The sequence below is a fragment of the Oncorhynchus clarkii genome, chromosome 5 (assembly GCF_045791955.1).
Source record: "Oncorhynchus clarkii lewisi isolate Uvic-CL-2024 chromosome 5, UVic_Ocla_1.0, whole genome shotgun sequence".
Taxonomy (NCBI): Eukaryota; Metazoa; Chordata; class Actinopteri; order Salmoniformes; family Salmonidae; genus Oncorhynchus; species Oncorhynchus clarkii.
In genome coordinates, this window is record NC_092151.1 from 21,041,398 (window position 1) to 21,113,486 (window position 72,089).

General features: G+C 44.2%; 3 protein-coding genes across 8 annotated transcripts in view; 2 read left to right on the forward strand and 1 right to left on the reverse strand.

Moving 5' to 3' along the window:
- Positions 1-4,605: 4,605 nt before the first annotated feature.
- On the forward strand, positions 4,606-37,916 carry LOC139408514 (myocyte-specific enhancer factor 2C-like). 6 transcript variants are annotated; one of them, XM_071152494.1, is made up of 10 exons: positions 4,606-4,804; positions 18,668-19,392; positions 20,463-20,666; positions 29,775-29,918; positions 30,012-30,261; positions 30,712-30,902; positions 31,523-31,546; positions 31,684-31,813; positions 33,300-33,423; positions 33,512-37,916. In XM_071152494.1, exons 2-10 carry the CDS (start codon positions 19,339-19,341, stop codon positions 33,843-33,845), a joined length of 1,455 nt encoding a protein of 484 aa, XP_071008595.1. In that variant the 5' UTR covers positions 4,606-4,804; positions 18,668-19,338; the 3' UTR covers positions 33,846-37,916. The 6 variants fall into 6 exon arrangements, with proteins under 6 accessions (XP_071008595.1, XP_071008597.1, XP_071008593.1 ...); XM_071152496.1 differs by lacking the exon at positions 31,523-31,546; XM_071152495.1 differs by lacking the exons at positions 4,606-4,804; positions 31,523-31,546 and adding an exon at positions 11,201-11,695 and having other exon boundaries at positions 30,009-30,261.
- Positions 37,917-47,221: 9,305 nt separating this feature from the next.
- On the forward strand, positions 47,222-51,728 carry LOC139409649 (hyaluronan and proteoglycan link protein 1-like). Its single transcript, XM_071155069.1, has 4 exons — positions 47,222-47,318; positions 50,215-50,339; positions 50,567-50,766; positions 51,560-51,728. The coding sequence occupies exons 1-4, from the start codon at positions 47,222-47,224 to the stop codon at positions 51,726-51,728; spliced, it is 591 nt and encodes a 196-aa protein (XP_071011170.1).
- Positions 51,729-56,126: 4,398 nt separating this feature from the next.
- Positions 56,127-72,089, reverse strand: part of LOC139408515 (versican core protein-like) — a 17,088-nt gene continuing 1,125 nt past the window's right edge. The window contains exons 1-10 of the mRNA XM_071152497.1: positions 71,738-72,089; positions 69,025-69,197; positions 66,629-68,885; positions 65,678-65,791; positions 65,121-65,234; positions 62,842-63,000; positions 62,030-62,112; positions 59,858-60,002; positions 59,061-59,243; positions 56,127-58,948 (exon numbers count right to left, since the gene is read on the reverse strand). The exon at positions 71,738-72,089 is cut by the window's right edge and continues 1,125 nt beyond it. Of these exons, the coding sequence (XP_071008598.1) occupies positions 58,839-58,948; positions 59,061-59,243; positions 59,858-60,002; positions 62,030-62,112; positions 62,842-63,000; positions 65,121-65,234; positions 65,678-65,791; positions 66,629-68,885; positions 69,025-69,197; positions 71,738-72,089 (3,690 nt within the window). The 3' untranslated portion in view covers positions 56,127-58,838. The remainder of the gene's footprint in view (positions 58,949-59,060; positions 59,244-59,857; positions 60,003-62,029; positions 62,113-62,841; positions 63,001-65,120; positions 65,235-65,677; positions 65,792-66,628; positions 68,886-69,024; positions 69,198-71,737) is intronic.

Genomic DNA, 72,089 nt, shown 5'->3' on the forward strand with positions numbered 1-72,089 from the left:
ACCGCTGTCTGTTCTCTGTCTGTTCTCTACTACCACCGCTGTCTGTTCTCTACCACCACCGCTGTCTGTTCTCTACCACCACCGCTGTCTGTTCTCTACCACCACCGCTGTCTGTTCTCTACCACCACCGCTGTCTGTTCTCTACCACCGCTGTCTGTTCTCTACCACCGCTGTCTGTTCTCTACCACCACCGCTGTCTGTTCTCTACCACCGCTGTCTGTTCTCTACCACCACCGCTGTCTGTTCTCTACCACCGCTGTCTGTTCTCTACCACCACCGCTGTCTGTTCTCTACCACCACCGCTGTCTGTTCTCTACCACCACCGCTGTCTGTTCTCTACCACCGCTGTCTGTTCTCTACCACCACCGCTGTCTGTTCTCTACCACCACCGCTGTCTGTTCTCTACCACCGCTGTCTGTTCTCTACCACCACCGCTGTCTGTTCTCTACCACCACCGCTGTCTATTCTCTACCACCACCGCTGTCTGTTCTCTACCACCGCTGTCTGTTCTCTACTACCACCGCTGTCTGTTCTCTACCACAACCGCTGTCTGTTCTCTACCACCACTGTCTGTTCTCTACCACCACCGCTGTCTGTTCTCTACCACCACCGCTGTCTGTTCTCTACCACCACCGCTGTCTGTTCTCTACCACCACCGCTGTCTGTTCTCTACCACCACCGCTGTCTGTTCTCTACCACCACCGCTGTCTGTTCTCTACCACAACCACTGTCTGTTCTCTACCACCACCGCTGTCTGTTCTCTACCACCACCGCTGTCTGTTCTCTACCACAACCGCTGTCTGTTCTCTACCACCACCGCTGTCTGTTCTCTACCACCACCGCTGTCTGTTCTCTACCACCACCGCTGTCTGTTCTCTACCACCACCGCTGTCTGTTCTCTACCACAACCGCTGTCTGTTCTCTACCACCACCGCTGTCTGTTCTCTACCACCACCGCTGTCTGTTCTCTACCACCACCGCTGTCTGTTCTCTACCACCACCGCTGTCTGTTCTCTACCACCACCGCTGTCTGTTCTCTACCACCACCGCTGTCTGTTCTCTACCACCACCGCTGTCTGTTCTCTACCACCACCGCTGTCTGTTCTCTACCACCACCGCTGTCTGTTCTCTACCACCACAGCTGTCTGTTCTCTACCACCACCGCTGTCTGTTCTCTACCACCACCGCTGTCTGTTCTCTACCACCGCTGTCTGTTCTCTACCACCACCGCTGTCTGTTCTCTACCACCACCGCTGTCTGTTCTCTACCACCACCGCTGTCTGTTCTCTACCACCACCGCTGTCTGTTCTCTACCACCGCTGTCTGTTCTCTACCACCACCGCTGTCTGTTCTCTACCACCGCTGTCTGTTCTCTACCACCACCGCTGTCTGTTCTCTACCACCACCGCTGTCTGTTCTCTACCACCACCGCTGTCTGTTCTCTACCACCACCGCTGTCTGTTCTCTACCACCACCGCTGTCTGTTCTCTACCACCACCGCTGTCTGTTCTCTACCACCACCGCTGTCTGTTCTCTACCATCGCTGTCTGTTCTCTACCACCACCGCTGTCTGTTCTCTACCACCACCGCTGTCTGTTCTCTACCACCACCGCTGTCTGTTCTCTACCACCACCGCTGTCTGTTCTCTACCACCGCTGTCTGTTCTCTACCACCACCGCTGTCTGTTCTCTACCACCACCGCTGTCTGTTCTCTACCACCACCGCTGTCTGTTCTCTACCACCACCGCTGTCTGTTCTCTACCACCGCTGTCTGTTCTCTACCACCACCGCTGTCTGTTCTCTACCACCACCGCTGTCTGTTCTCTACCACCGCTGTCTGTTCTCTACCACCACCGCTGTCTGTTCTCTACCACCGCTGTCTGTTCTCTACCACCACCGCTGTCTGTTCTCTACCACCACTGTCTGTTCTCTACCACCACCGCTGTCTGTTCTCTACCACCACCGCTGTCTGTTCTCTACCACCACCGCTGTCTGTTCTCTACCACCACCGCTGTCTGTTCTCTACCACAACCGCTGTCTGTTCTCTACCACCACCGCTGTCTGTTCTCTACCACCACCGCTGTCTGTTCTCTACCACAACCGCTGTCTGTTCTCTACCACCACCGCTGTCTGTTCTCTACCACCACCGCTGTCTGTTCTCTACCACCACCGCTGTCCGTTCTCTACCACCACCGCTGTCTGTTCTCTACCACCACCGCTGTCTGTTCTCTACTACCACCGCTGTCTGTTCTTTACCACCACCGCTGTCTGTTCTCTACCACCACCGCTGTCTGTTCTCTACCACCACCGCTGTCTGTTCTCTACCACCACCGCTGTCTGTTCTCTACCACCACCGCTGTCTGTTCTCTACCACCACCGCTGTCTGTTCTCTACCACCACCGCTGTCTGTTCTCTACCACCGCTGCCTGTTCTCTACCACCACCGCTGTCTGTTCTCTACCACCACCGCTGTCTGTTCTCTACCACCACCGCTGTCTGTTCTCTACCACCGCTGTCTGTTCTCTACCACCACCGCTGTCTGTTCTCTACCACCACCGCTGTCTGTTCTCTACCACCACCGCTGTCTGTTCTCTACCACCACCGCTGTCTGTTCTCTACCACCGCTGTCTGTTCTCTACCACCACCGCTGTCTGTTCTCTACCACCACCGCTGTCTGTTCTCTACCACCGCTGTCTGTTCTCTACCACCACCGCTGTCTGTTCTCTACCACCGCTGTCTGTTCTCTACCACCAACGCTGTCTGTTCTCTACCACCACTGTCTGTTCTCTACCACCACCGTTGTCTGTTCTCTACCACCGCTGTCTGTTCTCTACCACCACCGCTGTCTGTTCTCTACCACCACTGCTGTCTGTTCTCTACCACCACCGCTGTCTGTTCTCTACCACCGCTGTCTGTTCTCTACCACCACCGCTGTCTGTTCTCTACCACCACCGCTGTCTGTTCTCTACCACCGCTGTCTGTTCTCTACCACCACCGCTGTCTGTTCTCTAGAGGGTACAGGGGATAGCGGATAAGGGAACACAAGTTATTGCGTTTGTAGGCGTTTATGTGTGATTGTAGTGCTTACTTACAAGCCTGTTTCTGTTCTCTACCACCACCGCTGTCTGTTCTCTACCACCGCTGTCTGTTCTCTACCCCCGCTGTCTGTTCTCTACCACCACCACTGTCTGTTCTCTACCACCACCGCTGTCTGTTCTCTACCACCACCGCTGTCTGTTCTCTACCACCACCGCTGTCTGTTCTCTACCACCACCACTGTCTGTTCTCTACTACCACCGCTGTCTGTTCTCTACCACCACCGCTGTCTGTTCTCTACCACCACCGCTGTCTGTTCTCTACCACCACCGCTGTCTGTTCTCTACCACCACCGCTGTCTGTTTTCTTTCTTTCTCTCTCACGTCTCTTCCTTGAGGGTGGGGGGAATCAGGGGTGCCAATGGTCAGGACCATCTAGTAAGTGCGAGAGCGCACACACACACACACCTGCAAACAGCCACCGACACAAACCTGTCAACTCGTTAATGGCCTAGATGTGTTGATGTTTTCCAACAAACTGAACCTGGGCTGAACTCTTAGACAGACAGACTTTAGAACTACTTAGCTTAGGCTCAAACTAAATATTTGCAATGCCAGGACTGTACTGTATATGAGCTGTACGATATATAGTAAATTCCAGACTGTGTGGTGAATCTGTGGAGTCAGCAGGTCGTAGCCAAGTACAGTAAAGTAATTGGCGTGGAGAAGCCATTAAAGTTGTGAAAGTGTAACTTCCCATCAGCTATAGAGTAGGTTTATACCTGAGCTCTCATGCATAAAGAGATGCCCACAGCTGTGACCAATGTGCTGCCCACTATTTATCGTTGTGTGTATGTGTGTTATCCTTGGTCCTCAAGAATCAGTGTATCCTCACACTAACCCTATAGGAACTTTGTAGGTTTGTCTAGTAGCTTCCTCTCCTCAGTTGTCACCTCATCTCCTTTCCTTCATCTGCACGGATCTGAGAGAAGTGGACAGGTGTAAACTAATCCTCAGCCTATTGCAGATGCGCAGTGTGTTGAAATCTAGGCAGTTCATAGGTTTGATCTCTTTCTCTCTCTCCGGTATGTGAATAGGCCTTTAGACCAGTAATCCTGGGCTCTTATGCCAAATCTTACATGTTATTTTTTTTGTTTAAGTTAAGTCAGTTAAGAACAAATTCTTATTTACAATGACGGCCTACACCGGCCAAACCCGGACGACGCTGGGCCAATTGTGCGCTGCCCTATGGGACTCCCAATCACGGCCGGTTGTGATACAGCCTGGATTCGAACCAGGGTGTCTGTAGTGACGCATATAGCACTGAGATGTAGTGCCTTAGACCGTTGCGCCACTCGGGAACAAAGGCCAGCGGCACACACCACACACACCACCTACAGTATGTCGTGGTGTAGTTGGAGAAAAATAGCTAAATATACCCAGAGTGACAGAGGCTGCTGACTAGACGTCTGCCACAGACACGCACCCAACCAGCACACACTGGGGAGGTCACAGGGTGTGTGTGTGTGTTCCAGGGTGCTGCTGGGGCCTGGTTATGTCTCTCTCCTGTCAGTGTACAGTTAGCTCTGAGCCAAACAGTCACCCAGCTCTCTGGGTTCTCTCCTCTAAGCCAGCTGGTCTGGCTTTATAACTTCTTCTAATCCTTCTTTCAGTTTCATCCCTTCATTTCTGAGGTAAAAGATATAGTGATCTGACCCTCAGCTGGAGCTGAAGGGAACCTTCCTGGAGAAGATAATACAAGCAGCACTGGTGAGTGTGTTTGTGTGTGTATAACACACGGCGAACTCTTACCGACTCATAGCTCCTCTGGAGTTTCATGTTAGTTGGAGAATTTTGGGCTCTAAGGAGTGTGCCACATAGTCATAAAGAGTTTGTGAGTGTGCGAGAGCATTTAAGAGTGTGTGGGCTAGTCTGTCAATGGGATAGTGTGTGAGTGTGCTGCAAATGTCCAGTGTTAGAAACATTGCATGACAGATTAGAGAACATGAAAACAGAGATGTCTTCTATGGTGTTTTCTCATGATATAGTCAGCTGGTAGTATGGCTTCATCTGCTGAACATAGTCAAGCCTCTCTCACCTCTGTGTGTGTGGTTGGCTAAGGTCCCCTAGTCTGCTGTCCGTCTGTGTCTGCCTGTCCGACCGTAGCGAGATGCACAGCCACTGCTGCAGGAGTCAATCAGGAGTGGCACGAGACAGAGACACAAAGTGACATTCTGACCATGAAAATCAAAATAAAACAATGTTAAATTCACTGTTATACTCTTATACTGTACTTGTAGCAAGCTATAAACCTACATCCCACTGGGCACACCTCGACATTTCAATGTGGATAATTGAGTAACATTTTGTTGAGACATTGATTGATGAGATCAAAACCTATATTCACACCAACGAAAAAGACAGCCAAAAGTTAGTTGAATTTCCAATGTGTTATCACTATGGTTTCAACCATCTAAAAGCACAACCAAATTCCAATGGAAAAACAATGGCTGATTTTTGGTTTAGTTGTCACCCAAATGTCGATCACTGTGCTTTGAACCATTTTAAAAGCACAGCAAAGTTCAAATGTGAATACAGTGTCAGATATTTTGTTTATTTATATAACATAATGTCTTACTGTGCTTCATCTAATTGCAGAATCAAATGCCCTGTTTTGCATTATTATAATAGTAATATAAACCATTTAGCAGACTCTTTTATCCAAAGTGATTTACTGTCATGCGTGCATTCATTTTACATGTGGGTGGTCTCAGGAATCGAGCCCACTACCCTGGCGTTACAAGCTCCAGGTCCTACCAACTGAGCTACAAAGGATATTGAAATACATTAAAAGTACATGGTGCAAGAGATCAATGCTGTTTGAAATTCTGCACAGATTATTACAGCAGTTGTGAAGATCTCCACAGACTTGCGATGACCTATGCATGCTATCTTAACATGCTGCAAAAAACACTCAAACTGGACAGTTTTATCTCCATCTTTTCATTCAAAGACTCAATCATGGACACTCTTACTGACAGTTGTGGCTGCTTAGCGTGATGTATTGCTGTCTCTACCTTCTTGCCCTTTGTGTTATTGTCTGTGCCCAATAATGTTTGTACCATGTTTTGTGCTGCTACCATGTTGTGTTGGTACCATGCTGTGTTGTCATGTGTTGCTACCATGCTGTGTTGTCATGTGCTGCTGCCTTGCTATGTTGTTGTCTCAGGTCTCTCTTGTCGTGATGTGTTTTTTTTTATTTTATTATCCCAGCCCCCGTCCCCGCAGGATGCCTTTTGGTAGGGCATCATTGTAAATAAGAATTTGTTCTTAACTGACTTGACTAGTTAAATAAAGGTGAAATAAAAATTAAAAATATATGATTACATAAAGACATTTATAGTTACAGTAACCTCATTGTGGCCATGGTAAGATGGCGCCGGAGAAGAAGGCCAACCAGGCGGTGTCAGAGGAAGGCCCTAAAAATTGTCAAAGACTGCAGCCACCCTAGTCATAGACTGTTCTCTCTGCTACCGCACGGCAAGCAGTACCAGAGCGCCAAGTCTAGGTCCAAGAAGCTTCTAAACAGCTTCTACCTCCAAGCCGTAAGACTCCTGAACATATAATTAAATGGCTACCCAGACTATTTGCATTGCCCCCCCCCCCCCCCTTTACACCACTGCTACTCTCTGTTGTTAACATCTATGTATAGTCACTTTAATAACTCTACCTACATGTACATATTACCTCAACTAACCGGTGCCCCCCGCACAGGTACCTCCCTGTATATTGTCTCGCGATTGTTATTTTACTGCTGCTCTTTAATTACTTGTTACTTTTATTTCTTATTCTTATCTGTATTTTTTAAACTGCATTGTTGGTTAGGGGATTGTAAGTAAACATTTCACTGTAAGGTCTACTACACCTGTTGTATTCGGCGCATGTGACTAATAAAATTTGATTTGATCTTTTACTCATTTTAAGGTTGAATGTTACATTCGTTTAGTTTAGGCTATTAACTGTATTACAAAATGTATACTGAAATGTGTTTGGTTGTCAACGCAACCAAATATCAACATTTGAAGGAGATGATCTGCTTGGATAGAATTTTAAATCAACCAGAGCTTGAAACCCTTGGTATTGACTATTTTTTTTTAAATTATGTGTTGAATTGAAACAATAGCTGTTAATGACTTTGCAATTGCTATAATAGCCCTGAATGTTATCATTGATGATAGGCCTATATAAGTGATAAAGTATGGTCACATTTCATTTGCTCTGTTAAACCTACCCTTTAGAATGACCTTAATAACAACAGTGCATCTATTTCGTTTTTAAGAGGATATCTCTTAATAATCATTCGCACGATAGCACATTGGTAATATTCAGTGACAAATATCATAGCTAAGCAGGGCTGGGCTTGGTTAAAACCCTGGATGGGCCACTAAAGGGTAGCTGTAGACAGATCAAGGTTCTGCCCAGTCTAGTTTTCTATTAGTGAATATACATTGAAGATCTGATGTTGTTTTAAAGGTACAAATGCAATATATTTTATACAAGGTTTGTTTATGTTGAAATTTGGTTGCCATGATGACATAACCACCTCTCTGACCTATGATCTTTGACCTCTGGTCAACTGTGACCTTTGATATTTTAACATTTTGTTTCTAGGTTACCTCTGGGTCGTTCCACCTCAAAAAACACAAGAAAGAGGGTTAAGACACCCACCATCTCAGATTGTACTGAAATGGTTTATGTTGTTGGAAACAGGTAAGATTAGCATTCCTGCAACATAATTAAAAAAAATATATAAGCAGGTTGACATTTAATGTCATGAGTCTTGTCCTGGAGGCAGAACTGGCGATATAGTAAAACTTTTATGAAAACAAAAACCTTAATTTAAGGTTAGGGTTAGCAGTGTGGTTAAGTTTAGGGTAAGGTATAAAATCAGATTTCATGACTTTGTGGCTATGCCAGCTAGTGACCACTCTGCAGAGATCCCTCCAGAACAAGATTCATGATGATTACAAAATGACATATTGGTTTACTTACTGCATGGTCATTCCGACATCTGAAGTGGCCGTATAGCATTTACTGCGATGCAGTCTCTGCAGACTTCAGGGCTTTCATACTTCTTGTGCTTAGCAGAGCTATTGTGAAGTTAGCTGTCAAGGAGGTGAGTTTGTGTTTATACACAATGTACCGCCCCCAGCTACCATTAACCAATTATGTCAATGCAGAGTTTTATGGAGCCCTCCGCATTGTTACAACATTTGAGAGGCGCACGGCGATGCGGTACGGAGCCTGATTTGGTCTCTGCATGCCGCCGGAGGCTCCGCTATAGCGTCACACCCTCCATACGAAGCCTCCGACCACATTTTCAGGTCAAGCTTAAATAGTTTTTTTTACCCTGTAAGCAGTGTATGGACAAGATATGACAGCAACCCATGCTTTTGCTGTCATACCTTGTCCATAAACTGCTAACAGGGTAAGGAAACCAATATGTCATTTTGTAATTTGTGTGAACTATCCCTTCAACATTGAGGGGTAGAGATATATATTTGTTGATCACATAGTAGCAGGATTAGCGTGGGGAGTCTGTGGGGGGCTTTTTACCATTTCCTTGGATTCCTCATGTCTTACTCATTGTTAGAAAAAGTTTGGTCCAAATCGGATGTTAGGTTCTATATTTATTGAATATTACATGAATCCTATCAATTTAAATGGCCAATTTGGGTGCAATCAATTAGCTTAATTTCTCAGAGACCAAATTATATTTAAACAAAATAATGTTGCAGGAATGCTAATCTTATCGGTTTCTAACTACAGAAATAGGTTCAGAACAATCTGAGATGGTGGGTGTCATGGGTTGCTGAAATGACATGGAACAACCCCTCTTGCTTAATTCCTAATGACCATGGCTGACAGTCTATTGTGTGATACAGTACAATAGGTTGACTGTATTTATCATAAGTAGCCTTATGCCTTTAGTGTAGGCTTTACCTTGTGGTCTCTTGCGTCATTACAGTCTAGTTGGTCATGTCACATCCCTGACAGGCAGGGTTTGTGGTGTAGATTCTGGAAAACTAACTACTGTATACAATTACACTGCAACAATTCCATAGCTACTGTTGGCCACTGTCTGACTGGCTATCACTACAATACTGTGTGATTGCGGTGTGTCCATGCTGAAATTCTCTAGTGTATCTGAGCTTAAAATATATCTGGTGGTACTGCCCTAACGCTGCCATACACTCTGGCCTCAGAACCAGGGCGCTACATGCCACGTGTGTTTGTGTGCGTGCTTGTGTGTGTGTGAGAGAGTATGTGTGCCTATGAGTAAATGGATGGAGGAGATAATAAACGTATAAACTTCCTATGGAACATGAGTTGAACGCATGCTTTGAAATACCCCCTCATAATATACTCAGCTTGTTGAGACATGCTTTCATTGTTGTTAAAATGCTACTGGAATTACTGTGCCTTTGTTGTTAACAGGCCTGTCTCACATAAATAAGAGGTGTGTGTGTGTGTGTGTGTGCAAGCTTGAGAGAGTGAACAGTATATGTGTGTGTCAGCAAGAGTGATGGAAGTGACAGGGAACAATGACAGCAGGCTTGTCAGGTGAGATGCATACTTACGCAGCAGCATCTTTCCTCAGGGTGTATAATCCTAGCAGTTTGATGATTGTACAGCAGTTTTTCCATGCTGCCAGTCCCTCAGTGAAACAGGATCCTGTAACACAACAAAAGGAACCATATTTCTGTCTGCTTCAGGCTCATCCATTATTCATTGCAGGTGTAACGCTCTGGGTGGTCCACTAGACCACTAATGACCAAACTAGACCCCCATGGGACATACACAACAGGAACACACTAGACCCCCATGGGACATACATAACAGGAACACACTTGACCCCCATGGGACATACACAACAGGAACACACTTGACCCCCATGGGACATACACAACAGGAACACACTAGACCCCCATGGGACATACACAACAGGAACACACTTGACCCCCATGGGACATACACAACAGGAACACACTAGACCCCCATGGGACATACACAACAGGAACACACTTGACCCCCATGGGACATACACAACAGGAACACACTAGACCCCCATGGGACATACACAACAGGAACACATTTGACCCCCATGGGACATACACAACAGGAACACACTAGACCCACATGGGACATACACAACAGGAACACACTAGACCCCCATGGGACATACAGAACAGGAACACACTTGACCCCCATGGGACATACACAACAGGAACACATTTGACCCCCATGGGACATACACAACAGGAACACACTAGACCCACATGGGACATACACAACAGGAACACACTAGACCCTCATGGGACATACACAACAGGAACACACTAGACTCCCATGGGACATACACAAAAGGAACATATTTGCAGTAAAAACACTCCCCAGAGATTGTCTATTTGCTTGTGTGTGTGTGGTGTGTGTGAGCTGCAAAGTGGGTTTGAGCAGATAGAAGTAGCCTACTGCTGTAGAGTAGTAGGTCATTTTGTAAGTCCATCCACCCATCCAACACTACAGTTCTGGTAAACAGGTGCAGTTCCAATAGCTTCCACTGTCGAGCTCCAGTTGGCTAAAGAACCAATACTTCATACTTTCTGTTTGCCCTGTGTATTTCAGGTCAGGGAGAGTACATTACTCACTGAAAATGTACCTTCATTTGGGTTTAATCATTCGTGTTATGATTAAAAGCAGGTGTCTCACTGTCTGAATTGGATGTGTGTGTATATAAACTACATATGAATCTATGATATTAGCACCAGACCCAGTCTCATACTGTATCTCTCCTGTATGTCTCTCCCAGGTGCGCTATAAATCTATGGACCTGGTGCCCTTAGAGACCACCCTGATAGAACACTCAGACACAGACTGACAGAAAGACTAAGACAGCGGATTGAAACACACATGAGAGATTGAGATAAAGCCAAACCTAGAGAACCATGTAGAACGACTGAGGCTTTGGTGGAACAGAGGGACATGTGTAAGTGATTGACTGGTAAGAGATCAAAGTCTTCTCAGCATGCTAAACCAGAATGGAAATGTAGCTCTACTCCGACTCCGGTGGTTTATTTATTTGGCACATGTGTTGACTGAACATACGTCAGACAGACTGGCAGCAGTGGTGAGTAGTGTGTGTGTGTACCGCCCGCTAGAGCATTCATCACAGAAACGTGTTCAGTGATCGCGTGTGTGAGAGGGAGTAAAGGAGAGAGAGACAGAGAGAGAGCGATGGAAGTGTCGCACATTACCGATGGGAAACAAACATTAACGGGATAATCCCAGTTTCCTTCTCGTCCTCCTTTCCCTCACTCACGCACTCACACTGAGAACCTGCGTAGCACGGGTCGGTGGATTCTTCCTCTTCATTTCAAACCTTGAGCGGATAATTTTACTTTTGCCAGTTGTCTGCCTGTTCCAGCGCTGTGTTTTTATTCATGATAAATAGTAGGCTATTGCCGTTCCGGATTTAAAGTGAATTCCCTTTTCTGAACGGGCTCGAGGACTTTCCACTGTACAGTTCAACTGGACAAGCCTTGCGAAAACGCCCGGCGTAACGCACACGAATATCAGACAGAGCAGCTCGTGAGGAGAAAAGTAAGTGTGTCCACGCCTCTACGGTGGTTCATTTATTATATTCGTTTAGAAAGTTTACGCAGTTTGTACAGTTTGCGCTATTGACAGATAGCGTGCAGTGTTTGCTCTCCAAACTCGTCCGTAAACGCATAACACGAGTCTGTCATTACGAGGCTGTAATAGATGCGTAATAATGGAAAACCATGTTTTTCATAGAGTATAAACCAGCCTAGTGAGATACATGTGAATTATGTAGGCTTGTTTATTCATATCAAGTATTGTCTTCATGTCAATTTGTCAAAGTTGATTGAGCTCACTACATGCATACGTGTTAGAGAAAGTGAAATCACAGGCAGAGGCCATGCACTTACATTTTCAGTATATTCAAAGTAATTTTGACAAAATAAACAATCTATTATATTTTTCAGTGTAGGCTACCAATGCAAGTAAGAGGCTTGTGCATCCAGGGCATTGTGACCATGATAACAGGCTAGAGCAGTGGCACAGAGGGATGTCTGCCCCTTAGGTCCACCCGGAGAGAGACAGTGTGTGTAGGCTTATGTTCCAGCCAGCACTAACACACCTGACCTGATCATTGGCTCCTCTCCTCTGGATAAGCCTCTAGTGTCTGTGTCTTGCCCATTGAGCCAGAGAGATCAGCTCAGGTCTCTGGGGTTACAGGTGGATTAAAGACTAAAAACTAGCCTCGCCTGCCAGCCACTTCTCAGCTTTATGGACCAACACATGTCTGGGAGTGGGAACACATGTCTGGGCAGGGGTGCACAACACAGACCCTCGAGTTCCACAGTCCTGACGTTTTTAGTTTATCCCTAGCATTCTACTTGATCAATTGATTGTCACTCGATCAATTGTGCTGATTGGCTGGAGGTTAACGAGGTAGTAAACCAGAAAACTCTGTAGGCCTCATTCACTTCTCTCTTCACCACAGGCAGACCTGATTAAATCCCAAACATGTCGTTTATTTAAAAGTACATGGCAGAGGATGCGCTGCATTGTCCCCATTATGGGCCTTAAAGGGTCAATCAGCATTTGCCACATACATTTTTGGACTTATAAGTTAATAATTAGTTCAACTGTCGCAGCCCATCAGAACCCAAAATATAAGCTGTTTTTACTCCAGTGGGGGGACTGCTTTGTTATTGTTTCTACTGCTGATTGCCACTTTAACTCTGAACCCCCATGTCTCTGACATGCCTGGATTTTGCCCTAACGCTTGTGTTCTAGTGAGTGCAATGTCATCTGCCACTGCCGTAAAACAATCTAGTTACTTAGTGTTGCATCCTCCACCCTCCAGTTATAGAGTCTAATACAGAGGAGTCTTTGTCTGCTTGTTGCCTGTAGCTACAGTAGTGTTAATCAGTAGTCTTGTTTAGAAACTTCCCCCCACTCTAGTCTCCTCTAGTCTGAAGTATTTATAGTGGATCATGTGGCCATAGTGGAGAATAGGGTGAAAACGGTGACGTAGAAACTTGGTAGGACTGTAGGACACCAAGTCATGTCCTTTACTTCTTATTCTCTTCCTGACAAAGTGATAGAACAACTAGATGTTTTGACATGTTTTATTTGCAGTGCTCATTGCGCAGTGTTGAAGTTGACACAGACTCTATGTCTTGGGGCTGGGAATGACTGCCAGCCTGCCACCACACTGAGACTCGGCTACGTCCACCCCGCCGCCCCCAGCCCACTACCCCTCCCATCCTCTATCTGCCCCCTGCCCGGTACCCATCCATCTAACCCACCTACCCCCCTACCCTTGCCCCTCTGACACTGGCATGTAGATCATCCTGCCAAGATATACAAGGGCATTGCCACTCTGTCTCTCTCTCTCTCTCTCTCTCTCTCTCTCTCTCTCTCTCTCTCTCTCTCTCTCTTTCTTTCTCTCTCTTTCCCCCCCATCCAGCCTAAAAATACACACTTACACATTCTGTCTAGCCTGGCCGACTCCATGTCTATATGTCTGGCTGTCTGTGTTTGGTCCAGGGAGAGACTGGGATCAAAAATCCACCCAGTCATTTCTAATACCTCAGCCCATTTCTTTACTTCAGGCCCCCATTATTAGCCATAATGATCATTCTGCACAAAACCCATTATTTACACCGGCCCACTGGGATACAGATGGACCAGCCCATCTGGCATTTGCCTGAAATTCCCTACGGCCAGTCCGTTTCTGCTCTGGTCCTTCTGTCTGTTCTTCTCTTGCCCCAGAATACACACACACACACACACACACACACACACACACACACACACACACACACACACACACACACACACACACACACACACACACACGTATAGTATGGGGGTAAATGAGGACTCTGAATCATCTTCACGGCTATAGTGTGTTTATGTTTGTGACAGAGAAGGGGTACTGTGATTATTGTGAATGTGGGTGTTAAGGGGGTTAGTTAGGGTAAATGAGGACTGTGCTGTATGGCATTGGTCCATCTCTGTTCTGTACTTCTATTGTCTGTTTGTCTCTGTCTCAGTGTGGACTAAATACAGTCAGCTCCACTTTGTTTGGGGCATGAAGTTAATTATTTTATTTTTGGAGCACCGCTGGTTTACATTTAGGCTATTCATAGAGGAGGAAGTGTGTGTGGTGTGTGTGTGTGCGTGCACGTCGAGGGGAAGTCGGGTGGAAACCTGCTGTCATCCTGGTTTGGTTTACAGGCTCTACGTTACGTCCTCTTAGAGGGAACACACATGCTGGGAAAAGATCTAACTAACACACACATATAAACTTCCAGGTTTGATAGAATGCTGAGTTGGCTTGACAAGGAATGTTCTATATTTACTCCAAAGCAGAGAAATATGGTGTTTCCTGAAACAGCCTCACTGTCTGGATGACTGAATGAGAGCACAGACGTTTAAATATATCCTGGTTGGCATGTTGGTGCTTGTTTTTATTCAATATTATGTCCTAGCTAGCTTGATTATATCTGGTGCTGGCAGATACTGTGTAGAAGAGCTGTGTGTAAAATGTGCCTTTGTTGGTCAGTCTACTGGGGAGTCTGTAAAGATCTGCTCTATTCTCCTCTAGTCAGGGATGGTACGTTGTGGAACGCTGGAGCTGTCGTTACCTATCAAATTCTCTCAGATCACCGGATAGGGGTTAGAGGTTAGGGGTTAGGGATGGTATGTTGTAATCAAATCAAATTTTATTAGTCACATACACATGGCTAGCAGATGTTATTGCAAGTGTAGCGAAATGCTTGATGACAGCCTGGTTACAAGTCTGTTTCTGCTTTAGCTATTCAAAAACATACCTTCAAATATATAGCTAATTACATTTGCTCTGACTCAGTACATTTATTAGCTAGCTAGCAGCAATTAGCATGTGCAATTAGCATTAGCGGCTAACAAGATTTGGGCCCAACTTGTTAAGAAAAGACAAACTAGCTGTTAGTGTAATTATATTAAGCTAGTGTATTTATATTAAGAAGCAAAGTGAAAACTGCATCATTGTCATCAACTTTGTTGCATATGCTGCATTGACAATGCAGACTGAACACAAGTGTCTCGTAGTTGAGGAACATCAAATGCGCTCCTTGAGTGTCAGGGGGCAGGGCTAGGTCTGTGTGGAACGCAGCATGGAGAGAGAGAGCAGAGAAAGAGGACTCAAGTAGCGAAGAAAACTATACAAATGGTCATTACACACAACGTATCACATTTAACAAGCCAAACATTCAAATACCGTTATAGAAGATAAAGTTAAAACCAAACACCTTACTCATTGTCATGTCATTGACAAACCTGTGATCTCTCTCTCTCTCTCTCTCTCTCTCTTTCCTTCTTTTCTCTCTCTCTCTCTCGCTCTCTTTCCTTCTTTTTTTCTCTCTCGCTCTCTCTTTCCTCCTTTTCTCTCTCTCTCCCTCTATCTCTCTCTCTTCTCTCCCCCCCCCCCCCCTTTCTCCTCACATTACTTCAGCCATGCTTCTGCCTCTGACTGTACTGGTAACTGTGTGTGTGTGTGTGTGTGTGTGTGTGTGTGTGTGTGTGTGTGTGTGTGTGTGTGTGTAGGTCGGACACTATAAGCCATGTTGGCTCTACTTGTGTCTAGCTACTTAAGAGGATCTTAAAGAGCCTATAGGCCAGGAGACCGCAGGATACACACACACACTCACACGCGTACACATAAAAGTTTAACATATAAGTGATCACTTTCCCTTTGAAGTACACTGTATCTCCCTCCATTTCTTCTCTCTGTTTCCTCATGAGAGAGGCCTGATTAACACATGGAGGGATGGAGGGATGAGGAGAGAATATAGCACACTCACTCCCTTCAGAGGATATTGGACTCGCCCCCCCCCCCCCCATAGTTATTATAATGTATATGTCAATAGGTTATGATAGAGATAAGGTTAGAGGTTAGGGATCATGGATAAAGGGAGGGGGTCCTGGGGGTTGCTGGTCCTGTAAAAAAAAAATCAGGTGTGCTCGATTAGGTGTGTGTGTAACCCGCAGTGGCTTAGTGTTACACAATAAGCTGTGGACTGAATCCTTCAGATCCTTTGTGCCAAGTCACACAAGGCACAGGTGACAACAAACAGGACTCCTCACCTGGACTTGTACTGTGCTGGATGTGTTTTGGATCAAGAAATTATGTAAATGTCAACATTCTAATAGAATATGATGTGAGGTCAACATTCTAATAGAATATGATGTGAGGTCAACATTCTAATAGAATATGATGTGAGGTCAACATTCTAATAGAATATGATGTGAGGTCAACATTCTAATAGAATATGATGTGATGTCGACATTCTAATAGAATATGATGTGATGTTAACATTCTAATAGAATATGATGTGATGTTAACATTCTAATAGAATATGATGTGATGTTAACATTCTAATAGAATATGATGTGATGTCAACATTCTAATAGAATATGATGTGATGTTAACATTCTAATATAATATGATGTGATGTCAACATTCTAATAGAATATGATGTGATGTCAACATTCTAATAGAATATGATGTGATGTCAACATTCTAATAGAATATGATGTGAGGTCAACATTCTAATAGAATATGATGTGATGTCAACATTCTAATAGAATATGATGTGATGTTAACATTCTAATAGAATATGATGTGATGTCAACATTCTAATAGAATATGATGTGATGTTAACATTCTAATATAATATGATGTGATGTCAACATTCTAATAGAATATGATGCGAGGTCAACATTCTTATAGAACTTGATGTGAGGTCGACATTCTAATAGAATATGATGTGAGGTCGATATTCTAATAGAATATGATGTGAGGTCAACATTCTAATAGAATATGATGTGAGGTCGACATTCTAATAGAATATGATGTGAGGTCGACATTCTAATAGAATATGATGTGAGGTCGACATTCTAATAGAATATGATGTGATGTCGACATTCTAATAGAATATGATGTGATGTCGACATTCTCATAGAATATGATGTGATGCCAACATTCTCATAGAATATGATGTGATGTCAACATTTTCATAGAATTTGATGTGATGTCAACATTCTCATAGAATTTGATGTGATGTCAACATTCTAATAGAATATGATGTGAGGTCAACATTCTAATAGAATATGATGTGAGATCGACATTCTAATAGAATATGATGTGATGTCAACATTCTTATAGAATATGATGTCAACATTCTTATAGAATATGATGTGATGTCAACATTCTAATAGAATATGATGTGATGTCAACATTCTCATAGAATTTGATGTGATGTCAACATTCTAATAGAATATGATGTGAGGTCAACATTCTAATAGAATATGATGTGAGATCGACATTCTAATAGAATATGATGTCATGTCGACATTCTAATAGAATATGATGTGATGTCAACATTCTCATAGAATATGATGTCAACATTCTTATAGAATATGATGTGATGTCAACATTCTAATAGAATATGATGTGATGTCAACATTCTAATAGAATATGATGTGATGTCAACATTCTTATAGAATATGATGTGATGTCAACATTCTAATAGAATATGATGTGAGGTCAACATTCTAATAGAATATGATGTGAGGTCAACATTCTAATAGAATATGATATGATGTCAACATTCTAATAGAATAAGATGTGATGTCAACATTCTAATAGAATATGATGTGAGGTCAACATTCTAATAGAATATGATGTGAGATCGACATTCTAATAGAATATGATGTGATGTCAACATTCTAATAGAATATGATGTGAGGTCAACATTCTAATAGAATATGATGTGAGGTCAACATTCTAATAGAATATGATATGATGTCAACATTCTAATAGAATGTGATGTGAGGTCGACATTCTAATAGAATATGATGTGATGTCAACATTCTAATAGAATATGATATGATGTCAACATTCTAATAGAATGTGATGTGAGGTCGACATTCTAATAGAATGTGATGTGAGGTCAACATTCTAATAGAATGTGATGTGAGGTCAACATTCTAATAGAATATGATGTGATGTCAACATTCTAATAGAATATGATGTGATGTCAACATTCTAATAGAATATGATGTGATGTCAACATTCTAATAGAATATGATGCGATGTAAAATGCAAACAGGGTTTGGGGACATCATAAAGCAGACAGTAAAGTCAAGCCAACAACACTAACACATAATTTCTCATAACATTCTGTAGCATGATGCGAACGTATAATTTTTTTCTTGTGCCATGTTTTTCTATGTTGCATTTCTTCAGTGGGAAGCAAATGCCATCTCTCTGGTTATGAGTGAGATGTGGTGTTTTGAACTGAGTTGTGTGGTAGAGATGAGCTGTAAGTCTTAATCAGTGAGTTATTCTCCTCTCTCAGGTCAACCTGTTGAATGATCAGCTATTTACTTATACACAAACATAGTTGAACCATTCTCTATGACCGCTCCACAAGGACTACTGTGTGTGTTTGATGGCATTTTAACTGATTTCTGTCTCTCTGTCTCTTTAAGGAGTGAATGCCAGAGGAATTGAGAGAAGAAGAATCTAGAGAATACTGCTGTGAGGATTTGGAAGACAAGAGAAGAAGAGCAGGACTTTTGGGATTGAAGAGAAAGAGAAGAAGAACAGGACTTTTGGGATTGAAGAGAAAGAGAAGAAGAACAGGACTTTTGGGATTGAAGAGAAAGAGAAGAAGAACAGGACTTTTGGGATAGGAGAGATAGAGAAGAAGAACAGGACTTTTGGGATAGGAGAGAGAGAGAAGAAGAACAGGACTTTTGGGATAGGAAAGAAAGAGAAGAAGAACAGGACTTTTGGGATAGGAGAGAAAGAGAAGAAGAACAGGACTTTTGGGATAGGAGAGAAAGAGAAGAAGAACAGGACTTTTGAGATAGAGAAGAAGAACAGGACTTTTGGGATAGGAGAGAGAGAGAAGAAGAACAGGACTTTTGGGATAGGAGAGAAAGAGAAGAAGAACAGGACTTTTGGGATAGGAGAGAAAGAGAAGAAGAACAGGACTTTTGGGATAGGAGAGAAAGAGAAGAAGAACAGGACTTTTGGGATAGGAGAGAGAGAGAAGAAGAACAGGACTTTTGGGATAGGAGAGAAAGAGAAGAAGAGCAGGACTTTTGAGATAGGAGAGAAAGAGAAGAAGAACAGGACTTTTGAGATAGGAGAGAAGATGGGGAGGAAAAAGATCCAGATAGCACGGATTATGGATGAACGTAACAGACAGGTAAATGAACACTGAGCTTTATCCGAATAATGGTCACACACACATACAAGCCCCAACACTCCCACACCTGCACACAACTAGGTGGGAAGGAGGTAGAGACAGAGGCATTTTGAGGAGTATGTGTGTGTGTAGTGGGGCAGTGGTTCCCCTCTTCCTGTTATGACAGGAAATGCACTAACATGTGCTTCCTGACCCCTAGAGCTGGGATGACCTCCCTGGTCTCTCTGTCCTCTGTGTGTGTTGTTGTGTGTGTTATTGTGCGTGTGTGTGTGTGTGTTAAGGGTACTTGCTTGGGAGCACATGTGTGTGGGTGGGGGGGTGGTTATCCATACAGTGACCAGCCTCACATTTCTTCCTCAGTGTTCTGATTATGACATTGTAATAGAGACAGTGATGCTGTGCCCATATCTATGTGTCCTAATGTGATAGTGACTTACAGTCAGTCTCAAGTTAAGCAGTAATGGCCAAGGGCACCAGCCTCCATAATTAGATTCTATTTAAATGTTAACATGACTGTCAGTCTGTCTGTTTGTCTCTCAGTTTAAGTATTCCCCTCAGGGGTGGTTTAGAAGGCAACATCAGAGTGCAAGAGCACACTTAACCTACATACATACACACATACATACAAACATACATACCATACACACTTACATACATACATACATACTTTACATATGTATATGCATACATACATACGTACCGACCTTACAAACGCACATACATACCTTACATATGTACTTACATACCGTACATACATACGCACATACCTTACATACGTACCTACCTTACATATGTGCATACATACCTTACATAAATAGATACATACATACCTTACCTTACATACTTACTGGATTTTCAATATAGTCTATTGTCAACACGCAGGCCAACATACGTACATTCAACAGTTCACTTACAGTATACACTGTAAACTCTCCCTCTCTCTCTTCTCTCTTCTCTCTCTCTCTCTCTCTCTCTCTCTCTCTCTCTCTTCCCCTCTCTCTCTCACCTCTCTCCCCCTCTCTCTCTCTTCCTCTCCCTCTCTCCCTCACCCTCTCTCTCTCCCTCTCCAGGTGACATTCACCAAGCGGAAGTTTGGCCTGATGAAGAAGGCGTATGAGCTGAGTGTTCTGTGTGACTGTGAGATCGCCCTCATCATCTTCAACAGCACCAATAAATTGTTCCAGTATGCCAGCACTGACATGGACAAGGTCCTGCTCAAATACACAGAGTACAACGAACCTCACGAGAGCAGGACTAACTCCGACATCGTGGAAGTGAGTCCAACACACTATTGCAGACTAGTTCACCAACATGGTTTCACTGGTGGAAATCTGATTAAAAAGCAGTAGACACTCAGTTGGTTGAATGAACAGCTAGTGTAATACAGCTAGTGTAATACATGTGTGTGTGTGTTTGGCTAAGGACTCAGAGATCAGGGAGGCCAGCCTGGAGTTATGCAATGGTGTTAGGAGAACAAGTCTGGTGTCTCCTCACACACACATGTCCAACGTCCTCATTCAACCCTCTTCAGGGCCACCCAACGGACCTTGGTCCATGTGACCGAGGTTAGGGGTCAGGGGTTAGGGATCAGAGTTCAAAGGACAGGTGCGTTGGATTTAGTCTCTGGATCGCTGACGGGAATCTGTAGCGGCATGGAGGACAGTGGTTATGGTCTTCCAGTGAAAGGTGTGTGTTCCAACACAGGCCACGAGCCTCCCATTGGGAGTAGTGGGAAAACAGGCTGCGTTTGATAGAGTGCAGAGGCTGATGGGGATGTTTCTGTGTGGGAATGGGGAAAGTAAGATATGCAGCCCAGTATTGGGAATATTTCATTGGTTCCATTGTAAACCAGGCAAACTAAATCAATCAAGCACAGCTCAAAAATTCCACATTTAAAATGAGTCTGGTGGTCAATACTATATGTCAGAGGTCCATAAGGGGGTGGTTTTGGCCTGATAGCTGATGTCCCTCTCCACCTGTCCCACTTTTTGGTCAGTCAGCCAGCAGCAGCATATAATCTATGTTAATCTACTGTAATCCTATCACTCATTACTATAATCTCAATATGCTCTTCCTAATCCCTCTCAACAAATGTCCTCTCTTCTCCTCTTTCCTTGCTGACCTCTAGTGTGTAGGTGTCTTCTGGAAGACAGATCAATGATGATGGGTCTTTTCCTCCTCTGTCAAGTTCCTTCTCCTCTCTCACATACAAGCCTTTCTATCTCTCACTCTATTTTTTATTTTTTTGAACCTTTATTTAACTAGGCAATGACAGCCTACCGGGGAACAGTGGGTTAACTGCCTTGTTTAGGGGCAGAACGACAGATTTGTACTTGTATATATTTCAGCATCACACACAGTCCCTGTCTCTGTGTTGATAAACATGGTCAAAGATGACCTAGCTGTCAAACCCTGTGAACCGTTGAACTATCTTCTTTACAGGAATGGAATAGAAGAGACTCCTTTGTCTGGGTTGTTTTCTTTCCATAACGGGGTGTGTGTGTGTGTTCTGTATTTGGTGCAGGAGGCCCAGGATAATGGCTATTTATAACTCTAAGAACTCCTGCATTCCTCACCCCTCTTTTACTAACCCTATTTCACTCCATTCTGTGGTGTGTGTCTGTGTTGTAGATTGAAAACAGCTGAAGCTCTCAGTAAGGCTCATCAATTAGAACACACACACACAGGCCCAGTGGAACTCCAGCTCTCTTTGTGGAACCAATCTCTCCCTGATCAAAGTTTGGAAACCGGCAGCAGGCTAAAAATAGAAGGCTGCTGCTAAGAATAGCCTTTGGGGGATGTGCATATGAGTGTGTGTGTGTGTGTGTGTGTGTGTGTGGACTGACTGGGAGGCGAAATACTTTTGTAATGAAGTATTTGCAGGCGAACAATGACAATCAATTCCTAATATGTTGAGTTGCCAAAATGATATAGGCCTAATTACTCCAGTCTATACAGAAACAATTCAAATCATTTGAAATACTTCACCACAGAGCATCATTAACTTTTTTTTAAAGCTGTGGTTTGTTTTAAATCACAAACGTGTAGGCCTATATGCCTAGTTGGGAAGCCTGCAATTTGGGCACCGCGCATGGTCAGAGACCTAGCTGATTATTGAGTTGTTGCTGTCAGTGAAAAGCATCTATAATATGTCTGAAGATAACGTGTCTTGAATATCATTTTAAATGTTCAGACAAGAAACATGGGAGGGGTGTGTGGCGAAGATATTGGCATGTACAGTGCATTCGAAAAGCGTTCAGACCCCGCGACACATTTTCCACATTTTGTTACGTTACAGCCTTGTTCTAAAATGGATTACACTGTTTTTTTCCCTCCTCAATCAACACACAATACCCCATAATGACAAAGCAAAAACAGGTTTTTAGAAATGTAGGCAAATGTATTAAAAAACATATAAATAATGTAACATATTTACATATATCTTAGCCAAATACATTTAAACTCAGTTTTTCACAATTACTCACATTTATTCCAAGTAAACATTTCCTGTCTTAGGTCAGTTAGGATCACAACTTTATTTCAAAAATGTGAAATGTCAGAATAATAGTAGAGCGAATGATTTATTTCAGCTTTTATTTCTTTCATCACATTCCCAGTGGGTCAAAAGTTTACATACACACAATTAGTATTTGGTAGCATTGCCTTTAAATTGTTTAACTTGGGTCAAACATTTCAGGTAGCCTTCCACAAGCTTCCCACAATAAGTTGGGTGAATTTTGGCCCATTCCTCCTGACAGAGCTGGTGTAACTGAGTCAGATTTGTAGGCCTCCTTGCTCGCACATGCTTTTTCAGTTCTGCCCACAATTTTCTATAAGATTGATGTCAGGGCTTTGTGATGGCCACTCCAATACCTTGACTTTGTTGTCCTTAAGCCATTTTGCCACAAATTTGGAAGTATGCTTGGGGTCAAATGGGAAGACCCATTTGCGACCAAGCTTTAACTTCCTGACTGATGTCTTGAGATGTTGCTTCAATATATCCACATAATTTTCCTTCCTCATGATGCCATTTAGTTTGTGAAGTGCACCAGTCCCTCCTGCAGGAAAGCACCCCCACAACATGATGCTGCCACCCCTGTGCTTCACGGTTGGGATGGTGTTTGTCAGCTTGCAAGCCTCCCCCTTTTTCCTCCAAACATAACGATGGTCATTATGGCCAAACAGTTCTATTTTGTTTCATCAGACCAGAGGACATTTCTCCAAAAAGTCTGATCTTTGTCCCCATGTGCAGTTGCAAACCGTAGTCTGGCATTTTATAATGGCGGTTTTGGAGCAGTGGCCTCTTCCTTGCTGAGCGGACTTTCAGGTTATGTCGATATTGGACTCGTTTTACTGTGGATATAGATACTTTTGTACCTGTTTCCTCCTGCATCTGCACAAGGTCCTTTGCTGTTGTTTTGCGATTGAGTTGCACTTTTCGCACCAAAGTACGTTCATCTCTAGGAGACAGAACGGGTCTCCTTCCTGAGCAGTATGATGGCTGTGTGGTCCCATGGTGTTTATACTTGCGTACTATTGTTTGTACAGATGAACGTGGTACCTTCAGGCGTTTGGAAGTTGCTCCCAAGGATGAACCAGACTTGTGGAGGTCTACAATTAATTTTCTGAGGTCTTGGCTGATTTCTTTGGATTTTCCCATGATGTCAAGCAAAGAGGCACTGAGTTTGAAAGTAGGCCTTGAAATACATCCACAGGTACACCTCCAATTGACTCAAATGATGTCAATTAGCCTATCAGAAGCTTCTAAAGACATGACATGAGGAATTACATTTCCAAGCTGTTTAAAGGCAGTCATCTTAGTGTATGTAAACTTCTGACCCACTGGAATTGTGATACAGTGAATTATAAGTGAAATAATCTGTCTGTAAACAATTGTTGGAAAAATGACTTGTGTCATGCACAAAGTAGATGTCCTAACCGACTTGCTAAATCTATAGTTTGTTAACAAGACATTTGTGGAGTGGTTGAAAAAACGAGTTTTAATGACGCCAACCTAAGTGTATGTAAACTTCCGACTTCAACTGTAAGTATTCAAACCCTTTACTTAGTACTTTTTTGAAGCACCTTTGACAGCGATTACAACCTCAAGTCTTCTTGGGTATGACGCTACAAGCTTGGCACACCTGGATTTGGAAAGTTTCTCCCATTCTTCTCTTCAGATCCTCTCCAGCTCCATCTTGTTGGATGGGGAGCGTCGCTGCACAACTATTTTCAGGTCTCCAGAGATGTCCGGGCTCTGGTTGGGCCACTCAAGGACATTCAGAGGTTTGTCCCAAAGCCACACCTGCATTGTCCTAGCTGTGTGCAGTGGTTGTCCTGTTGGAAGGTGGACCTTTGTCCCAGTCTGAGGTCCTGAGCGCTCTGGAGCAGGTTTTCATCAAGGATCTCTCTGTACTTCGCACCAATCTCGACAAACCATTTCTGTATGGACCTCGCTTTGTGCATAATGGCATTGTCATGCTGAAACAGGAAAGGGCCTTCCCCAAACTGTTGCCACAAAGTTGGAAGAACAGTTGTGTTGTAAGTACATGATAGTGGAGTAGTGGGTTGAGGGAACACACTAAATGTATTGGGTAAAGGGTTTTGAAATGTAATGTTGTGTTATATTTTTAAATGTATATACCTGGCTTAATGTTGCTGGACCCCGGGAGCTAATGGAGATCCTTAATAAATACAAATACAAACAGAATTGTCTAGAATGTCATTGTATGCTGTAGTGTTAAGATTTCCCTTCACTGGAACTAAGGGGCCCGAACCATGAAAAACAGCCCCAGACCATTATTCCTCTTTCACCAACCTTTACAGTTGGCACTATGCATTGGGGCAGGTAGCATTCTCCTGGCATCCGCCAAACCCAGATTTGTCCGTCGGCCTGCAAGATTGTGAAGCGTGATTCATCACTCCAGAGAACGCATTTCCACTGCTCCAGAGTCCAATGGCGGCGAGCTTTACACCACTCCAGCCAACGTTGGCATTGCGCATGGTGATGTTAGGCTTGTGTGCGGCTGCTCTGCCATGGAAACTCATTTCATGAAGCTCCCCACGAACAGTTATTGTAATGACTTTGCTTATATAGGCCGTTTTGAACTCAGTAGTGAGTGTTGCAACCAAGGACAGACAAATTTTATGCGCTACTTGTTTCAGCACGTGGTACCGTTCTGTGAGCTTGTGAGGCCTACCACTTCGTGGCTAAGCTGTTTCCACTTCACAATAACAGCCCTTAGAGTTGACCAGGGCAGCTTTAGCAGGGCAGAAATTTGATGAACTGACTTGTTAGAAAGGTGGCATCCTATAACGGTGCCATGTTGAAAGTCACTGAGCTCCTCAGTATGGGCCATCCTACTGCCAGTGTTTGCCTATGAAGATTGCATGGCTGTGTGCTCAATTTTATACACCTGTCAGCAACAGGTGAGGCTGAAATAGCTGAATCCACTCATTTGAAAGGGTGTTCACATACTTTTGTCCATGTAGTTTATGACCATGCATCACCACTGGAATTGATTTCATTATTTTTCGCCACATGACTACATACTGTGTGTGTGTGTGTGTGTGTGTGTGTGTGTGTGTGTGTGTGTGTGTGTGTGTGTGTGTGTGTGTGTGTGTGTGTGTGTGTGTGTGTGTGTGTGTGTGTGTGTGTGTGTGTGTGTGTGTGTGTGTGTGTGTGCGTGTGTAGTCGAAATGTACGCCTGTTAGGACAGGAGAGGTGAGATGTAAGAGGTGCATGTCATGTTCCTTGGCATATGGAGAGGTGCCTCGCACTCTGTGCTCTTGTAAAGTCAACCCACACATACACACTCTCTAATTGATGTGGAATTGGTTAGGAGACCAGACCACCCATAGGGGAGGAAGAACAACAAGGAGTAGAAGAGAAAAATGAGAGAGCGATTGTAGACAGTTGAGGGTGGCTTGGAATGGAGATATGGGGATTCAGTGCTTTCTCTCTTATTTTGTCTTCCTTTCTCTCGTGACATATCCTCTCTTATTTTGTGCCTTCCTTTGTCTCTATCTAATTCTTTCTCTCCATCTTTCTCTCTCATTATTTCTGTCTCTTTCTCATTCCTTCCCTCTCCTCTCTCTCATTCACTCCCCTCTCTCTTTCCTTTTCTCTCTCTTTCTCTCTCCCTCTTTCTATCAGTTGTGTTCTCCTCTGAGCACCTTCAGTCAGCTGCCCACTCAACCAGTTGCTGTCTTCACCTCTCACCACACACACACACACACACACACACACACACACCAACACACCTCTCACAACACACACACCTCTGTGAAGGGCTGTGTAAGCCAGGGCTCTGTTTAGGGCTGTGTAGGCCAGGGCTCTGTTTAGGGCTGTGTAGGCCAGGGCTCTGTTTAGGGCTGTGTAGGCCAGGGCTATGTGAAGAGCTGTGTAGGCCAGGGCTCTGTTTAGGGCTGTGTAGGCCAGGGCTCTGTTTAGGGCTGTGTAGGCCAGGGCTATGTGAAGAGCTGTGTAGGCCAGGGCTCTGTTTAGGACTGTGTCGGCCAGGGCTCCGTGTAGGGCTGTGTAGGCCAGGGCTCTGTGTAGGGCTGTGTACGCCAGGGCTCTGTGTAGGGCTGTGTAGGTCAGGGCTCTGTTTAGGGCTGTGTAGGCCAGGGCTCTGTGTAGAGCTGTGTAGGCCAGGGCTCTAGGGCTGTGTAGGCCAGGGCTCCGTGTAGAGCTGTGTAGGCCAGGGCTCTAGGGCTGTGTAGGCCAGGGCTCTGTGTAGAGCTGTGTAGATCTGTGTAGAGCCAGGGCTCTAGGGCTGTGTAGGCCAGGGCTCTGTGTAGGGCTGTGTACGCCAGGGCTCTGTGTAGGGCTGTGTAGGTCAGGGCTCTGTTTAGGGCTGTGTAGGCCAGGGCTCTGTGTAGAGCTGTGTAGGCCAGGGCTCTAGGGCTGTGTAGGCCAGGGCTCCGTGTAGAGCTGTGTAGGCCAGGGCTCTAGGGCTGTGTAGGCCAGGTCTGTGTAGAGCTGTGTAGATCTGTGTAGAGCCAGGGCTCTAGGGCTGTGTAGGCCAGGGCTCTGTGTAGAACTGTGTAGGCCAGGGCTCTGTGTAGAGCTGTGAAGGCCAGGGCTCTAGGGCGGTGTAGGCCAGGGCTCTGTGTAGGGCTGTGTAGGCCAGGGCTCTGTCTAGGGCTGTGTAGGCCAGGGCTCTGTTTAGGGCAGTGTAGACCAAGGCTCTGTGTACGCCAGGGCTCTGTTTAGGGCTGTGTAGGCCAGGGCTCTGTAGGCCAGGGCTCTGTGTAGAGCTGTGTATGCCAGGGCTCTAGGGCTGTGTAGGCCAGGGCTCTGTGTAGAGCTGTGTAGGCCAGGGCTCTAGGGCTGTGTAGGCCAGGGCTCTGTGTATAGCTGTGTAGGCCAGGGCTCTAGGGCTGTGTAGGCCAGGGCTCTTTGTTGAGCTGTGTAGAACCAGGGTATGGAGAGTCATGTGTTCTGAAATAAAGTGTAAGAGTTCTTCACGGTCTTCCTTTCATGTCTACTGTCATTTTGTTGTTGTGTTGCTGATATGTGTTTTGTCAGCAATGGACATGGAGGTTGTGGGGTGGAGATAGAGGTGTGGAGGGGAGGGAGTGGGCGAGAGAGAGAAGGGGTAGTGGGGGTGAGAGGGATGGTGGGTGAGGACTGGAAACTAGGGGTGCTCTGGGTGCCAGAGAGGTAAAAAAAATAGCCTTCTATGGACATCCTTCAGACACAGGGCTTCTAAACCTGGGCTCGGCCACTCCCCCCTCGCTGTGTCGGCCAGTGACAGGTGGGCATGGCTGGGATGAGTGGCATAGCTGTGTGTGTGTGTGTGTGTGTGTGTGTGTGTGTGTGTGTGTGTGTGTGTGTGTGTGTGTGTGTGTGTGTGTGTGTGTGTGTGTGTGTGTGTGTGTGTGTGTGAGAGCTGTAGTGGTCTAGTGATAGGCGGTAAAGTGCTGAGACAGGACAGAGTTGAGCCAAACTGCATACATTACATATACATCGTCTGAAGATGCGTGCACACACACACTAGGGGAAAGCATCACAGCTCTATGGACAATATCAGCAGTGATTAGAGGCCTACTCTCCTCTCCATTCTACACCCCCTCTCTCACTCCCCCCTCTTTTCTGCTCTCATCTCTCTAAATCTATGTCTACCACCCTCTCTCTCTCTATTTACAATACATTCTTTCTCTGTCACTTTGTCTACCCTCTCCCCTCTCATACTGGTGTTCAATTAGAGTATCTATCTGCCAGGTGGTCTTTTGAGGATGTTTTTTCTTCTCCAAATAGCGGCACTTGGTGGTTGAAAAGAAGACTGCAGCTTTTCAGTGGTCTGCCATGCCCATGAGGCCTTTAGAATAACTGTTGTGCTTTATTCACTGACTATGCTCTCTGTGTGTCTGTCTCTCTCTCTCTCTCTCTCTCTCTCTCTCTCTCTCTGTCTCTCTCGCTGTGCCTGTCTCTCTCTCTCTGTGTCTGTCTCTCTCTCTGTGTGTCTGTCTCTCTCTCTCTGTCTATCTCTCTCCCTGTGTGTCTGTCTCTCTCCCTGTGTGTCTGTCTCTCTCTCTCTCTGCCTGTCTCTCTCTCTGTGTCTGTCTCTCTCTCTCTGTGTCTGTCTCTCTCTCTCTGTGTCTGTCTCTCTCTCTCTGTGTCTGTCTCTCTCTCTCTGTGTGTCTGTCTCTCTCTCTGTGTGTCTGTCTATCTCTCTGTGTGTCTATCTCCCTCCCTGTGTGTCTGTCTCTCTCTCTCTGTGTCTGTCTCTCTCTCTGTGTCTGTCTCTCTCTCTGTGTCTGTCTCTCTCTCTGTGTCTGTCTCTCTCTCTCTCTGTCTGTCTCTCTCTCTCTGTGTGTCTGTCTATCTCTCTGTGTGTCTATCTCCCTCCCTGTGTGTCTGTCTCTCTCTCTGTGTCTCTCTCTCTCTGTGTCTGTCTCTCTCTCTGTGTCTGTCTCTCTCTCCCTGTCTCTCTCTGTGTCTGTCTCTCTCTCTGTGTGTGTCTGTCTATCTCTCTGTGTGTCTATCTCCCTCCCTGTGTGTCTGTCTCTCTCTCTCTGTGTCTGTCTCTCTCTCTGTGTCTGTCTCTCTCTCTGTGTCTGTCTCTCTATGTGTCTGTCTCTCTCTCTCTCTGTCTGTCTCTCTCTCTCTGTGTGTCTGTCTATCTCTCTGTGTGTCTATCTCCCTCCCTGTGTGTCTGTCTCTCTCTCTCTCTGTGTCTGTCTCTCTCTCTCTGTGTCTGTCTCTCTCTCTGTGTCTGTCTCTCTCTCCCTGTCTCTCTCTGTGTCTGTCTCTCTCTCTGTGTCTGTCTCTCTCTCTCTCTGTGTCTGTCTCTCTCTCTGTGTCTCTCTCTGTGTCTCTCTCTCTGTGTCTCTCTCTCTCTCTGTCTCTCTCTGTGTCTGTCTCTCTCTCTCAGACTCTGCGTAAGAAGGGTCTAAATGGTTGTGACAGTCCCGACATCGAGGCAGACGACTCTGCTGGTCAGAGCCCCGAGTCAGAGGACAAATACCGCAAAATCAATGAAGACATTGACCTCCTGATCAGCAGACAGAGACTCTGTGTAAGTACAACTGGATCTGTGTGTGTATCCACTCATGCCTGTTCCACTACTCCATTTGCCTTGCTAACCCTGGTGTCTGTCTCTGTCCAGCAGGCTCTCCCCCCGCCTAACTACGACATGGTTGGCTCCATCCAGGGCCAAAACAACAGTGGACTACTATACTCTCACCCCGGGGTGGGGGGATCCTTGTATAACCACAGTCTTCTGCCTCTTTGCCAAACACACTCTGGCCTGCAGAGGAACAGCATGTCGCCTGGACCCCAACACACACACCAACCCCCCAGTGCTGGAAACACAGGAGGGATGATGGGTTCAGAGCTGTCTAACACCGTCTCCAACGCTGGTGAGTTAACTATGCTATTTACTTTATATGCTGTCTTTTCTAATGTCTGATGCATTGATAATGTACAGTACCAGTCAAACGTTTTAGAACACCTACTCATTCAAGGGTTTTTCTTTATTTTTACTATTTTCTACATTCTAGAATAATAGTGAAGACATCAAAACTATGAAATAACACATATGGTTATTAAAGAATCTCAAATATAAAATATATTTTGATTTGGTTACTACATGATTCCATATGTGTTATTTCATAGTTGTGATGTCTTCACTATTATTCTAGAATGTAGAAAATAGTAAAAATAAAGAAAAACCCTTGAATGAGTAGGTGTTCTAAAACTTTTGACTGGTACTGTATATTATATTAGGCTATTATGATTACAGTTTCAATTTGTCCTCCCAGGTTAAACAAGAAAAACATCCAGTATTCTCCTGTCTATCCGTCTCCTAGGTAGTGGTAACTATGGTAACCACCGTACCTCACCGGGGCTGTTATCTCCAGGAGGCATGGCCAACACTTCACCCCCAATGATTCAGGCCAAGACTTCGCCCCCAATGAACTCCATGACCCTGATTGGCAACCGCAAGCCGGACCTCCGCACGCTGCTACCCCCTGGCAACAAGAACAACATGCCCTCCATCGTGAGTGATCTCCTCCCTCAATTTCTGTCTATCTCCTCTTTCTCCATCTCTGTCTATCTCCTCCCTCCATCTCTGTCTAGCTCCTCCCCCCATCTCTGTCTAGCTCCTCTTTCTCCATCTCCCCTGAGACAGTTAGAACCTTCCTGACTCTTACACAGTCCCTCTGACTCCTACACAGTTCCTCTGACTCCTACACAGTTCCTCTGACTCCTACACAGTTCCTCTGACTCCTACACAGTCCCTCTGACTCCTACACAGTTCCTCTGACTCCTACACAGTTCCTCTGACTCCTACATAGTCCCTCTGACTCCTACATAGTTCTTCTGACTCCTACACAGTTCCTCTGACTCTTACACAGTTCCTCTGACTCCTACACAGTTCCTCTGACTCCTACACAGTTCCTCGGACTCCTACACAGTTCCTCTGACTCCTACACAGTTCCTCTGACTCCTACACAGTTCCTCTGACTCCTACACAGTTCCTCTGACTCTTACACAGTTATTCTGACTCTTACACAGTTCCTCTGACTCCTACACAGTTCCTCTGACTCCTACACAGTTCCTCTGACTCCAACCCCCTCCGTACTCTAATATGAGTTGTATTGTTTTTCATGCTGCCAGTGTGAGGATTTTGACATGATGCTGGTAAGTAGTGTGACATCACACAGATGGACAACGTGGAGTTGCTATGCTGAATATCTGTTTATGTCTAGAATGACCATAGACCCAAATCCTTCTAGCCACAAGTGTACTAATGTTAGTTTATTATTTTGTTGTTTCAGAACCAGAGAATAAACAACTCCCAGTCTGCCCAGACATTGGCTACCCCCGCGGTCTCCATAGCAACACCTACTCTGCCCGGGCAGGGTATGGTTGGGTACCCCTCTGCCCTCTCCACCTCATATGACACAGGTAGGCACTCCGTCTTCTACCACTCCGTCTTCTACCTCTCCGTCTTCTACCACTCCGTCTTCTACGACTCCGTCTTCTACCACTCCGTCTTCTACCTCTCCGTCTTCTACCACTCCGTCTTCTACCACTTCGTCTTCTACGACTCCGTCTTCTACCACTCCGTCTTCTACCACTCCGTCTTCTACCACTCCGTCTTCTACCTCTCCGTCTTCTACCTTTCCGTCTTCTACCACTCCGTCTTCTACCACTCTGTCTTCTACCACTCCGTCTTCTACCACTCCGTCTTCTACCACTCCGTCTTCTACCACTCCGTCTTCTACCACTCCGTCTTCTACGACTCCGTCTTCTACGACTCCGTCTTCTACCACTCCGTCTTCTACCACTCCGTCTTCTACCACTCCGCCTTCTACGACTCTGTCTTCTACCACTCCGTCTTCTACCACTCCGTCTTCTACCACTCCGTCTTCTACCACTCCGTCTTCTACCTCTCCGTCTTCTACCTTTCCGTCTTCTACCACTCCGTCTTCTACCACTCCGTCTTCTACCACTCCGTCTTCCACCACTCCGTCTTCTACCACTCCGTCTTCTACCACTCCGTCTTCCACCACTCCGTCTTCTACCACTCCGTCTTCTACCACTCCGTCTTCTACCACTCCGTCTTCCACCACTCCGTCTTCTACCACTCCGTCTTCTACCACTCCGTCTTCTACCACTCCGTCTTCTACCACTCCGTCTTCCACCACTCCGTCTTCTACCACTCCGTCTTCTACGACTCCGTCTTCTACGACTCCGTCTTCTACCACTCCGTCTTCTACCACTCCGTCTTCTACCACTCCGCCTTCTACGACTCTGTCTTCTACCACTCCGTCTTCTACCACTCCGTCTTCTACCACTCCGTCTTCTACCACTCCGTCTTCTACCTCTCCGTCTTCTACCTTTCCGTCTTCTACCACTCCGTCTTCTACCACTCCGTCTTCTACCACTCCGTCTTCCACCACTCCGTCTTCTACCACTCCGTCTTCTACCACTCCGTCTTCTACCACTCCGTCTTCTACCACTCCGTCTTCTACCACTCCGTCTTCCACCACTCCGTCTTCCACCACTCCGTCTTCTACCACTCCGTCTTCTACCACTCCGTCTTCTACCACTCCGTCTTCTACCACTCCGTCTTCTACCACTCCGTCTTCTGTAAATATGTGTTATTATTTGTATTATTGTTTCATTCACTTCTCACTTCCTCCCTTGCTGCTCCTCCTATGGACATTCCCTCAGGGACATTAGAGTTTCACTGTACCCTGCAATTACCTCTGCAACCCTTTGCATGTGACTAATAAACTCATCTAATCTAATCTCTTCTGGACAGTGACCTCAGCTCCATCTCTGACCAAAAGTAACACTCTTATAGCGAATAGGAAGAATTCATTTCAGATTTGCCCAAGATGTGTAACTTTTGTTGTCTCCCCCCTCTCTATTCCTTCCTCTGTAGAGTACTCTCTGGGTGACCTGTCAGGGTTTGGTAACAGATCAGGATCTCTCCACCTGGGATCAGTAACAGGCTGGCAGCAACAACCGCTACAGAATATACAGCACTCAGCACTGGGACACATGGGGTAATTGTGTGTGTGTGTGTGCGTGTCTGTCTGTCTGTCTGTTTCCTTCTCCTCTTTTGTAATCACTATCTCTCCTCTCCTCTGTCAGAAACATTTGTCAGAACTCCAACCTTAACCTCCAGAATGTCCATCAGAACCTCTACATCAAGTCAGAGCCCACCTCCCCGCCCAGAGATCGAGGCATCGGATTTGTCAACGGAGGGATGGGGGGTGTGTCCCATGGCTACCCAACAAATCAGGGCCCGGCGGAGGCAGGGCTGTCTCCTGGCGACAGCCTATCCAGCTGTGGCAGCTCATACGATGGCAGTGATCGCGAGGATCACCGCGGAAATGACAACTTCCTGCTACACCCGATGTCTAATCAGGAGCGCCACAGCCCGTCCCTCAAACGAATGCGCCTATCAAAATGCTGGGCTACATGATAAGGCATGCCTCTTATTCACAGAGGGGGAGGGGCTTGTGTAGAGTTACGTTTAGTGTTATTATGACTATTATTAAGCTTGTGTCCAAAATGGCACCCTTTTCCCTACATAGTGCTCTTGCCAAAAGTAGTGCACTTTATAGGGAATAGGGTGCGATTTCAGATTTGCCCTATATTCTTCTTGTGCAGAGTGAGAGTGTTCCACTATAACAGGGGCATTATATACAGGAGTGTGGAGGGAATATAACAGTGACAGACTGGGTCTGAAATGGAACCCTATTGCCCACGTAGTGCACTAACTATGGGGAAATAGGGAGTAATTTGAGACAACCAGTGATATTATACAGGAGTGAGGGTGGATATGGTGTGGGGGAGTCAGTGTGGGAGGTCTGTTGCCTGTGTTGTGTATTTGTGGGAGAGAGAGGGAATCAGTAAATTAATATGTACACTATATGTAAACTAACTAACACAGGTTGAAGAAGTCTGGCACTCTGTATGGATAAGATACTGGTGAGTCACTAATATACTAGGAGACACAAGGACAGGCACTGTGAGTGGACACATCAGGGTGTGTGTGTGTGTGTGTGTGTGTGTGTGTGTGTGTGTGTGTGTGTGTGTGTGTGTGCGTGTGCGTGTGCGTGCTCGCTCGCTACCTAGGCTCTGATGTCCCAATCTGCAGCTGGCTGACTAGCAGACAGAGTGAGTGTTCACTACAACCCATTCATGTTGCCGGTTCAACATATTTATGTGTATATATAAATGAAGAACAAGGGAGGATTTGGCAGACAGAGAGAGAAAATGAAAGGGATAGATAGACAGAGAAGGGAGGGAAAGACTGATGGAGAAAGGAAGAGAACGATAGAAGGAGACAGAAATAGGACAACGATAGGGGGAGAGGGAAGAAGGAGAGGGTGAAAGCCATTATGCAACAGGTTGCACAAAGCTGGAACTATAGAATAATAGTGATTGATCGATCAAGAAGTCATTCTAATATTCTAATTATACAGCTGGAACCCTGGACAACTACAATGTCTCACTTGAAATGAAGGTGCCTAGGAATTGTAGTTCAACTCAGTCAGAATACTTTTTAAGAGCCATATGCTAACAAATACTATCTGAGTCATATACACTACAGTGCTACTCATTCAGATGGAGAGAAAGAGAGAGTTTTACCAGCCAGATAGACAAAGCTACAGGGAGGAGGTGTGAGTTAAAACAGAACTCCCAAAGCCATATTATTATAAAATGGGAAGTCAAAGCTTTGCTGCACAAACAAGTGGTTTCTCTTTATAGTATTTTGAAAATATTTTGAAAATCAACAGTATGAAATAACACATATGGAATCATGTAGTAACCAAAAAAGTGTTAAACAAATCAAAATCGATTTTATATTTGAGATTCTTCAAATAGCCACCCGTTCGTTGCCTTGATGACAGCTTTGCACACTCTTGGCATTCTCTCAACCAGCTTCATGAGGTAGTCACCTGGAATGCATTTCAGTTAACAGATGTGCCTTGGTAAAAGTTAATTTGTGGAATTTCCTTCTTAATGTGTTTGAGCCAATCATTTGTGGTGTGACAAGGTAGGGGGGTATACAGAAGATAGCCCTATTTGGTAAACAACCAAGTCCATATTATGGCAAGAACAGCTCAAATAAGCAAAGACAAATGGCAGTCCATCATTACTTTAAGACATGAAGGTCAGTCAATAAGGAACATTTCAATAACTTTGAAAGTTTCTTCAAGTGCAGTCGCAAAAACCACCAAGCGCTATGATGAAACTGACTCTCATAAGGACCGCCACAGGAAAGGAAGACCCAGAGTTACCTTTGCTGCAGAGGACAAGTTCATTAGAGTTACCAGACTCTGCAGCCCATATAAATGCTTCACAGAGGTCAAGTAACAGACACATCTCAACACCAACTGTTCAGAGGAGACTGTGTGAATCAGACCTTCATGGTCGAATTGCTGCAAAGAAAACGCTACTAAAGGACACCAAAAATAAGAAGAGACTTGCTTGGGCCAAGAAATACAAGCAACGGACATTAGACCGGTGGAAATTTGTCCTTTGGTCTGGAGTTCAAATTGAAGATGTTTGGTTCCAACCGCCATGTCTTTGTGAGATGCAGTGTGGGTGAACAGACGATCTCCGCATGTGTATTTCCCACCAGCATGGAGGAGGTGTGATGGTGTGGGGGTGCTTTGCTGGTGACACTGTCTGTGATTTATTTGGAATTCAAGGCACACTTAATCAGCATGGCTACCACAGCATTCTGCAGCGATACGCCATCCCATCTGATTTGCTTAGTGGGACTATTATTTGTTTTTCAACAGGACAATGACCCAACACACCTCCAGGCTGTGTAAGGGCTTTTTGACCAAGAAGGAGAGTGATGGAGTGCTGTATCAGATGACCTGGCCTCCACAATCCCCCAACCTCAACCAAATTGAGATGGTTTGGGATGAGTCAGACCTCATAGTGAAGGAAAAGCAGGTAACAAATGCTCAGCATATGTGGGAACTCCTTCAAGACTGTTGGAAAAGCATTCCAGGTGAAACTGGTTGAGAGAATGCCAAGCGTGTGAAAAGCTGTCATCAAGGCAAAGGGTGGCTACTTTGAAGAATATAAAATCTAAAATATATTTAAATTTGTTTTTAGTTTAGTTTAGTTTTTTTTTAGTTACTACATGATTCCATATATGCTATTTCATAGTTTTGATGTATTCACTATTATTCTACAATGTAGAAAATAGTAAAAATAAAGAAAAACCCTTGAATGAGTAGGTGTTCCAAAGCTTTGGACCGGTAGTGTATATGTCTACCTAGTTCTATCAAATAATTAACCCAATATTTAACCCACGTCTGTGAAATTGAGGATGGCTATAGTTCTTGAAAATGTACTTAAAATAATGTGAACATTGTTAAAATATAGATAAAACCTTGTTTTTGTCTTAATATTGTGGGTTATTATGTAGCTATGTGCAGGTGCACATATTTTCTATCGATCTCAAACGTTTGGGAAAATGTTTAGTTAAAGCTTCTCAACCTGCCACTGATGTTAGCCTAATAGCACATTCTTTAGGAAGGGTTGCTTCAAAACCCAGATGAAGTCACTCCTTGATTAAAAAGTATTCTCAATGTAGAATCTCCATTGGAAGTGTGTGTTAGTTCAGGAATAGGCCTAATCTGGGTCTGGGAGATTTAAGACTGTAGAGTCAGCGTGTATAGACAGAGCAGAAGCTGGACGACTGCCTCTCCTCCCTACAGACAGTTTTATATGATGTCAGAAATTATTACTGAGAAGATGTAGGAAACCCACCTAGAAGCACAACTTCTGACTTTGAAAGTCAATTTTGTTCTATGTTGCCAGGTTGCAATACAATACAATAGTGATTGATGATATCAGTAGACTACAAGAGGGCAGAGCCCCACAATAGGTTATAGACTAACCAACAGCCTGAGGCTATCCTATTCACCTAGCTCATCAGAGCTACAGTATTGTTTTCATTCTATTTTATTTTTCTTCATCATCAAAATGGTCTGTAATGTAAAAATATGCAATTTACCTGTACCTCAGATTTACTACACCCATTATCATAGTTTGAATGGGATTCTGAGAATGTTGGTATAATTTGATTACATCAATATAGATCTGCTCCATGCAATATCCACTTCAATCATATCATGTTTTGTATCAGTTTTATCAACAGAATAAAGACTTTTCGCCTCAATAATGTAATATGGTATCTGAGTGAAGGTCCCTGGATGATTTATTTATGTGGGTGCCATGTTGAATTGTGTTTATGTGAACTTTATAACACTACTAACCACATGACAGTGGGTAGTGCACTCAGAGATTAGGGGTCAGACACCAGGACGTCTTTCTGAGGTGAATGTTTGGACGCTACAAGGCTCCAGGCAGCAGAAGCAGGCCTTTGTCGCCACTTGAAGACAATGTTTCTTACCGGAAGGAAGGGAGCTAACGTAAATAAACATGTATTTTCCCGCACAGGCAATGAAATGAAAAGGTATTTGTATTTTGCAGAACAATATACAGGCTCTTTACTTTTAAACCAGCCTCTGTGTGGTTTGTTTGATTCCCATGACTCCTGTTTCTGTTCCTCCAGCATCTCACAAACTCCACAGCACCACATTCAGACCGCATCTGATGTACCTGGGCCGTATCCACAAAGCATCTCAGAGTATGAGTGCTGATCATACTTTGTGTGTTATTACATATAGCCGGGAAGAAGAAGGGTGGGGGTGTATGTTTCATGATTAACTACACATGGTGTGATTGTGATAACATAAAGGAACTCAAGTCCTTTTGTTCACCCGACCTAGAATACCTCACAACCAAATGCCGACCATATTTCCTCCCAAGATAATTATCTTTGGTTATAGTCACAGCCGTGTATATTCCCCCTGTTACACCTGTTCAGTGTGCATTTACAGGTGATTACAGGCCATTTTAACACTCGTTCACACCTGTCCAGTGTGCATTTACAGGGGATGTTAATGTAGCCTAGTGGGTAGAGCGTTGGACTAGTAACCGAAAGGTTGCAAGATCAAGTCCCCGAGCTGACAATGTAAAAATATGTTCTGCCTCTGAGCAAGGCAGTTAACCCACTGTTCCTAGGCTGTCTTTAAAAATAAGGTCACTGTTCCTAGGCTGTCATTGAAAATAAGGTCACTGTTCCTAGGCTGTCATTGCCTAGTTAAATAAATGTACAAAAATAAATAATAATAAAATGCTCTGACTCAGAGACTCTTGCTCCAGAGACTGGGTGGGCTGACCCCTGGGGACAGCCAGCTCCCTTCCCCAGGGATATGGCGGGAGGAGTCAGAGAGGCTGACCCAGGGAGGGGGGCCCGACCCCTGAAGAGGGGCGCCCACCTCCACTCAGGGACACCAGAGGGCGCCCCTACAGTGTCTTGCAAAAGTCTTCATCCCCCTTGGTGTTTTCCCTATTTTGTTGTGTTACAACATGTAATTTAAATGTATTTTTATTTGGATTTCATGTCATGGACATACACAAAATAGTTTTGGTGTAAAAAACATATTTGGTGAAGTGAAATGAAAAAAAAAACTTGTTTCAAAAATAAATCATTTTAAAACGGAAAAGTGGTGCGTGCATATGTATTCACCCCCTTTGCTATGAAGCGCCTAAAAATGATCTGGTGCAACCAATCACCTTCAGAAGTCACAGAAGTTGTGGAGAAGCACAGATCAGGTTTGAGTTATAAAAACATATCCAAAACTATGAACATCCAACGGAGCACTATTAAATCCATTATTAAAAAAATTGGACCAGGCAAGGAGGGCATTAATCAGAGAGGCAGCAAAGAGACCAAAGATAACCCAGAAGGAGCTGCAAAGCTCCACAGTGGAGATTGGAGTATCTGGCCATAGGACCACTTTAAGCCGTACACTCCACAGAGCTGGGCTTTACGGAAGAGTGTCCAGAAAAAAGCCATTGCTTAAAGAAAAAAATAAGCAAACACGTTTGGTGTTCGCCAAAAGGCATGTGGGAGATTCCCCAAACATATGGAAGAAGGTACTCTGGTCAGATGAGACTAAAATGTAGCTTTTTGGTCATCAAGGAAAACGCTATGTCTGGCAGAAACCCAACACCTCACATCACCCCGAGAACACCATCCCCACAGTGAAGCATGGTGGTGGCAGCATCATTCTGCGGGGATGTTTTTCATTGGCAGGGACTGGGAAACTGGTCAGAATTTAAGGGACGATGGATGGCGCTAAATGCAGGGAAATTCTTGAGGGAAACCTGTTTCAGTCTTCCAGAGATTTGAGACTGGGACAGAGGTTCACCTTCCAGCAGGACAATGATCCTAAGCATTTTGCTAAAGCAACACTCAAATGGTTTAAGGGGAAACATTTAAATGTCTTGGAATGGCCTAGTCAAACCCCAGACCTCAATCCAATTGAGAAGCTGTACTATGACCTAAAGATTTCTGTACACCAGCTGAACCCATCTAACTTGAACGAGCTGGAGCAGTTTTGCTTTGAAGAATGGGCAAAAATCCCATTGGCTAGATGTGCCAAGCTTATAGAAACATACCCGAAGATACTTGCAGCTGTAATTGCTGCAAAAGGTGGGTCTACAAAGTATTGACTTTGGGGGGGTGAATTGTTATGCACGCCCAAGTTTTCTGATTTTTTTTGTCTTGTTTCTTGTTTGTTTCACAAGAAAAAATATTTTGCATCTTCAAAGTGGTAGGCATGTTGTGTAAATAAAATGATACAACCCCCCAAAAAATCTATTTTAATTCCAGGTTGTAAGGCAACAAAATAGGAAAAATGCCAAGGGGGGTGAATACTTTCACAAGCCACTGTTGCTCCCTACAGAGGGCCAGAGAGGGATGGGGCCTAACCAGGGAGAGGGGGGCCGAACCCTGCCAACAACCTACCCTCAACCTCCTAGGCGGCGTCATTACATCCACCCTGCTCTTTTCACCAGGAAGAAAGGGGGGAGACGGCCAGAGAGGGATGGACAAACCCAGGGAGGGGTGTCCGACCACCGGAGAGAGGTCCCGGCCCCTGCCTGTGGTTCTATTAAATTCCCCCAGGGAGCCGGAGCCGACCCCTGGACAGGGGCTCCGATCCCCACTGTAGCCACTTCATCCAGCCAGCTCCCTGACCCAAGAAGAAGAGGGCAGAGTGCCCAATGTGGGCCAGCAGGGGGCGCCACTTCATCCATCCAGCGCCCTGTTCTAGCTAGGTCATGTTATAAGCCCGTTTTAACTTCAGACCTTATTTTTGGCGTTTTGTCATATTTCTACCATTATTACATTTACATTTTAGTAATTTAGCAGACGCTCTGGTAATATTTTACTAAATACATATACTGGGACATCTTTTAGCACTTTCCTCACACTAACACACATTTTCAGTCCATTTCAGTCTTACTACACCAACTATTTATTAATTTATGCCCTGAAAAATCTATTCAGTTCCTCCACATTGAAATGAATGGCACCAATTTGAAAATAGGCTGTTGTGATTGATTTTACATTAAATCTATGATGACTCTATGAAACTTTTCCAATGGGTCTCCTTGTTCTGTGGGAGGTTTGGTGTAGTTATCCTCTATGGTACGATGTGATAATAAAGCACATTCCAATACTGCTCATTCTGTCTCATCAATATACCCCAAAATGCCTACAGGTATGACCCTTAACCCCCCAAGGTGGACCCATGGAGATGTCGTTAACATTCCAATTATTTTGTACGTTATTTCATACCTCAAGTTAATAACATCAATTGCCTTATTTTGCAAAGATTGTTCCCTGATAATACAAAATTACATTGCAAATCCTCAATCCTGTTGGTCCAATTAACCAATGCCAGTGATCCACATTTAGCTACCTCATATGAGTGGTTATCATACCAAAACATAACCCACAGACATGGACCTTAATGACAATTGTCATTAGACTTTGCCACGCCAAAGTGGAACAATTTGTGAAATTTGGCCATCTGGGCCATGGACTAATTTGGGATGCATACTGTGTCTTCAGTCATTGTGTAATCAATATTTGGCTCTTATTGTGTTTTTTTTATGCTATTTTTATTATGTTAATTCAGAATGTATTATTTTATTTTCTACTGTGAGCAACAAAACCAAATTCTGTTGTCATTGATATCAGAAAAGGGTCAAACTGACTGATTGACTGACTGACTGCGCTACACAGACTCTGTGTGCTGACAAACAAATGTCATTCTTGAGCTCAATGCCACGAATACAGTTGATCTTATTTAATTTCTACACATCAACTATTTTTCCTCTGAAGTAACAAGCTATAAGACCATGTGAAAACAAATCCCTTCCATCGTTTATTCATATGTTATAGAAACAATATGTTCCTCCAGCCTTCGTCTTTAATAGAGATTTCCTACTCTAATGACACTATACATCCACTAGATGTTTTTTTTTACAAAAAGTACCTACTTTTCCAAAACCCCTTCTGTTTGATTGTTAGATTAATTATTAGATTAGAGCACTTGTTATTGTCATTTTACGCGTGTTCATTAACTTGTTCAGCCTATTGCGTAAGGAATGGCGTTTTTGTAGTTGTTTTTGGAAAATTGATGAAAACAACTTATTTGGTAGCTAACGTCACATTTTGTGATTTTTTAAAAGCATTTATGTATTGAAAAAACGCGCATAAATGCTTCATAATTCATAAAGGTATAGGGACATCTGATGGATGGAAAGTGAAATATTTAAAAAATGATTTGTGTAGTTGAAGGATCATTCTCTGTTGCCTTGGCGAAACAGAAAAGGACTCACAACTCGCACAGCTGAGATGTCTTTGCCTGGATGGTGAGTGATAAATGACTTGTCGTCCATGTACGTACTGATGGAAACATTTACGTTCGAGCAGAGTGGATGCTCCTCTGGATTGGTGAAAAAGGGAGAGATGCTGTACACAGTGTGCACTTGCATGTCCATGCCTTCACTGAGGCTGCTGTCCTTATAGGTAAGAAACTTCCTGGAGAGTGTGTCTGCGACAGGGATGTCTTTGTCATGAGGAAACGACTAGGTGCAGTGCTACTGCAAGAAGGAAAGCCCATCGGCTACGCTTCCAAGCAATGTCGTTCTCTGTAGCCTTGGCGGGGCTGCGGCTAGTGGTTTCCTAATGTTTGACTCAAGGGGCTTGTGGTTGGATTCCACAATGACTTGTCATCCACATACATACTGATGGAAAATGTTCAGCAAGTAAAGCATCGTAACGTGCAATTGCCACTGCAAGCTGTCGTAGCTGAATCAGAATTAGTTAGGTAACATAGATAAATAAGATGTTTTATTTACTTTAAACTTGTCATTAGAATGTCTTCTTTTCGACTATACTGTTGGCAGTTGCATTTTCCTTTCTTCTCTAGGGAAAAGTCACTTGGGGCCCAGAGAGGGGAGAGGTCAGGATTGTCTTCATATGTGAATGTATCTGTTAAACCATGTGAAGGGCTCCACAATGTCTGTACTCCAGTCACTCCCTCCTTTTCCCATTGGGGGGAGGAGTATGGCAGTGTCTGGAACCATTGTATTACCCCTCTGATGTTGCATGAATTTTGACCTAGTATATGACCTAGAGGCTCACTCCCCTCCATGAGCTTGTCTAGGAGGGTGCGTATTTGAGATGGGATAATCTAGAATTGACAATTGATATATGCCATTGGATGAGGTAATGTTTTGGTACTATGAAGTACCAAGAATGAGAAGTAGAACCTCGTCTTAGAGACCAAACTGAACGATAATTTATAGCTAATGCTATCTGGCTATGGGATACTCCTCTCTCAAGTAAAAGGCCCTTTGTGAAGAGTTCCTGAGATCTGTGGTTTGTCATGTAAGTTGAGAGGGGTGGATCTTTGCTATAGAAGATCTCAGTTGCCATTATGTTGTGACTCTCAGAATTAATTTATAGACACTGAATTGATCTGAGAGTCACAGGGCTATGGTGAAGCTCATATTATTAAAATATGAAGTTTAAGTATAACTCTGACTGGTTTATGGTTTGTAACTCTCATCATTTAGTAATACAGGAAATGACCACGACAAAGCTCCTTGTAGTTGCCCTTTCCCTCTCGTCGTATGGACGGTGAGTGATTGTGAACAGAGCGAACAGAATGACGTAGAGCTCCTTTTCGATTTGAGCGTAGTTGATTTCACAGTCTGTGAGAAGTTTGGAAGCGTAGCCGATGGATTTTCCTTCTTGCAGTAGTACTGCACCTACCAGTTAGGGATGTCTTTGCCTGGACGGTGAGCGTAGTTGATTTCACAACCTTCACTTTTGTGTCACTAACTGAGGTGAAGGAACTCCAGAAAAATTAATTTTTTAAGATCTTTTCCTTTGACACCATGTCTTGTAATAGAGGTCCTTTTCCATTTGAGCGTAGTTGAATCATTGCCTACTACGACCCCAAACAAGCCCCTTGAGTCAATCATGAGGAAACCACTAGTCGCAGCCCCGCCAAGGCTACAGAGAATGATCCTTCAACTACAAAAATACAAGATATGGTGTCAAAGTCACAATCACTCACCATCCAGGCAAAGACATCTCAGCTGTGCGAGTTGTGAGCCCTTTTCTGTTTTGCCAAGGCTACAGAGAATGATCCTTCAACTACACAAATATATTTTTTAATATTGCACTTTCCATCCACCAGATGTCCCTATACTTTCCAGACCACAAAGGCTGAATTGAAATGTTTTCTAAAAGGAATTTATAAACTGTTACGGAGGCAGGACCAGGGTGCACAACATTTGAGATAAATAAGGTTCTTGTGTGTACGGAAAATGTCTGGAATCTTTCATTTTGGCTCATGAAACATGAGACCGACACTTTCCATGTTGTATTTATATTTTTGTTCAGTATTGTATATATGTCCATGTATCTGTCAGACTGCGCCGTATACGCCAGTCCACAGAGGATTATCTAGAAAAAACAGCGGAGATGCGCATTAGGTTTCTAAGAAGAGGCTATTCGCCACAATGTATGGATGAAGCTCTTCATTTGGCATTGGAAAAAACACGAGATGAACTGCTACAAAAAAGACTGCGAAAGCTAAAGAACACTCTGTAATGTTCACAACTACATATACTAAAGCTAAAGAACACTCCGTAATGTTCACAACTACATATACTAAAGCTAAAGAACACTCCGTAATGTTCACAACTACATATACTAAAGCTAAAGAACACTCTGTAATGTTCACAACTACATATACTAAAGCTAAAGAACACTCCGTAATGTTCACAACTACATATACTAAAGCTAAAGAACACTCCGTAATGTTCACAACTACATATACTAAAACTAAAGAACACTCTGTAATGTTCACAACTACATATACTAAAGCTAAAGAACACTCCGTAATGTTCACAACTACATATACTAAAGCTAAAGAACACTCCGTAATGTTCACAACTACATATACTAAAGCTAAAGAACACTCCGTAATGTTCACAACTACATATACTAAAGCTAAAGAACACTCTGTAATGTTCACAACTACATATACTAAAGCTAAAGAACACTCCGTAATGTTCACAACTACATATACTAAAGCTAAAGAACACTCCGTAATGTTCACAACTACATATACTAAAGCTAAAGAACACTCCGTAATGTTCCCAACTACATATACTTTGAACTCGCGAAAAGTGGGAGATGTGGTCAAGAAACACTGGCATATTTTATCATCGGACCCAGTTTTGCCAGCTGAATTTAAAAGTCCACTACTTATTGTGTATAGGAGAGGTCGCAATTTCCGCGATAAATTGGTTCATCCCAACTGCCAGCCACAAAAGAAAATCAGCCAGACTCTTTTACGCCCTCTACCAAATGGTAGCTATAAATGCAGAGGATGAGTACAGTGCAACAATATGATGAAGTGTGAATATTTCTGCCACCCACACACAGGAAAACGGTTCTAAATAAATGACATTATTACGTGTTCCACCATGTTATTTACATTATTAAATGTCCATGTGGGCTCTGCTATGTTGGTAAAACCTCCCGCTCTCTCAAGCAGAGAATTAGTGAACATAAAAGTTCAATCAGGAAAAATGACAGGGATTATCCAGTCACAGTACACTTTGATGACTTAAAGCATGACATTTCTACCTTTAGATTTTGTGGCATAGAGAAAGTTAAGATATCAGACAGGGGAGGCGATATTAATAATACTCTGAGTAAAAGAGAATGTTTTTGGATTTTCACCTTCCAGACATTATTTCCTAAAGGACTTAATAATGAAATGCCTATGTATGTTATGTTGTGAATTTGAACATGAATTATGTGCCTATTTAAGATTACTCTGATGTTTTTCATACAATATTTTTTTTTATTTTTACCTTTATTACGATGTACCCAATGACTAATGAAAACTTGCTTTGTTCTCATTGTGGTTTTACAGACGTGTTTAATATGTGTTATTTATACACTTTTGTAATATTTATGAAATGCATATTGTTATATTTGGTAGCACTTATTTGTTTTTTCTTCGCCTCCAACCCCCTTCGATGTGTGGAACGGATGTGGGCGGGGCTAGGTCTACATAAGGGTGCAAATGTAAAAAAAATTCACAAAAGCTGACGAAGGCGGTGAGGCTGATACGTAAGCTTATTAAATATCAGTGATACTATCAAGAACAGTGTGCGGTTTCCTTTTTCCTTCATATACGTCCATGTGAAAATGTGATGCAAACCGAGACGTCACCGCTCAAGTTGGTAATCCAATGTTTTGAAAATAGATGGCTATCCATCTATCCAGTACATAAATGGCGCTGGGGAAGAAGGCTGATGTTTTACGTATTACTAACCAATTGTGTTTTTTTGTTTGTTTCTTTGCATTTGTTTGTAACCATTTCTTTGTACTTATTTTGTACAAATGTTGCCGCTACCATCTCTTATGGCCGAAAATAACTTTTGGACATCAGAACAGTGATTACTCACCACAAACTGGCAGAACCCTTTTTTTCCTTTAACGAGTCAGACGAGCTCGACGTGAATGATGTACTGCTTTCTCGGGAACAGGCCCAGATCACCATCATTTGCCTGAAGAGAAGAAGGAGAAAAAGGGTCCGGAGGGCGGGCTGCCTTCTGAGAATTCGTAGGCGATCGAATAAACCTCCACTTCCTTCCATTCCGCTAGCAAACGTGCAATCTTTGGAAAATAAAATTGATGACCTACGCGGAACATTATACTACCAACTGGACATTCAAAACTCTAATATCTTATGCTTCACAGATTCGTGGCTGAACGACAACATTATCAACATAGAACAATGGCGTCTGGTAAGACAAGGGGCAGGGGACTATGTATTTTTGTAAATAACAGCTGGTGCATGACATCTAAGGAAATCTCAAGGTTTTGCTCGCCTGAGGTAGGGTATCTCATGATAAGCTGTTGACCACACTATCCACTTAGAGAGATTTCATCTGTATTTTTCGTAGCTGTCTACATACCACCACAGACTGATGTTGGCACTAAGACAGCACTAAATGAGCTGTATTCCACCATAAGCAAGCAGGAAAACGCTCACCCAGAGGCGGCGCTCCTAGTTGCCGGGGACTTTAATGCAGGGAAGCTTAAATCATTCTTACCAAATTTCTATCAGCATGTTAAATGTGCAACCAGAGGGAAACAAACTCTGGACCATCTTTACTCCAGACACAGAGCTCTCCCTCATCCTCCATTTGGCAAATTTGACCATAATTCTATCCTCCTGGTTCCTGCTTACAAGCAAAAATTAAAGCAGGAAGCACCAGTGACTCAATCAATAAAAAAGTGGTCAGATGAAGCAGATGCTAAGCTACAGGACTGTTTTGCTATCACAGACTGGAATACGTTCCCATATGTACCATTCCTCTGATGGTATTGAGGAGTACACCACATCAGTCATTGGCTTCATCAATAAGTGCATCGATGACGTCATCCCCACAGTGGCCGTACGTACTGTACCTTCCCACTGACAGACAGTCATCTCTCCCTCAAAGTGCCAGAGTGTCTCTCCTTATCTCTGACTGTGTGTCCTGTCCCCCATGTGTGTTTAGAGATAAACAAATCACTCAAATCCCTAAAATAACATCTGTCAGTACAAGCTATATCTCTCTTTTTGTTTGAGAGCCCATGGTGTAAGCTGGTGAAATGTAAGAGAGTGAGTTGAGAGCTGAGGTTTACCTTAAACTCTGCCCACGATTTTAGGCTATTAGCATGGTAAGAGCATCATAACAACGTTATGGTTACCGGCACCACACTCTGCTTTGCACAAACTCTGCTTGACAGATCAGAACGTTACAGAGCTCTGAAAACAATACTCTCTGTACCATACCTGTGAGCCAGAAGATTGTTGTTGAAGAACTAAACCTATATAGCATTGTTGAAAGGAGAAAGTCAGGTACCCAAGCTAACATTCAACTACAGCACATAGAAACATCATTCTGGCACTATGGGAATACTATTTCAGTCTGATGCCGACAGTAAATCAAGAATACGTTTAATTGATGTTCTGAAGATGACTGACTTTAAATAAACATTTGTGAACATTTATAGCTTTCATCAGAAGTAACTACACAAACAATAATTTATTATTATTTACGCTTTCATTAAATTCCAGTGGCTTGACCCAATCCTAGTCAATTAATCCAACAGACAAATATCTCACTCTCTCCAAATGCATAACAGAACACCAGAAGTAGTAATACTGTTGACTTTTCTCTTTATCTCAATGACCTCATTTATATTCCTCATGTCTGTCAAATCAAATCAAATTGTATTGGTCGCATACACATGGTTAGCAGATGTTATAGCGAGTGTAGCGAAATTCTTATGCTTCTAGATCTGACAGTGCAGCAGTATCTAACAGGTAATATCTAACAAATTCCACAACAAAACCTAATACACACAGTCTAGTAAAAGAATGGGATGAGAATATGTATGTATAAAATGTATGGATGAGCAGTGACAGAGCGGCTAAGATGTATTAGAGAGTAAAGAATAGATAGTGAAGGATACATTATATACATATGACATGAGTAATGTGAGATATGTAAACATTCTTAAAGTGGCATTATTAAAGTGACTAGTGTTCCATTTCTTAAATTAGCCAATGATATCAAGTCTGTAGGTAGGCAGCCGCCTCTCTGTGCTAGTGGTGGCTGTTTAACAATCTGATAGCCTTACGATATAATCTGTTTTTCAATCTCTCGGTCCCAGCTTTGATGCACCTGTACTGACCTCGCCTTCTGGATGGAAGCGGGGTGAACAGGCAGTGGCTCGGGTGGTTATTGTCCTTGATGATCTTTTTCGCCTTCCTGTGACATCGGGTGTTGTAGGTGTCCTGGAGAGCAGGTAGTTTGTCCCCGGTGATGTGTTGTGCAAACGGCACCATCCTCTGGAGAGTCTTGCGGTTGTGGGTGGTGCAGTTGCCGTACCAGGCGATTATACAGTCCGACAGGGATACTCTCAATTTTGCTCCTGTAAGAGTTAGTGAGGATTTTCAGTGACAAGTCACATTTTTCCAGCCTCCTGAGGCTGAAAGTCCTGAATAGTAGTAGTAAAGTAGCCTTCCTGAAGTCCACAATCATCTCTTTTGATTTGCTGACATTGAGTGAGAGGTTATTTTCCTGACACCACACTCCGAGTGCCCTCACCTCCTCACTGTAGGCTGTCTCGTCATTCTTGGTAATCAAGGCCATTACTGTTGTGTCGTCTACAAACTTGATGATTGAGTTGGAGGTGTGCATGGCCACGCAGTCATGGGTGAACAGGGAGTACAGGAGGGGGCTGAGAACGCACCCTTGTGGGGCCCCAGTGTTGAGGATCAGCAGAGTGGAGATGTTGTTTCCTACCCTCACCTCCTGGGAGCGGCCCGCCAGAAAGTCCAGGACCCAGTTGCACAGGGCGGGGTCGAGACCCAGGGCCTCCAGCTTAATGACGAGTTTGGAGAGTACTACGGTGTTAAATGCTGAGCTGTAATTGATGAACAGCATTCTTACATAGGTATTCCTCTTGTCCAGATGGGTTAGGGCAGTGTGCAGTGTGATTGTGATTGCGTTGTCTGTGGACCTATTGGGGCTGTAATCAAATTGGAGTGGGTCTAGGGTGTCAGGTAGGGTGGAGGTGATATGATCCTAGACTAGTCTCTCAAAGCACTTCATGATAACGGAAGTGAGTGCTACGGTGCGTTTAGCTCAGTTACCTCAGATTTCTTGGGAACAGGAACAATGGTGGCCCACTTGAAGCATATGGGAACAACAGACTGGGATAGGGATTGATTGAATATGTCCATAAACGCACCAGCCAGCTGGTCTGAGCATGCTCTGAGGACGCAGCTAGGGATGCTGTCTGGGCCGGCAGCCTTGCGAGTGTTAACAAGTTTAAATGTTTTTTCTCACGTTGGCTGTGGTGAAGGAGAGCCCGCATGTTTTGTTAGTGGGCCATATCAGTGGCACTGTATTGTCCTCAAAGCGAGCAAAGAAGTTGTTTAGTTTGTCTGGGAGCAAGACATCGGTGTCCTCGACGGGGCTGGTTTCCTTTTTGTAATCCGTTGAATTGCGACTCTACTTTGTCTCTATACTGATGCTTAGCTTGTTTGATTGCCTTGCGGAAGGAATAGCTACACTGCTTGTATTCGGCCATGTTTCCGGTCACCTTGCCATGATTAAAAGCAGTGGTTCGTGCTTTCAGTTTTGCACAAATGCTGCCATATATAAACAGTTTCTGGTTGGGGAAGGTTTTAATTGTCACCGTGATTACAAAATCACCTATACACTTGCTAATTAACTCGCTCACCGAATCAGCGTAAACATCAATGTTGTTGTCTGAGGCTATCCGGAACATATCCCAGTCCACGTGATCGAAGCAATCTTGAAGCTGGAATCAGATTGGTCAGACCACAGAGACGTGTCACTGCCCACCAACCTCAAACTGAGGATAAAATGGACTAAGCTGACCTCAGAATACCTCAAAGAGGTGTGTTTCTACAATAACCTATGTCATAAAATAGACCAGGGCAAAACTTGAATCAAACCTCCTTTTCCATCCATATAATGCAAGAATTTTGGTCAGAGTCAGATACTCTACAGGTCTGTTCAAAAGTATTGCAATATGGGGGATAGTCTGTCATAAAAGAGACCAGGAAGTATCCATTGGTGCCAACTGATGACATCAATTACAAATTATTCTTCATCTTGTTCTAGGGGGATGTGTTCGCTGCCATGGGTTTCCACAAGCGGAGTTACGGACATTTCCATGGACGCATCTACTTACAGGACTCGGCTCCTACCGATGCGTCGCTGGTCATCACAGAGCTCACACTGGAGGATTATGGGAGATATAAGTGTGAGGTCATCGACGGGATGGAAAACGGCACGGGTGTGGTGTCTCTGGACCTGCAAGGTAACACATGCTCGTAGACACACACACACACACAGTCACTGAAAGTATGCCCTCACACAGCATTTAAAATGCACTCCGATCACTTTTGAGGTATGGAAATGTTTGACTAACTTTGGGAGAACCATCATTTTAAGTGACTGGGCTGTGGTAAAGTGACTGTGTCAACTCCGTAGCAGCCTGTCCTTGTCTAGCTGGCTCAGGGTTCTGGCTATATATAGCACCACGAGCTGAGACTACCCAGGAGGACTGTCAGGGGCACACACACGCGCACAAACACGCACGTGCACACTCACAGGCATGCGCATGCAGGTGCACACACAAGCACACTCATGCAGAAGCACACACACACACACACACACACACACACACACAGTCAGGCCAGAGTAATGGAGTTCATCAATTATATTTCCATTCCTGGCTCTCCTCCGTGGGACAGGGTATAACTCCATACATCACCCAGCCAGACCTGTTTTATTATATATGAGAATGATCAACCATTGCCAATCTAAAGCCTGGAGTTACAGGCCTACAGCCACCACACACAAACACAACACTGGAATAGAAATAGTAGGATTTGATAAAAGGCTATAAGGTAATGGGGTTTTAGCTATTACAGTTCGTTTTTGTTTACAACTACTGTTTTGTTTAAAGAGAGATTAAGTGAAGACATAAAACCCGAAGCAAATTGATGTGTTATTTATTGCTGTTATGGTATTGATTTTTTCCTGTCTCTTCTCTATTTCCCTCTCTCTCCCTCTCTCTCCCTCTCTCTCTCTCCTCTCTCCTCTCCCTGTTATCATCTACCCCTACTTCCCTCAGCTGGTTCGTTACAACCTGAACTTCTTTGACGCTGAGTGGGCATGTTCCGATCAGGACTCCATCATGGCGTCGTTTGACCAGCTGTATGAGGCTTGGCATGGGGGTTTGGACTGGTGCAACGCAGGGTGGGGAAGTGATAGGTAGGTTCTCACACACATTGAGAACCTATTACATTTACAGAGAAAAGAAGGGGGAGGGGGATGTGGGAGAGGAGATAGGAGAGAGGGAGGTCATGTGGAGGAAGTTAGTGGTATCACTAAAACTGTGATGTTTTATTTTTAGATACTGTAAAACACGAGGTGTGAGACAAAATCCATGTTTTTTTGTAATCTGGGACCTGAAATTGTACAGGCATAGTTTACGCCTGTACAATTTAAGGTTAATTTGATTTAATCTGTTATTTCTATGCAGGAACAGAAAGGGAAGATGGATTTGAGGGAGGGAGGGAGGGAGGGAGGGAGGGAGGGAGGGAGGGAGGGAGGGAGGGAAGGGGAAGGAAGGAAGGAAGGAAGGAAGGAAGGAAGGAAGGAAGGAAGGAAGGAAGGAAGGAGGGAGGGAGGGAGGGAGATGATGTCACATATTCCCAAAGTGACATTGTTAGTGGATTATTCATGCCATAGCCCGAAGGACGTGCTTGGACTGAGAACAACCTGGTACAACTTCTGATAATTGGACTGATACCTTTGGACACTTACCTGTTCTGTGGATATAGTAGGTAGATAGGATTCAAGGATATAGTAGGAGTATGGGGTAGAGGATATAGTAGGAGGTGTCATGACGTTGGCCTGTCGGTGAGGTTTATGACCCCTCCCATAAATTATTTTCTCCCTTTCCTCTCTCTTGACTCTACAAAAGGATTCTTGAAATCCCTTGTTTAACATAGAGAGTCTGGGAACATCAGAAGGTGGGGGGAAAGGAACCATATTTCGGTAATCCAACCAGCTAAAAATATGTGTTTGTACTAAATGAATATGATGCCAGATCAGTTGGCTTCTGAGACATTATTAAAAGGTAATTTACCACCTTCACAAGTGCAGTCTCAGTGCTATGATGGTGTCTAAAACCAGACTGAAGCGTTTTGTATACATTGTTTGTTTTCAGGAAGGTAGTGAGTTGCTACTCAACAGCTTTTTCAAACATTTTTGAGAGGAATGGGAGTTTCAATATAGGCCGATAGTTCTTTATATTTTATGGGTCAAGGTTTGGCTTTTTCAAGAGAGGCTTTATTACTGCCACTTTTAGTGAGTTTGGTACACATCCGGTGGATAGAGAGCCGTTTATTATGTTCAACATAGGAGGGCCAAGCACAGGAAGCAGCTCTTTCAGTAGTTTAGTTGGAATAGGGTCCAGTATGCAGTTTGAAGGTTTAGAGACCATGATTATTTTCATCATTGTGTCAAGAGATATAGTACTAAAACACTTAAGCGTCTCTCTTGATCCTAGGTCCTGGCAGAGTTGTGCAGACTCAGGACAACTGAGCTTTGAAGGAATACGCAGATTTAAAGAGGAGTCCGTAATTTGCTTTCTAATGATCATGATATTTTCCTCAAAGAAGTTGATGAATTTATCACTGCTGAAGTGAAAGCCATCCTCTCTTGGGAAATGCTGCTTTCTAGTTAGCTTTGCGACAGTATCAAAAATACAATTTGGATTGTTCTTATTGTTCTTCTTCAATTGAAAACATAGGATGATCGAGCAGCAGTAAGGGCTCTTCAATACTGCACGGTACTGTCTTTCCAAGCTAGACGGAAGACTAGCACAACAGTTTGTTGTGGCGCCATTTCCGTTCCAATGTTCTGGAAGCTTGCTTCAGAGCTCGGGTATTTTCTGTATACCAGGGAGCTAGTTTCTTATGACAAGCATTTTTTGTTTTTAGGGGTGTGACTGCATCTAGGTTATTGCGCAAGGTTAAATTGAGTTCCTCAGTTAGGTGGTTAACTGATTTTTGTCCTCTGGTGTCCTTGGGTAGGCCGAGGTAGTCTGGAAGGGCATCTAGGAATCTTTGGGTTGTCCGAGAATTTATAGCACGACTTTTGATGTTCCTTGGTTGGGGTCTGAGCAGATTATTTGTTGCGATTGCAACCTTAATAAAATGGTGGTCTGATAATGCAGGATTATGAAGAAAAACATTAAGATCCACAACATTTATTCCATGGGACAAAACTAGGTCCAGAGTATGACTGTGACAGTGAGTAGGTCCAGAGACCTGTTGGACAAAACCCAATGAGTCGATGATGGCTCCGAAAGCCTTTTGGAGTGGGTCTGTGGACTTTTCCATGTGAATATTAAAGTCACCACAAATGTGAATATTATCTGCTATGACTACAAGGTCCGATAGGAATTCAGGGAACTCCGTGAGGAACGCTGTATACGGCCCAGGAGGCCTGTAAATAGTGGCTATAAAAATTGATTGAGTAGGCTTCATAGATTTCATGATAGAAAGCTCAAAAGACGTAAATTGAAATTTGCTATCATAAATGTTAGCGGTGTAACCAGAAGGTGAGGCCTCATTTAACACAGTAAATTCATCAGGCTTAAGGCATGTTTCAGCCAATCACATCAAGATTATGATCAGTGATTAGATCATTGACCATAACTGCCTTGGAAGTGAGGGATCTAACATTAAGTAGCCCTATTTTGAGATCTAAGGTATCACAATCTCTTACAATAATGGCAGGAATGGAGGGGGTCTTTATTCCAGTGAGATTGCTAAGGCGAACACTGCCATGTTTAGTTTTGCCCAACCTAAGTCGAGGCACAGACACCGTCTCAATGGGGATAGCTGAGCTGACTACACTGACTGTGCTAATGGCAGACTCCACTATGCTGGCAGGCTGGCTAACAGCCTGCTGCCTGGCCTGCACCCTATTTCATTGTGGAGCTAGGGGAGTTAAAGCCCTGTCTATGTTCGTAGATAAGATGAGAGCATCCCTCCAGCTAGGATGGAGTCTGTCACTCCTCAACAGGCCAGGCTTGGTCCTGTTTGTGGGTGAGTCCCAGAAAGAGGGCCAATTATCTACAAATTCTATCTTTTGGGAGGGGCAGAAAACAGCTTTCAACCAGCAATTGAGTTGTGAGACTGCTGTAGAGCTCATCACTCCCCCTAATTGGGAGGGGGCCAGAGACAATTACTCGACGCCGACACATCTTTCTAGCTGATTTACACGCTGAAGCTATGTTGCGCTTGGTGAACCTCTGACTGTTTCATCCTAACATCGGTGGTGCCGACGTGGATAACAATATCCCTATACTCTCTACACTCGCCAGTTTTAGCTTTAGCCAGCACCATCTTCAGATTAGCCTTAACGTCGGTAGCCCTGCCCCCTGGTAAACAGTGTAAGTCCAATACTACGGGTAATGGAGTAGCCAATGACTAGCGTTTTCAATTTGTCAGAGCTAATGGTGGGAGGCTTCGGCGTCTCGAAACCCGTAACGGAAGGAGTAGAGACCAGAGAAGGCTCGGCCTCTGACTACGACTTGCTGCTTAATGGGGAGAACCAGTTGAAAGTTTCTGTCGGCTGAATGAGCGACACCAGTTGAGCATTCCTACAGCATTTCCCTACAGAAGCCATGAGAAAGTTGTTCGGCTGCACTGACTGTGCGAGGTGATTTATACTAACGTTACTATCTGTACTTACTGGTGAAACAGACGCTGTTTCATCCTTTCCTACACTGAAATAACCCTTGCCTAACGATTGCGTCTGAATCTGGGCTTGCAGCACAGCTATCCTCGCCATAAGGCGATCGTTCTCCTGTATGAGTACAGCGACTGAAATAAGAAGGCATTATGTTAATGTTACTACTTAGCTTCGGCTGTTGGAGGTCGTGTAGAGCCATGTCCAGATAAAGCGTCCGTAGTGAAAAAGTTTATTGAAAAAAAAGTTGAGCGAGGGAAAAAGCAAAAATATAAACGGTAATTAAAAAGTAAAAACAGTCAAGTTGTCAGGTAGCAAAGTAAGGTTAGCAACAAAACGCACAGCAGCACCTAAACAAGTGTTTCCAAATGTGCGTGTTTTCCTGCCAGTTTGAGGTATTACAGAAGTACACAGGTGTCTTCTCGTGGTATTCCTGTTCTATTCCTTGATCTTGTTACTGAAAAATGTCTTTTAAAGCAGCAGATTGTTTTAGAAGCTGGATGACGTCATGAGGGGGGTTGGTTTGCTGGCGGCGTTTCATATTTTCATGCTGGTTTCCAGAGCAAAGGGCTATTTTCATGTCCCCCACCCAGCCTTCAGCTGTTACCAGGACATACAGCAGGGCTTGACTGACAGACAGACTGGAAAGAAAGACTCATTCACTCACTTCAGTCACTTATTTGTTCATTCACTTTGTGAGAATATATCATCACTCTTTAAGCATTAGACTGCATTAGAATGCATCCCCACTCTCTAAAATAAAGTGCAGTGGCTCCCTCTGTTGATAATCTATACTTATTGCAGGTAAAGCCACTATTTGTATTATTTTCAACACGCTCCAGTGCATGTAATGACTAATCTTCTGCATTGAGATATGAAGCGAGAGAACATTGATACACATGGATAAAATCCGTTATAATATTTTTTATTGCACACACAGCAGAAGTTGCGATGGAGCAGAGGATGGTGTATAGGTACATTATTAGTGGGTCTTTGGCGACATACACAACGTAAACATAAGAACAGACAAAGTATTCTCTGATAAATCACATTCCCTCTGCCTCCTCTGATACAGTATCCCCAACACTCTCTGGGTAGAAACAGACATGATAAAAACAGAGCAAACAGAATGTATGAAAGCAGTAAACAAAGAAGACAAATGCAGCAGAATCTTCTAACTGAGGAACAGCGATATTAGCCGATAAACTGTCAATACAGTCTCCTCTTTGTACTGTTGTTCATGCTTAATCAGGAGCAATTGATTTATACAGATATTTTACAGACGATAGTAACAGGATATACTGAAAAAGTATTTGAGCTATTTTTGGGGGATCAAAAATGTTCCTTACGTAAAAAGGAATCCTTTGTATTTCTAAAAGGTCATAGTTCAAGTGTCTTTGAGGTTGTGTTACTCTGCTTAGATGTGCCTGGATAGGTATTTTACGTATCAGCCAACAAATTCATATGTTACAGCAATCCATTGGTTGATACATGCATTGTCTGAGCAGGGGAACACGACCTGAGTGTTTCTCAAAGTTGGTTCTGTTGAGAGCAGTTTGGGGGGATTCTCGGGTACAGGTCAACCCCCTGCCCAGCACGGTAACAGCTCAGATATCTGGATTGTATAACTTTACTAAACAGGTTGTGTGCAACATAAAGAACTGAAATGAGACATAATGTAAGATACGGGTCTTTCTCTGCAAGGTACAACAAGGCAGATTTTTGTAAACAGCAAAATAAGTCATTGTTGTAAAAATCACTTCAGTTCTTATGACCTTTAACAGTATCACAGTCCATTCATTGGTGTAACATATACAATAAATGAAATGGATATGTCTTAATATATAACTTTTATCCTCTATCTTATGAGTCAGGTCTCTAACCACAGCACACGTTCACCCACATACCTGACATTCATTATACTCTATATTTTCCTCTTTATCATTGTATGCATACATTATCTTTACGATGAAGGTATTACTGATGTTTTTAATATGCTGGAGAGCCACTGCAGGAGGTGACTGTCACAGATATCCCTTCTATGCTCCATATGCTAACAGTCACTTGTCATGAACAACGATTGCACTTCATAGTGACTTTTTAATTTACCAAAGATGGTGATAAACATGTGGCTCATTCTTTTTTTATTTATTTTTAACATAAAATCAATTCACATGACATACTGCCTGTATGCACAATATTGAATCAAGTCTACACTGAGTATACAAAACACTAAGAACACCTGCTCTTTCCATGATATAGACTGACCAGGTAAATCCAGGTGAAAGCTATGGTCCCTTATTGATGTCACCTGTTAAATCCCCTTCAATCAGTGTAGATGAAGGGGAGGAGACAGGTTAAAGAAGGATTTGTAAGCCTTGAGACATGGATTGTGTATGTGTGCCATTCAGTGGATGAATGAGCAAGACAAAAGATTTAAGTGCCTTTGAACAGGGTATGGTAGTAGGTGCCAGGCGCACCGGTTTGTGTCAAGAACTGAAACGCTGTTGGGTTTTTAACACTCAACAGTTTTCTGTATTTATCAGTAATGGTCCACCACCCAAAGGACATCCAGCCAACTTGACACAACTGTGGGAAGCATTGGAGTCAACATGGGCCAGCATCCCTGTGGAACACTTTCAACACCTTGTAGAGTCCATGTCACAACGAACTGAATCTGTTCTGAAGGGGGTTGTATATGAGAACAATCAACTTCTATCTTCCATTCTGTGAGCAGAACATATGGAATGATTCATATAAACCTTCATAACTTGCTGATGTGATTATGTGAATGCTCTTTATTCCAAATAATAAACTAGGGTCTCTTTCACTGGAATAATTGCAAACTTGTCACCAGGGCACAGGCAGACATTGTAGTAGTGAGCCAAATATATATTTTATATGTCTTTTCAGTGGATTATTTCTCAGAAAAAGAAACAGCATAAAGTGGACATTTTCAGAAAGCATTGGATTGAGATGTGTCCCTCTAGAGCAGGCACAGAAAAGCTCTCCTGTTCTAGAGACGGACACTGTTGCTGTGTTAACCATTAAGGCAGTGTGTGTTGTTGTCGGAAGAATCAGACGTGATCTGGGGTGGATTTCACTAAGCAAGATCAAGATCAAGTTAGCCAACTAACTTCAAAAATATTCTGAAACTTAATTTGTCCTAGTTGAATTTGAAATGGACTCAATACTCTGTGTTACAATGTTTATTAAACCTGTGTTTAATGAGAGCTTATCAGAGTTAGCTTGCTGATTGTGATTATGCCTTGTGAAATACCCCATGGCCCTAGCTATACATATTTATAAATAGTTCTGAAAGTATGTCAATGCGTCTGGCCCTAGCTAACCCCTTGGATCTGATCTGACTCTGTCTGGGATTAGTACATTACTCAAAATTCCAGAAATCCCCATTGGAAGAGTCCTGGAATCAGGAGGGAATAACAGGAAATTCAGAATCCTCCAACCAGGATTTCTGGAAAACTTTGGAATTTTGGGAAAGTTACTGGAATTTTGCAACCTTATCTGAGCTTTTAAGGACTGACCAGAAATCAGATTAGTGTTGATGTCTCATCTCTCTCTGGCTCTGTTGCTGCTGGTTACGGCTGCCCTGGCGTTGCTAGTTGTAATTCTTCTGTTGGTCTTGATTGTTGTGATTGTACTGATTCTGGTTATGATTGTGATTATCGGTACGATGCCGAGAAACGAAAGCCTTCTGGTAGGTGGCGGCTGAAAAAACAAAAGGAGAGATTGTTAATGTCGTTGCATCAAGGCCCTGATTAGTTGGTGGCTGTAGTCAGTTCTGGTAGTCATTGAGACAGCGGAAATGGAAGGTACTCACGGCTCATACAGGTGATCTTGGGGCTGTCCCATTGGCCATTGTCACGGCAGCGGATGGTAGGGACATGTCTCTGTATGAAGCCGTTTTTACAGTGGTAACGAACCAGAGTGTTGATCTCATAACGAGGCTTCATAGAACCGAACACACAGGCATCCTTCACCAATGGGGGCTGGCTGCAAGAGACTGGAGGGAGGAGAGAGGACAGGGGTAAGGTGTGTGTGTGTGTGTGTGTGTGTGTGTGTGTGTGTGTGTGTGTGTGTGTGTGTGTGTGTGTGTGTGTGTGTGTGTGTGTGTGTGTGAGAGAGAGAGTGTATGTCTAGGTAGCCATTTGATTAGCTGTCCAGGAGTCTTTTGGCTTGGGGGTAGAAGCTGTTTAGAAGCCTCTTGGAACTAGACTTGGCACTCCGGTACCGCTTGCCGTGCGGTAGTAGAGAGAACAGTCTATGACTGGGGTGCCTGGAGTCTTTGACAATTGTTAGGGCCTTTCTCTGACACCGCCTGGTATAGAGGTCCTGGATGGCAGGAAGCTTGGCCCCGGGGATGTACTGGGCCGTACGCACTACCCTCTCTAGTGCCTTGTGGTCGGAGGCCGAGCAGTTGCCATACCAGGCAGTGATGCAACCTGCTCTCGATGGAGCAGCTGTAAAACCTTTTGAGGATCTGAGGACCCATTCCAAATCTCTTCAATGTTTTTCAATGAGAAAAATTGAAATTTGGTTTACTTTCTGTATTGACTGGAATTGAACTGGAATTGAACTGGAATTGAACTGGAATTGAACCATTTGTGTTTGTGTTACCTGTGCCCTTCTTGCAGGTGAAGGTGAGGTGGTAGTTGCAGGGTACATCGTTCCACTGTCCTCCCTCATGCCAGATCATCACCACACAGTCCTCTCCAGATTGGAAGAAACTGTCTGGCTGGTTGGGACGCCAGTGCTCATATTGCTGCAAACAACAATCACACGCTCTCATCATCACCAAAGTGTAGACCTTTTTACTACAGTCATTTTCAACAGCAGCTTAACAGCTCCACAGTTACCCTGATAGATCACACAGCCCTTACTGTATAAGATCATCATTCACAGTATACATGACCTGTAAGGTAGTCACTGTATAACACAGGGGAGGAATCTCATTGTAACTTCTTTACCAATCTCATTCATCACTAGCCATTATAGGAACCAGATGACCTTTTAACAAGCCTATCGGTTTACACACAAGTTTCCTTTGTTAACCCTGCTTTTTCTGTAAGCTGTCAGAAGCTTTACTTACGAACAGCCTCTAGAGGAGAGAACCCAGTGGAGACTCCTACTGTGACAGAATAGTGCTGAGGTGGAGTTAGCATGTGGCTGTAATACACAAAGAGGTCATACGGGGGCGCTATTGCTCCATCTCAGTGAGCCAGACCTATAATCTCTACTGTGAAACTGAACCAGATGTTTAGCTAACCCCCGACCACCAGCACCACCCTCTGGCAGGGGGACAGGGGGAATTCTCCCCAATTTCCCCCGCCTCCCCCTTCCCCTTCTCTTCTTTAGGATATTTTTGTTGCAGTGTCCCTGGTCCAAACGGCTACAGCTATGCATCAATGCATGTTAACTCAAACACACACATGTACACTTAGAACTGAACAAGGTTGTGTCTTGCAGCACGGAGCGATAACGCCGTTAAAAAACAACATTGTTTCAACAGTATCATCTGCGTCTCTCTCTTGTGGCTGTGTGTGCGCAGCAACACACACACACACACACACAAACACACACACACTGTCCTTACTCCATATCTCAGCTAACACTTCATACAGAGAAAACAGCTAGACATTCTCTGCGTAGTATGTGTGTGTGTGTGTGTGTGTGTCTTAAAACCATCTGTAACACCCATATCACATCATATCATATCATACACTACATGGCCAAAAGTATGTGGAAGCCTGCTCGTCGAACGTCTCATTCCAAAATCATGGGCATTAATGTGGAGTTGGTCCCCCCCTTTGCTGCTATAACAGCCTCTACTCTTCTGGGAAGGCTTTCCACTAGATGTTGGAATATTGCTGTGGGTACTTCCTTCCATTCAGCCACAAGAGTATTAATGAGGTCGAGCACTGATGTTGGGCGATTAGGCCTGGCTCGCAGTCGGCGTTCCAATTCATCCCAAAGGTGTTCGATAGTGTTGAGGTCAGAGCTCTGTGCAGGCCAGTCAAGTTCTTCCACAAACTGTTGCGACAAAGTTGGAAGCACCTAGCCCGAACCATGAGGGGCCTAGCCCGAACCATGATAAACAGCCCCAGACCATTATTCCTCCTCCACCAAACTTTACAGTTGGCACTCTTTCTCCTGGCATCCGCCAAACCCAGATTCATCCGTCGGACTGCCAGATGGTGAAGCGTGATTCCACTGCTCCAGAGTCCAATGGCGGCGGCGACCATTACACCACTCCAGCCAACGGTTGGCATTGCGCAGGGTGATCTTAGGCTTGTGTGTGGCTGCTCGGGCCATGGCAACCCCTTTCATGAAGCTCCCAACGAACAGTTATTGTGCTGACGTTGCTTCCAAAGGCAGTTTGGAACTCAGTAGTGAGTGTTGCAACCAAGGACAGACGATTTTTACACGCTACACTTTTCAACTCTCGGCGGTCCCGTTCTGTGAGCTTGTGTGGCCAATCACTTTGCGACGTTTCCACTTCACAATAACAGCACTTACAGTTGTCCGGAGCAGCTCTAGCAGGGCAGAGATTTGACGAACTGACTTGTTGGAAAGGTGGCATCCTTTGACGGTGCCACACTGAAAGTTACTGAGCTCTTCAGTATTCTACTGCCAATGTTTGTCTATGGAGATTGCATGGCTCTGTGCTGGATGTTATTCACTTGTCAGCAACGGGTGTGGCTGATATAGCCGAATCCACTCATCTGAAGGGGTGTCCACATACTTTTGACCATGTAGTGAATCTTATCAGGGAATTTTCTCCTGTTCTACCATGATGCTGCCGTCTGTCCAGCGGAAGTCTCTCTCAAACATCTTGTCGTTCAGACCGATCCACTGGTAGTCATGGCCCAGACCTGGGGGTGAGAAACAACAGTTAGGACTGCATCTGTCTAACTCTACAACAGCAAATAACAAATACATTTTAAGATGTTTAAATCACCAGCTTCCTGTTCCCAAAGGCTGCTTTCTAAGCACCAAAACACTGCAGATCTCTCCCTCTTTCCCCCTTTCTAGGTGAATCAATGTTGTTTACACATCATTTCAACCAAAGATTCTATGTGATGACGTTGAATCAATGTGGGAAACTGATTGGATATTTTTGTCACCCAACTTTTAAATCCAATGACATGGTGAAATGTGTTGATTTTACGCTGAATTCACATTAGCTGACAACTCAACCAAATGTAAATCAAAACTAGACGTTGAGCTGACGTTTGTGCCCAGTGGGTAGTTTGAGGTGTGTGTATGAATGATACAGAACAAATCAGAGGGGGTACTTACTTTACAGTAGGTAAGTAGCCCTAGGGTATGACGTGAGTACCCCCTGCTGTGAACTGTCCCCAATAAACTAGTCAGGAAAAATGTTGTCATGCTGTTACCACAGCCAGAGCTGCATGTTGCACAAACATCCATCTTGTACAGTTTGTTGTGCAGACTCATCAAAACAGTTTCATGATGGAGTCCTGAGTGCTACATATGACACACAATATCTCTACGCTCCATACTCTCTACCCTCTGACCTCTCACCCTAACCTGGACCTGTTACCTGTGACCAATGACAACCTAAGGGAGGCGGGACTTACGGTTGACATACAGCTGCTCCTCCTGTGACAGGACACTGGCTAGGTGGGCTCCTTGGACACGACACTCTCTCTCGGCAGCGTCCCAGGTGCGACGGTGGGTGATGTACTTATAACAATGGCTCTGGAACTTCTGCCAACCATACTCACACACCTCCGTGTCTGGGGGAGAGAGAGGAATCAATGATTAACAGATGAATCAATGGCTAACAATATCCACAGAGATGAAACAAATTGCATAAAATTAGGGGAGAAGAGAGAGAAACAGAGAGTGAAAGAGATCGAAACAGAGTGAGAGAGTTAGAGAGAGAAACTAAAACGAAGGGTGGACTGTAAAAGAGAAAGAGCTCCAGCTGGTTTAGAAAGGTCCCTGACTGAATGAGCTCACAGACTCCCAGTTGGAGCTCATTATCCGCTTTGGAAACCCTCACAAGTTTCCCTGTTCTCTAGGCCAAACACACACACACACACACACAAGCTAGCTCGCTCTCATGCATTCACCCACATTGATCCACCTGTGTAAGTCGAGAATGGAAGAGCATGCTACTGCATTAAGGGACTGTCACTCCATACTGAACCCTCTTTGTAGTTTTGGGACTTTGCAAGATTTGTGTATGTTAGTGGGTCCACAATGCTATGTCAGAAAACCATGATCTGGCATGCTGCTGGCTTGGATGAGCTGTTGTCATAGAATTAGAATTCTGAATAGTTGTTTAGAGTAGTTCCATTCTTCTACAAGTTTATTCTGAGTGTTCTACTGTAGAATGTTGAATGGGTTCAATATGTTATGAAAAGCAACACATCATGCGTTAACATAATTTAATGATGAGACACTTGATACGACAAATGCCAATCTGCAAAAACCCCTTCTCGGGTCTGTTTAGCTTGTTTCCCGTGAGTCTTGTTGCTAAGTTCATTGCTAGGGAATGACCAGTGTTATTCATATCGTATGGGCTGAACAGGCAGGTGTTTGTTACGTCATCACTTATAATGTCTACAGAAACATGCAAACATTATAAAGGGTTAAAGCAAGACTGGTAGACTAAGCATGTCTGTGATGTGTGTCAGGTGGTGGGTTATGGGCCGGCAGGTGGCCTTGCGGTTAGAGCACTGGGCCAGTAACCGAAAGGTTTACCATTTGAATCATTTGAATCCCTGAGCCAACAAGCCAACAATCTGTATTTCTGCCCGTGAGTAAAGCAGGTAACGCCCTCTCAGATTCAGAGGGGATGGGTTAAAGGAGGAAGTTTCAGTTGGACCTTGAGTGCAATTGACAATGAAATGACTTTTAATCAAGTCCTCAAGGTGCATCTATCATCAGCGAGCTTCAGATCACCTTTATTAACTTATCATATCCCCGTCACTGGCTACACACACACACACACACATACAGGCTCACACACACACACAGATGCTCACACACACACGCGCTTACATACACACATGCTCACACACACAAACACAAACATCCACAAACTTGTCAATGATCAGCGCTGTATTGGATAAAGAGTTGGTTTGGTCCATGCCAGTGGTTAGTACAGCCTGCATTGATCCAGTCCACCACAGCTGCAACATCTTTCTAATAAAATAATGGACTGATTCTGTCCTTGCCCTCTCTCCTCTGGCTCAATAGCATTAGAACACAGCTGTGGCTCACCAGGTGTGGCTGTCAGTGTGCTTGTTTAGCATGATATTTGTGTATGTACTGTTACAGATACAGTACGAGGGTGAATGCACATGTTATTGGGTGTATGCATGTGAGCATGCATGTATGTACAGTATAGTTGCTGAGTAAAAGTAGCAGTACTGGGGATGGTGCTGGAACTAATCTAGTGTGCAGCCAACGCCCAGCGTTAGGGGATATCCAGAGTGCATAGACATGACTCACTGTGTGTGTGTGTGTGTGTGTGTGTGTGTGTGTGTGTGTGTGTGTGTGTGTGTGTGTGTGTGTGTGTGTGTGTGTGTGTGTGTGTGTGTGTGTGTGTGTGTGTGTGTGTGTGTGTGTGTGTGTGTGTGTGTGTGTGTGTGTGTGTGAATGCGTATGTGTCTGTGTGTGTGATGCACCCTATACAAAGCCATAGTCAACCTTGGACAATGGTGTTCTCAGCCTGATCCAGAGAATGGAGTCTGTTTACTGACTAAATACGACCAAGAGCTGGCAGTTCCACTAGAACCATTTAACACTTTTGGTCAGAACTGTGAGTTGTCTTGAAAGGCTGCCTCTTTCTTGTAAAAGCTTTGATTAGGGTTTTAAAACAGCTGCACTGCTGTGTGTGTGTTACCTTGTTCACAGAGCTGTCCTGCGTAGCTGGGCAGACACACACAGCTGAAGGAGTTGACTCCGTCCATACAGGTGGCTCCATTAGCACACGGGTTGGATTGGCACTCATCAACATCTACACAAATGACATAGAATATAATATAACTGTGTGTGTGTGTGTGTGTGTGTGTGTGTGTGCATGCGCGTGCGTGTCTTTCTCTCTTTTTCACTCTCTCTGGAGGACCAAGCTAAGACCAACAGATTATGTTTGTGCAGAATGTGATGTGTGTGCATGTACACGGGTGTTGCTTGTAAATGGACAGGGGTGATAATGATACAACTTCTCTATTAAAACAAGACATAAAACACCTAGAAAGCATCCAGAGCTCAACCTCGTCAAGCCACACATGTCCTCAAGGCATGACTGCAAGCACGCACACACACACGCAGCTAAATGAGGTCAGCCCTGAAGTCCTACAGCAGCCAAGGCTTCCTGACATGACAGATCTCAGAAACCCCTCATAATTGTGTCTTGGGTGGTAATCTGGAGACATGAATATATTATGGAGATGTGTGTACCTGTTTGGCAACGCTGTCCGGTGTATCCAGGTGCACATACACAGATGCTGGCGTTGCCTCTCTGGTAGCAAGATGCTTTGTTCAGACACACATTTACCGTGCACTGCTGCAGAGCTGAGAAAAGACACACACATATCCTCATCATCACAGCAGTTATCATTAGCATCATCGCAAAGTTAACATCGTCATCGCTATCATTGTCATCATCATCAGCATCATTGTCATCAAGAACATTATTATCATCATCATCATCAATAACATTATTATCATCATAAATAACATTATTATCATCATTAATAACATTATTATCATCATCAATAACATTATTATTATCATCATCAATAACATTATTTTCATCATCAATTATTATCATCATCAATAACATTTTTATCATCATTAATAACATTATTATCATCATCAATAACATTACAATCATTATTAATAACATTATTATCATCATCAATAACATTATCATCATCAATAACATTACGATCATTATTAATAACATTATTATCATCATCAATTATTATCATCATCAATAACATTATTATCATCATCAATAACATTATGATCATTATTAATAACATTATTATCATCATTAATAACATTATTATCATCATCAATAACATTATTGTCATCATTAATAACATTATTATCATCATTAATAACATTGTTATCATCGTCAATAACATTATTATTATCATCATCAATAACATTATTTTCATCATCAATTATTATCATCATCAAGAACATTTATCATAATTAATAACATTATTATCATCATCAATAACATTACGATCATTATTAATAACATTATTATCATCATCAATAACATTATTATCATTATCAATAACATTATTATTATCATCAACGTTCAACAACAACTAATGGCCATGGTGACATCATACACCCATCGTTAAACATTGAATAGGCTCTGAGATTTACACCTACGTCTGACATCGACGGTCTGGGCCTCGATGTAGTAGTCAGTTCCTGTTTCAGGCTGATAGGTGGACTGGGGTTGCTCAGGAACAGGGGGACTGGCCTCCAGCAGAGGAGAACCATTCACATGGTCATAATCCACAAACTCCTCCCCATCAGGCAGGAGGGTCTGAGTGGTCAGGGCCCAGTCAGGGATGGGGCGGGAGGGGCGAGCAGGAGGTGGAGTGGAGGGGTGGGTGGGAAATGAAGTGATGGGGTGGGCAGGAGGTGGAGTGGAGGGGTGAGGTGGAGTGGAGGAGTGGGTGGGAGGTGGAGTGTAGGGATGTGCAGAAGGTGGAGTGGAGGAGTGGGTGAGAGGTGGAGTGGAGGAGTGGGTGAGAGGTGGAGTGGAAAGGCGGGTAAGAGGTGGAGTGGAGGGATGTGCAGAAGGTGGAGTGGAAAGGCGGGCGAGAGGTGGAGTGGAGGGATGTGCAGAAGGTGGATTGGAGGGGCGGGTGGGAGGTGGAGTGGAGGGGTGTGCAGAAGGTGGATTGGAGGGGCGGGTGGGAGGTGGAGTGGAGGGGTGTGCAGGGGGTGTGTGTGTCAGGTTCAGGTGCAGTGTGGTCTTCTGATCAGTGGTAAAGAGGCTGGTTTGCTCCTGGTGGTGGGTGGTAGGGAATCTAGGGTGAGAGGGTTGTTTGGTTTGCTCTTTAGTGTGTGTGAGGTGATCTCTATCGTGTGTTGGATGCTGGGTGGTTTGTGTAGTGGGGTATCTGGTCTGATCCTTAGTGTGTGTGGAGTGATCTCTATCATGTGTTGGATGCTGGGTGGTTTGTGTAGTGAGGTATCTGGTATGATCCTTAGAGTATGTGGAGTGATCTCTATCGTGTGTGGCATGCTGGGTGGTTTGGTCCTTCCCATGTGTAGGTGGGTATCTGGTCTGATCCTTAGTGTGGAGAGTGGAGAGATCTTTATCCTGCGTGGTAGCCTGGAGGGGGTAGTCTGTGTGCTGTGTAGAAGAGTCTATGTGATTTGCAGTGCGGTCTCCTACAGTCTCTCCTGCCTGGGCTGGTCTGGCTCCTGGTCTGGCTCCCGGTTCGGGTGTAACAGTCACCTGTCCCTCCACCCCAGGCCCCAACAGTGGAGCCTCAATGGCTCCAGGGCTGCCAGGGCTGGTGAATCTGGGGTCTTCATGTGGGTACACCTCCTGGGCTGAGCCTTCCTCTTCTGTCGACGTAGATCCCTCAAAGTCTCCTACCTCGGTCTGTGAGGGAGTTTGTGTGTCTTTGGTGTAAGTGTAGTGTTTGTGAGATGGAGTGTGTGCGACGCTCTCCGCCCCTCCAATCTCTGTCTCGTCCGTGACCACACCTGGTTGGCTATCTGAGGCTGGGGTGGGCCGGGTATCATCTGCTGAGCCCTCCTGGGTATGACCGCTTGACCACTTCATGTCCTCATAGGGGAAGATGCCATCTGGGGAAGTATCGGGGGAACCAGGGGATGAGGCTGAGACTGGGGAAGAGACAGGGAAAGAGACTGGGGAAGAGACTAGGGAAGAGACTGGGGAAGAGACTAGGGAAGAGACTGGGGAAAAGACCGGGGAAGAGCCTGGGGAAGAGACTGGGGAAGAGACTGGGGAAGAGACAGGGAAAGAGACTGGGGAAGAGACTAGGGAAGAGACTGGGGAAGAGACCGGGGAAGAGCCTGGGGAAGAGACTGCGGAAGAGCCTGGGGAAGAGACTGGGGAAGAGCCTGGGGATGTGTGTAGGGAAGAAGGGGTTGTTTCTTTGGAGCTTTCTGTCTTTCCTCCTGTCTGTGTCCTCTCTCTGTCTGTATATCGGTCTGTGACTGAAGTTGTGTGTCTATCTGTGTCTCTGTCTGTGTCTCTGTCTGTATCGCTGTCTGTGTCTGAAGTTGTGTGTCTGTCTGTATCTCTGTCTGTATCTGAAGTTGTGTGTCTGTCTGTGTCTCTGTATGTGTGTGTGTCTCTGTCTGTGTCTGTAGTTGTGTCTCTGGCTGTGTCTCTGTCTGTAGTTGTGTCTCTGTCTGTGGTTGTGTCTCTGTCTGTGTCTCTGTCTGTAGTTGTGTCTCTGTCTGTGTCTCTGTCTGTAGTAGTGGACTCTCTGGTCTCTCCAGTATGAATGGCTCCATAGTCAAAGGGAGTAAGGCTCTTCTCCTCCTCGTCATGATCCATCTCTTCCCCCAGTTCACTGTGGACTGGTGTGGCCGTCTCAAACTGGTCTCCTCTCGCCTCCTGCTCCTTCCCCGGCAGCTCTGGCTCCAGAGTCACCTAAATGAATGAATTAATTTTCATTTTCCTGTTGTGTCACTTTATGCAACCCATCCTGATGATGATTTTCTACTTCCATTGTCCTTGAAAGAGATGCTGAATATATCTCACAAATCCAGACAACCACAGTAAATCTGACCTGGTGTTTCCCGTTGATGAAGCTGAGTGTTGGGGGGAGAGTGATGGGATGGATACTGTCCTCGCTGCCCTGGATGGCCTCAGTCTGGATGAATGGGAAGGCTGGGATGAGAGGGGACTGGAAATCTCCATTACCCCCTAGAGGCTGGCCAAGGATCTGCAGGATGTGGTCGACTGGAAACACAGGGCAACACAGGGAGAAGTCAGAGTGTGTGTGTGTGTGGGTTGGTTCTATCCTAGTGGGGACCCACAAGGATAGTAAAACAAGAAAAATGCTCCCTTGTGGACATATCCCACGATGTTGATGATGATGTGCTTTCTTGCATGTCATTTGACTGCTACATAAAATACCAGCCCTTCGTAGCACGCTTGGACAGCCTCTGATACACTGTGATACTTATATTTGTCAGTCTCAGCCACATTCATAGGCTTGCAGTATGTGACCTCCAGACCAAAGAAAAACAGTTGGCTAGGTACTGCTCTGTTTCAGCTGTTAGAGGCAGCCTAGCTGTTTGGAGGAGGAGGTTTCTTTATCTTTCAGTGTCCATGTATACAAGGACCTTTGAGAGGTTTGGATACCTCTTGAAATCTACATTGTGTGTGTGTGTGTGTGTGTGTGTGTGTGTGTGTGTGTGTGTGTGTGTGTGTGTGTGTGTGCATCAGGACCTGCAGATTAAGGTCTACCAGAAACACCATGGGGAATCCCTCTTCCACATTGCTGATAAATTATAATTGTTTCAGCATTGCAATAGCATCCACAAAGAGTGAATAGTGTCTGCTGTGTGTTGGCTACGACTGGGTCGATCCGAGCCAGACGTATTACTGGAACAAGGCAGGTTTGTGTGTCTTCATTAGGTCTTTATGGTACACATGGAACATATATCGTGGGAACGGGTGCAAGGGGGAAGCACATATGGACAGGCAGCACTAAACCTGAGGTTAGTTATATCTCTGGGGACAAATAAAAACCGTGACGAGATGGTATAAATAAATCATTTTAATCTGTCTGTGTGTGTGTGTGTGTGTGTGTGTGTGTGTGTGTGTGTGTGTGTGTGTGTGTGTGTGTGTGTGTGTGTGTGTGTATATATATATATATATATATATATATGTGTATGTATATACTGTATATATATCCGGCCTAGCGGTTAAGAGCGATGGGCCAGTGAACTAAGGGTCACTGGTTCAAATCCCTGAGGCAACTGGGTGAAAGATCTGTCGACATGCCCTTGAGCTCCTGTAAGTCCCTCTGGATAACAGCATCTAATAAATGACTTATGTGTGTGTGTGCGTCAGACTTACCCGTCTTAATAAAACCCACTCCCAACCTAAAGAGGTGTCCAATTGTGACCCTGAATCAAAAAGATCTACTATATGTGAAACAGGATGTGTGAACCATAATACTATATATTTCAATTTCTCAATTTCCTCTAATGTAGAAACAATGGGACTATAACCCACTTAAGAACTGAGCTCTTATTGAGTTACTGGGTGAAATGTTACCTAACTTTTTACTACAATATACAATATACCCCTTTAATAATAAACAATAGCCTTTCATAAATGTTATACCTTGGATGGGGGTAGGGGAGCAGTGTCGACTCACGCACATCAAAGGGGAAAGAGGGAGAGGCACGGGGACAGGGGAGTTAGGGGGATGAAGGTTGGAGAAGGAGGGAGTAATTAGTTGACAATGATTACATCGCTGATTGAGCTAAAACAGGCTCTGCCATTTGACCTTGTGTGTGTGTGTTCCAAGTTTAAGTTTCAAGTTTTATTGGTCATAATGTACATGATACACATGGTATACACCATCCAACGAAATGCTTAGGCCTACTTGTAGTGTGTGTGTGTGTGTGTGTGTGTGTGTGTGTGTGCGCGTCTTTCTCTCTTTTTCACTCTCTCTGGAAGACCAAGCTAAGACCAACAGATTTTGTTTGTGCAGAATGTGATGTGTTTGCATGTAAACGGGTGTTGCTTGTAAATGGACAGGGGTGATAATGATACAACTTCTCTATTAAAACAAGACATAAAACACCTAGAAAGCATCCAGAGCTCAACCTCGTCAAGCCACACATTTCTTCAAGGCATGACTGCAAGCAAACACACACACGCAGCTAAATGAGGTCAGCCCTGAATCTAAAAATGCTCCCACAGATCCTGAAGTCCTACAGCAGCCAAGGCTTCCTGATATGACAGATCTCAGAGACCCCTCATAAATGTGTCTTGGGTGGTAATCTGGAGATATGAATATATTATGGAGATGTATCAGGTCAGTTTAGGTCACAGTTGTCCAGCAGTAGTCTGGTTTAAGAGTGGTCACTGTCTCCTTCCTGTCCATGGCACACACACTCTTTAACAATGTGTCCTGTATACTCTTTCCATGTCATCTCTCTCTCTCTCTATTCGGTCTGCCTACAGAGCATCAATATAAACAGGCCACTGTGGGTACAGTGAGTACAGAGTCCTTCAGCACACAGTAACCCACAGAGACTCAGAATATTAGAGTACACAACATTAAAGTCACTTCACAACAAGAGGGCTGAGACACTGCATAGTTTGGTGATACAATCGTGAGGAAAATACCTCTAAACACAGGTGTTACAGTGCGTCTACTTAGCAGTCCTGAGATAAGAGTTAGGCTGGTTGTGAAGTACATTAAACAACATTGTGTTTATCTCCACACCATGTCACTAGAGTCAACAGTAAACTCTCACCTGTTTGGTTCTTGTCATGCACGTTGACAATGATGAGGTGGAAGGGTGGTTTGGTGGGAGATGCCTCATGAGGGATCGCCACCGATTGGTCCACGCTGTATGATTCCATGGCTCCTGCTATGCCATGGGTTGTTTTTCTAGAGCTCTGACCCTCCTCCTCCTTGTAGACCACAGCAGGCTTCTGTCCTGTCACTCTGTCCCAGCCTGGTTGGCCCTGCTCTGGGGTGACTGACCCTGGACGTCCTGGGTAACCTGGTTGTCCTGGGCGTGAAGGGTCTGATCCCATCCCTGTCCCGGCCATGAAGCCCTGTGTAGGAATCACTACTACCCTGTCCTCCCCCTCACTTCCCCC

Excerpts from the sequence above, each read along its gene's own strand:
- LOC139408514 (XM_071152492.1), top strand. The coding sequence starts at position 19,339 with ATGGGGAGGAAAAAGATCCAGATAGCACGGATTATGGATGAACGTAAC. Across the intron at positions 30,903-31,683 it reads AGAACAACATGCCCTCCATC|AACCAGAGAATAAACAACTC; the intron begins GTGAGTGATCTC and ends TTGTTGTTTCAG. Across the intron at positions 33,424-33,511 it reads TCAGCACTGGGACACATGGG|AAACATTTGTCAGAACTCCA; the intron begins GTAATTGTGTGT and ends CTCCTCTGTCAG.
- LOC139409649 (XM_071155069.1), top strand. The coding sequence starts at position 47,222 with ATGTACCATTCCTCTGATGGTATTGAGGAGTACACCACATCAGTCATT. Across the intron at positions 47,319-50,214 it reads CATCCCCACAGTGGCCGTAC|TCCACGTGATCGAAGCAATC; the intron begins GTACTGTACCTT and ends AACATATCCCAG. Across the intron at positions 50,767-51,559 it reads GTGTCTCTGGACCTGCAAGG|TATCATCTACCCCTACTTCC; the intron begins TAACACATGCTC and ends TCCTCTCCCTGT.